The 72,089-nt window shown below is 41.4% G+C and overlaps 1 protein-coding gene and 1 pseudogene across 1 annotated transcript; one reads left to right on the forward strand and one right to left on the reverse strand.

Annotated features, from left to right (window-relative positions):
- Positions 1-15,783: 15,783 nt before the first annotated feature.
- LOC139351160 (uncharacterized) lies at positions 15,784-17,291 on the forward strand (annotated as a pseudogene).
- Positions 17,292-23,312: 6,021 nt separating this feature from the next.
- On the reverse strand, positions 23,313-35,553 carry vgf (VGF nerve growth factor inducible). The gene is made up of 2 exons (XM_070993801.1): positions 35,313-35,553; positions 23,313-28,866 (listed from the first exon to the last, which is right to left on the reverse strand). Exon 2 carries the CDS (start codon positions 28,814-28,816, stop codon positions 26,624-26,626), a length of 2,193 nt encoding a protein of 730 aa, XP_070849902.1. The 5' UTR covers positions 28,817-28,866; positions 35,313-35,553; the 3' UTR covers positions 23,313-26,623.
- Positions 35,554-72,089: the final 36,536 nt, after the last annotated feature.

Consider the following 72,089-nt stretch of genomic DNA (forward strand, 5'->3'; position numbering starts at 1 on the left):
TTTGCATTGTTGGATCTTAAGAAGGTTCTAAGTAGAGCTTCAAAATGCAAAAAGAAGAAATGGGAGTGAGAAAAAAAAATTGAGTAAGCAATTTATTGCAAACAAGTATTAAACTGAAATAGGCTGTTCATCAGCTGATCCAAAATTTAAGACCATATCTCAAAAAAACCCAAAAACCCCCTAGAATAGAAATAAAAATTTCAAAAAAGGACTCAGCAATGAGTAGCTGAGCCATTGTTGTTAATCGCCTCAAAAATTTGTTTCAGCATGTTTGATGCTAGTGTTTCCAGGAGGCTAGTGGGAATGTCGCTCCAAGTGGTGAAGATGGCTTCAAGGAGGGCATCAACTGTCTGGAATGGGTGTCCATTTTTGTAAACTTCCCTTGCCATCCAACCCCAAATGTTCTCAATTTGATTTAGATCAGTGGACCACGCAGGATGGAGTGATGTTATTTCTCTGGAGGAAGTCCTTTGTCAGTGTGTGTGTTTGTGGGCATTGTGAACTGCAGCATTGTCCTGTTGAAAAACCCAGTCATTATCACACAGATGATTGCCTTCAGTCATGAGGGATACCCCCTGCAACATCTCCACATAGCCAGCTGTCATTGGACACCTCTGCACAACCTGAAGCTCCATTGTTCCATTGAAGGAAAAAGCCCCCCAGTTCATGATGGCGCCCCCTCCACCATGCCATGTAGAAAACATCTCAGGTGGGATCTCTTTAACAGTAACATTGGAAGCCATCAGGACCGTCAAGGTTAAATTCTTTCTCATCAGAGAATAAAACTTTCTTCCACCTTTCAATGTCCCATGTTGGGCAATTTTGTGCTGTTGAAGGAGACGAGGCCTTTGAAGACATTTTTTGTTCTTAAAACCCTTCTCTTGCAGATGCCGCCTGATGATTATGGGACTGCAGTTGGCCCCAGTGACAAGCTTAATTTGGGCCGAGGATTGTCCCATGTCTTGACAGATCCACTGGCTCAGGGCTGGTGAAATTTTTTTGGGTATACCACTTGACTTTTTTGTCCCATAACCCTCAGGATCATTGAAGAAGTTTAAAATGACTGTCTTACTGCGTCTAACCTCAGCAGCAATGGCACGCTGCAAGAGGCCGTGCTTATACAGCTCAACAATCCGACCATGTTCAAAGAGAGAAAGCTTTTTTGCCTTTGCCAACAGGAGGTCATGACAGTGTGGATACCTGACAGAAAATGACACTGAATCCACATTTTTGCAAAGATTTGGGCTTTTAAATGCTGTGGTCTTAAACTTTTAATCAGCTGATGAACAGCCTATTTCAGTTTAATACTTGTTGCTTACTCAATTATTATTATTATTTTTTTTGGTCTCACTCCCATTTCTTCTTTTTGCATTTTGAAGCTCTACTTCTTAAGATCCCACAGTGCAAAATGTAAATTCTTGCAATTTTTCAACTGGTCTTAAAATTTTGATCAGGAGTGTATATACCTAAAGAGGGACTGAATATGTAACTAGTGTTCAGCTGTTCAAACCAAATTTATAGGAATGTACATTTATAGCACTGTACATATTTGAGTTTATCTATTTTTTTATGTCTGTTTTTTTTATCTAAGGTAAAACATGAACATGGATGCATTGTCACAGTATGAGAAATAATGTTTCCTATCTCCCTCTCTGCTATTGTCATAGCAGAACTTACTCTCTGAAGTATTTGCTTGCTGAAACTATTTAAAAAAAAATTGTTTGATGCAGCATGCCAGCAATACCAGGTTACTGGTATTGAATGGTGTAGCAGAAATGGCCTCTAACTGACCATCTCTTACCCTCTCTGCATTCCTTCAGGAGAAATGGAGTTGTAAAGCATCCCAACTTTCAAGAGCTATTGACCATTTGAACTGTTTACAGGGAAGGTGTTAATTTCAGAGACAAGATGTCTGGCCAAGAGACATCTCCTCCACGTTTTCTTTTCGGGGGAGCCAGAGACACAGACACCTCAACACCAGAGGTTACCTTCTCCTGACGTTCTCCTCACTATGTTTCTCATGGCAAGGCTAATTCTTTCCTGATAGCCCATGAGAGATCGGGACAATAAAACTGTCCGAATGAAAGGTTCCAGGCTGCAGAGGAACCTCCAATTCAGATAATGCTGATGGGTTGTAAATTAGACATTCCCGAAGCAAACTGTGCTGTATGTTTGTGTGCTTTTTCCTAATACTCCAGGATAACCAAACTTCTATGTTGAACTTAACTTTTGATTTTTTCACCTTACAGGGCCCACAATATGTATAACATTGATGTTTTTCTAGTTTCTCTAACTTGAAGAATGACAAAGTTGTGATTTTAACTGTTTTATAAAATTTGTCTGAATTTCTACCATGGAACCATACTTCCATCTAGAGGTTCATAACAGCCAGGCTGAATACGCTTGACGTGATACTTTTATTAATAAGTAACCGCAATAGTGATAATCAATTTGGGCAAATATAGTCTGTCTTTCTTTATTTCTTTATTTATTTTGTGTTAGTTATACCTTGAGTCATCATACATATTAGGATGAGAATTATAAATTGTTGCCATAATTATCGTTTGATGTTGTCATCCAATCATAGGAATTGCCTAATGCATGTTGTGAACAATGTTGAATGTGTCCGTGTTGAATGTCATTGAAAATCGTCCATTCAAAATATATGTGATTGACCATAGTGAGAAGCAAATGAGCCCCTCGTATGAATCATTAATTAATTCGAGCTCCATGAGGCGAGATTACATCGCGCGCCACAAACCGTCCTACGTGAGCGACGGCCTGCCCATTAGACACGCCCTGGAGCGAGATTTAAATGTCTGCAGCCGCAGCATGAACTTGGTGTGCGTTACTCAGTTTTGTTTTAAGCTAGTTTAAGTTATGTTACGTTATGTTTTAGTTTTGTTTGTTACTTCTTAGTTGTCTTAGTCTTGTACGATCGTTTTGCTCTTTAAGTTTTTCCCATTTTCGAGCTACTCAAAAGCCATACTGAGTAGCGTGATGAGTAGCGTGATTTATTTTTCAGAAGACGTGTTTCTATAGTTTTGCCGTAAACTATATTTTAGTCAAATAATAATAATTTTGTAGACCCTTTTCGATCAGCCATTGAAGAGACTATCAATTTTGTTGTATCAGTCTAAAATAATCCTTCACGGACTCAACCGAACCAAAACCCTGTAGCCAGCTGTTGATCCTTGGTCTGGGTTAACAACCATCTGGAGCCACCCCTCATCTGTAACCGACACCGTAGAACCCAGTTCGAGAGACATCACCGTCCAACATCAGCTCTTCAGGTAGCACTGTCGCCTCACAGCTAGAAGGTCCCCGGTTCGAATCCCACTGTGGGCGCTGGTGGCGTGTCCTCCACCATGCCTTGGTGCCTGCTGCTCGAGGAAGAAGTGGCCTTTTGCATGTTCTCCCTGGGTTTCCTCCATAATAACCCCCACTAAAAACATGCAAGAAGATCACCACCTGACCGGTGGTGATGGAGAAGTGCTGGTTCCCGGGCGCAGGCGTCAGCGTTGCCTGGCAGCTGGCAGCCCACCGCTCCTGGTCTGCCGCGGAGGATCGACAGATCGAGGATCAAATGCGGAAAAAACTAATTTCACGGAAAGCATGGCGTGTAGTGCAACTAACACCTGTGTGATGTGATTAATGAAGTATGTTTCTTCTTCTTCTTCACCTTGGTGTGCCTGGGCCTTCCACCGGACCACTGAGCAGATCGAGCCACGGACGAACATCTTCGGGCATCTTCGAGTTAGTTCGGAGCAGAACTTACCATCACCAACCAGGTAGGCATGCTAAACTGGTTTGAATAAGAGTTAAGATACTGTCAATTTATCCAAATTCTCTCAACTACTCGTTTAATCCCTTAACTTTACGTTCACGTCCCTATTATCCCCTTGCAACTACTTCTCACTATTGCCAACTTGTTTTGCCATTGTGTTGCCATGAGTTTATTTTGTGTTATGTCATATCACCTTGGGTCGGGCCTTTCTGTGTGAAGTTTGCATGTTCCCGTGCATGCCTGGGTTCTCTCCGGGCACTCCGGCTTCCTCCCACAGACCAAAAACATGCTCATTAGGTTGATTGGTGACTCTAAATTGCCCCTAGGTGTGAGTGTGAGTGTGAATGGTGTGTGTATGTGCCCTGCGATTGGCTGGCGACCGGTCCAGGGTGTACCCTGCCTCTCGCCTGTTGACAGCCAAGATAGGCTCCGGCCCCCCCGTGACCCCAAAAGGGATAAGTGGCATAGAAAATGGATGGATGGAAATGAGAGTTTGATTTAAGTCCTGGTTACGATATACGATCCCTGTATCCAGAGTTAACACTTCAGATTATCAGACTGGTTTACCGTTCATTCGTTAGTATTTTATCAGCGTTATAGCAGTTAATTTCTGCAGTCCTTCTTAGCTGAGGAAGGTGGTACCCCGATAGTTTATCAACGAATGCAACATCAAATTAAGTTAGTTCCCCTACCATCACAACAGAAGTTGTCTCAGGAAACTTTCCATATAGAACTGGTACAGGCCGAGCTCTTTCATCTACATATAAAACAACAATTCACTCATGAGCAAGCACTTGGCAACAGTGGTGAGGAAAAACTTCCCTTTAACAGGCAGAAACCTCAGGCAGAACCAGGCTCTGGGTGGGCGGCCATCTGCCTCGACCGGTTGTGTGAGAGAGAGAGAGCAAGAGAGAAAGCGTGAGGCAGACAGAGAGAGAAAGAAAGAGAGCGAGACAGAGAGAGAGACAGACAGGAATGCAATCACAGTAACAGTGACAGTGAATGTAATAATAATAGTAGCAGTTGCAGTGGATGTCAGACAGGGCCATGGCAGGAGATGTAGTTGTAATCCACAATCCAGATTCAGCCATTATCCATGGGAACCTGCAAGACGACAAAGCACTGAGACTCCGGGGAAGAAGCTAAGTTAGTAACATGCCGTGGTAGGACATGAAAGCGGAGAGAAGGACAGAGGAGCTCAGTGTATCTTTGAAGGTCCCCCGACATTCTCATGCTATAGCAGCATAACTCTGAGACCGTGTCGATTGATGACCGCTGTAGTCGGTCGACGATTCCGGGTGCGCCTGAAACAACAGGTATGCCGAAAACCTCTTTCAGCTCAAAATTTCTGCACATTGGCCACACCAAAAGAAATTGTCTGAACAAGACTGTTGTCGGATCACTAAAACTATAGTAAATTTGGGGAAAAGTGTTTTGTCTGATTTATTTTTTCTTCTGAAAAGTCACATGTAAAGTAAAAACACATAGTCTCATGTGAGGGAAAGCGAATAAGTGTCCTAGTGTTAATTAAATTGGCTAGAATACAAAGACACATTGTATTTAAAATTATTAAGGGACATTTTTGATTCCAGGGAAGGCCTGATGACGGGAGAATAGAGATTGTCCCGAATGCTGCAAAAGGCAATGCCACATTAGGTGATGCCATGGACCCCTGATGCCGCGTAAGGCGATTGCCACGTTAGGTGAAGACTTCCTGATTAGAAGTGTCAATTATCCCTGTGGGATCCGTTTGTTATTTTTTATGCAAATGTGGGGTGGTTTCCTACTTGATTGATATTTTTACCGTGTAAGTGTAGTGTATCGAGCAGGTCTTGCACTGACACAGATCTGAAGTAGTTCTGTAAAAGGGGGGCATTAGAGGAGTTTAGAGGGGATTTTCAGTTAGGATGTTGCGGAGATTGGTGAATTAACATGAGTGAGTAGACTGGGACAGGGTGGACTGGGACAAAAAAATCGGCCCTGGCATTTTGGACCAGACTGGCCAACCACATTCGATAACGCAAACCTTTTTGGTCTCATGAATGTGTATACCAACTGTGTAACTCTTTAGAACCACGTACCTGGAATCAGTGAGAGTGGTACTCACCCCACAAATTCAATTCAATTCAATTCAATATACCTTTATTAGTCCCACAAGGGGAAATTCCAAATTACAGCAGCATCAGTAAGAAAAAATAGACGAGGTAGACAATCAGTAAGTATATACAAGTATAAATAAAAAAAGTGTGATAGAAATAAGTGTCTCTAAATTAGAAATTGTGTTTGCAGACTGTTATGTACAGATACAGATAAATTATCAAGATGTACAGATACAGATAAATTATCAAGATGAAAATTATAAATTGTGTTTGCAGACTGTTATATACAGGATGTATTGTACACAAACAATAATAGTTTAATAATGAAATTAGAATGCTGCCCCCTACGTCTCCTGCCTGGTTCTGCCCGCACCAATAGGCTACACAAACACTGAGTGAACAGCAGCAGCGGGTCGTTGTGAGGAGAGCAAGAGGCTGAGGGCTACATACACAATGTCTTATAAATACCTGCATATACAGGTATTACAAAACTAACTAGAATACACCTAACCTGGCCATAGAACATTAGCCAAAAATATATTATTGATGTTTTATCATTATCAGATTTACCAAGGAGTTGGGTTGCTTTACTCATTAAAAGTGTTCTGAAAGCAGTCCAGCTTACCACAGGTTTTACTACATGTCTCTGTTCAATGTTGCCACCACCACCACTGTCATCGGCCACAGGAGCTGATGAAGGCCCTGCCGTGGCAAACATCAGAATGTTTTGCACATTTGGCAGCATTGCCTTGAAGAGCCAGCTTCGTCTTGTCTCACACTTTCTCTGCACCTCCTTTTCGTTTTCTCTCTATGACGGTTGTTTTAACCAGCAACCGGGTGGTAGCCGCCATCCTTTGTTCAGGGGTTCGCTGTGGTTGTGACGCGCTCCAATTTAAAAAAACAAAAAAAACAATCACTGCCTCTCTTGAGTCACAAAACACCGTTTTATTTGTGTCCTTTCGCAGTGTCAACTTAAGGCTCATGATCAATAATAGAAAAATAAAACAAAGAAAAGAACATTGTGGCTCTCCCCTGTCTCATCTCCCTCACCTGTCCCACTCTCCCATTATATGTCCTCCTTTCCTGGGCGGTAGCTTATCCAAACTATAAGTCTTTAAACAGTCAAATGAAATCATAAGCTTACTCGAAACAGCTATTCATTAGCTTGTTAAGAATAATAATATTAATAATAATCAAACAAAACATGCAAAATGGCTCTAATACTCTCCATTTTCAGATCAGATCAGATTACGTTACTGACACAAAAAGAGGGGAAGTGTTTCATGATATGCCTGGGCAAGATGAGCCCCGTCACGTCAGTGAAGAAAATAACCTATGGGCCGCAGACCAGCATGTGTTGAGGGCCGGTCGGTGGTTATCAACAAACTCTTGCGCTTACTTTTTTTTTTTTTCCTGAATACAATACGCCGGCAGTATCAAAGTGAAAAGGGGTGACGTACTAGGCTCCGTGTCGAAGCTTCTTGATCGGGTCCTCACTTGGTCACTGTGCCATTCACCCTCTCTGACTAACGTGTATAAAGAGTTAAAGATGTCACAGGAAGTTATTTATAAATGGAAGAACTATAAACCTAGCTCCTTGAGGTCAGTATTATTTGAAACAGTGGCCAGATGGCAGAGACAAAAGGTTCTGAAAGAGGAAGAAGAGAAACAATGCATGAAAAACCATATTAACGACGAACCACGATGTTCTTTGATTATCGGCCATTAATGGCCAGTTTACGGGGAAGTTCACCCGCTCGGAATATCGTCGGGATTGGACCATCTGTCAGCAGGGTGCTCTAATTAGCACATGAATATGTGACGAGTTGTTATGTCACAGTATAGAGTAATCGATCACAGAGTAATTCATCTCAAGGTTAAATTTTTGATTTAAACGAGGTTTATTTTATTCGTCTTTATTACAGTTAGTACCCCCTGTTCATTAGTCACCTGTAATATTAGTTATTATAATATTAGATATACAGCTAGCAAAACACATAGATGGACACAAAAGATGCAGAGTGGTTTGATTGCTCTGTGATCTGTAATGCCTCGGGGCTCCGTAGAGGGAATTGCGCTCTGCTTCCTCATTCAATACAGGCGAGTGAGCGCAAGAGCTGCGTTGTGTGGTTTCTCCTCATTCCTCTTATGACTATCCCCCTTATTTAAAGGCACATTTGGAGGCACCGCTGGGATGCTTGGCTAGAGGACCATCCCTGAGCTGTAGTGCAACCCTCTTGTCGATCATCCCTCAAAATTACCCAGGCAGGACCCCAGAAAGGCAGGCAAGGCAGTCTTCAGACCAACACTGGCAGTTTCTATCTTGAGGTGAGCAAAAGTGACGACTAGGGAGAAGAAAAGGGCCAATAAGGTCAAAGAAACCCCTTGTTTTATTGTTTCTGTCCACTTCTGATAAAATGGAGTCTGGATTTGAGAAGCTGCAACTAGAGATTAAAGGAGCTCTGTACCAACTGACTGTAGAACTACTGATTAAAGTATGTAATGCACTTCAGATATCGGGACCAGCAAAAGAAAATATGACTGGTAAAACCCGCAGTCAATTAATTGCACATATAATAAAGCATACTGAATGGGAAGAACTGGCCACCTTAGAGGATGAGGGCATGTCAGATCTCCTTAATGTTCAAGACATGATAGAAAAAATTCAAATGACAACAAACCTGATTGAAAGTGAAACCCAAAGTCAAACTAATGAGCAAGAAAACCTCCAGAAAGAGGTAGAGGCACTGAGGTTGTCATTACAAGAAAAAGAGAATGCCTTGCATGGACTGTTGAATGCAAGCACAAACCCCCTTGCAAAGTCCAGTACCTCAGTAAAAACCATGCCGCCAATCCCCCTTAATGGCAACATGTGGCGCAAAGATTTTAAGATATCAGGCCATGCAGAATAGCCAAGGAAATACATAAACAACTGAAATTGAACAGTTTATCTTTGCCCTCGTGTCCCATATGGAACAACCCGGCATTCAAAGCCGGTGGGAAACTGATCAGTAATGACTCATGGCAAGATAAGAATATTACTGAGTTGGGTCAAATCCTGGGAAGTAATGGAGAGATGTTGTCTTTTAATGAACTGAAGAGGAAATTTGGTCTTAATAATTCAGATATATTTCAGTACCTGCAAATCAAATCCATTATGCAGAGCTTTGTAAACACTACACTAGCAGACAATGAATTTTTTTATATGAAGTTTAAGGATGTAGTCTCTGGTGGTGGTAGTGTATCCAAGATTTACAGGTTGTTATGCTGCACATTAGGTAAAGGTATGGTATCCATAAAGGCACAATGGGAGAAAGATCTGGGTTTACATTTCACAACAAGTCAATGGGAAGCAATCTTGAGCCACTCAAATTATCTTTCAAAATGTGTCAGGTATAAAAATTCAAATCAAGATTTTGTTTAGATCTTACATTACCCCACACAAACTCAAGAAAATGAGCAGTGAAGTATCAGACAAATGTTGGCATGGGTGTGGAATGACTGGCACTCTTATGCATCTGTTGTGGCATTGCCCAAAGATACAAGAATTCTGGTCAAATGTGAGAGATTATTTATGCAAATTGTTTAAAATTAATTTTACAGTAGACCCAGCAGTGTGCTTACTGGGAAAACAGGTAGAGGGAGTAATCCTCCGAAAATTTCTATGTTTGTTGGACCTATCTTTTCTTTCAGCTAAACGCACAATTCTTATCAACTGGAAGTTAAGGAAACCAAACTGTTTCAACATAGACAACTGGCAAAAAGACTTTCTGGATTTAGTATCTATGGAGCAAGCAGCATCTATTCTCCAAGATCTGGGCAATGGCCACACAGATCTCTTGAGTCAAATTATGTCATCATTGAGGGAGAATAAAACAGATAGGGATACAACACAGCATTGTTAATGAGGTGATGTTATGATTAGCCTACCTGTTTTCTAATTTTTGTCGTTCTCATCGTGGTTATGGGTGCTGCTATTGTTGTTGCTATGATGGTGAGGATGATGGTGATGATGACGATGATGACAAGAGTGGGCATTATTATTATTGTTTTATTTATTTTATTTATGTTGACTTGTTGATCTGCTTGTCTGTTCTTCATTCTCATACTGTAGCGGCCTTGTCCGGGCCTTCTTGGCATGCTCTGTGCGGTGGCTGGTTTGAATGGAGGGGGGCTTAGTCTTAGCCCGGCTGTTTTTGGAACCAGACCACTCCCTCTGTGTTGTATGTGTGTATGTATGATGTGTGTGATATGTTCATGGAACTGATATCCATGAGATGTCTTGTGTCCTCTTTTGTTGTTGTTATATTGTATGTGAAAAATAAAGAAAATTATTATTTAAAAAAAAAAAAAAGATATCAGGCCAAATAGGTGAGCCAGGACAAAAAGATAGGCTCACTTTTTCTAGCCTGGCTACACAAATCGAAAGTGGACTCAGCAAGGACTACCCAGAGTCAGAGATTATTGATGCTGTTATCCACGCCATCACACCAGGCATGCAGCTACGAAGTTACCTTGAGGGCAAAAGAAAACTGACACTGCCTGCCCTCCACAGAATCCTGAGATGGCACTACCAGGAGACGGGTGCTACAGAACTGTATAAACAACTCACCTCTGAAGTGCAGAGCAGCAAAGAAGCCCCCCAGAATTTCCTGACTAGGGTGATGGACTTCAGACAGAAAATTCTTTTCGCTTCTCAGGAAGCAGATTCAGGTTTACAGTGTGACCCAGCATTAGTCCAGAGTCTTTTCATGCACACTGTCCTAACTGGCCTGCAGAATGACAATATTAAAAGTGACCTGCAGCCTTACCTCCTGCAGACAAACACCTCAGATGAACTGCTGCTGGAGAAACTGATCATTGACTGCACCAATGAGAAAGAGAGACAGAATAAAAAGAAACATGCTGCTCCACCACGAGTAACTAATGTGAGTACAATCCAGTCAAGTGAAGATCCAGTGGAGAAGAAAAGCACCACCCAGCAAAGAACTGCCACTTTGCCCCCTGATCTGTTGTCTGAGATAAAAGAAATGTGCTCTCACTGCATGAAAAACCACATTTACAAACAGTAAACCCCCGCTAAGTTTGTTGACTATCGGCAATTTACAGCCAGTTTACGGGGAAGTTCGCCTGCTCCGAATATCGTTGGAAACGGACCCTCTGTCGGCGGGGGGCATGGTTATTCGCGCCTTCGTGACGGTGTGAATAACTCTAATTAGCACATGAATACTACCGACGTTGATCTACTCAGACTGGCCTGCTGGCTTCACAAACAACCATTGGATAGCAACTCCAATTACATGGGTGAGTGATCATGCGATTGGATGGCAACTCTGCTGTTATTGGTCATCTGTGCACCACAAAGACAAAAAAATATAATAAAATAAAAAAATATATATAATATAAAAAATAATAAATATATGTAAATAAAATACACACATCAACAAGGATCAACCAAATAAAATCAGTGACTGCTGGGGAAAAAACAGAAAGGAAATGTGCAGAAGGGTTCACTGATAAGAGTCTCTGGGTTGGGCCATGCTGCTCGTCCATGTTGCATGAAAAAAAGAGTCTAAGGCCTCTGGAAATGCTTCTTTGCTGCCTCTGGGTCATACTGAGTTGGCATAAAATATGTGACCGTGTTTGTCAAAAACAATGCAACTAATAAATAAAATTCAGCCCATTTTTACATTGTTGTGATAATAAAGCAGCATTCATGTAACTCTTACCCGCTTCCTTCCTTATCTGCTGTGAGCTGAAATCTTCACAGCTGCTGCCTGAACTAAAAGAGCTGGCTGGGCATACCTGAAGCTCCTCCACACCATCTCATAATATGTCTTACAGGCCGCTGGAAGAAAATATATATTCGTTTGAAATAATTAAGACAGGTTCAGGAAAGTAAAAACAACAACAAGAAACAACAGAAAGGAGTTAAATTAAAAAAAAACTTACATAAATGGACTCCTCTGTCCACACCATCCATGTCTGTTGTGGGATGAGTTCAGTCTGTAAAACACAAAAAGTACAAACAGGTCATGCAACGTTTACATTTACTTACATTCTGCAGGATATATCCTGTATATTTCTGTGTATTTTATTAACCTACCCCTGCTCAGGTTCATATCGCCTGTCGTTTGCATCACTGTTGTGCGGACGCCGCACCCTTTCCTTTAAAATACAAAAATACATTGTAATGTTAAATGTAACATGAACGGTTACCAAACGCTTGGAACATAGTGCAATAAGAATAATAAAGGTTTGGCAGCCAAAAAACTGCACAATGTAGTATTAAATGCTAACGTTACTTACTGCAACTTATGCACCCATCTCTTCCTCTTCTGGTCGTATCCACAACTGCAGTTCGGTCGGGGCTGCTCCTCCAGAGCGAGCAGTCTGGCTTTTATCTCGGACATTTCTGATTTTAAGTTGGCCACCAATTGCGTGATCAGCTGCATTACCTGCCGAGACAATCCAATGCGATTAGCAGTTTCTTCTCTAAATTGTTTGGACTTTCTGGATATGGTCGCTCCGCAGCCAGGCCGTCCACTCGTCGCAGACTAGTGCCTTCTGGGGTGAACTGAAGACGACATCCAGCCATTGTATGAACAGAGTTAAAGTTTAGCAGGACCCAAAAACTAACTTTTCTGATCCAAACTCCATTGCGTCCAATCATATGCGAGGTTGCGCTCTCGGAATTTCTTGCGAGACAATTTTTGTTGCATAGAAAGAAAAACATGCTGTTATTTTGCTTTTCGATTTTTGTACCTGCATATTTTATAAAACATGTAAAGAAGAAAGAAAGAAAAGTTACTTTGGTGTGTTCCCTTTTCATTCCTATTTAAAGAATCAGCAGTGGACTTACCCTGCTGGAATTTTGCAAGGTAATCACACAACCATTGTTCATCTGGTATTGTGATGGCAAAATGTGAAAAACTGTGACGTGTCCAAGAACTGTAGATGCTTTAATTTTCACAATTTGATTTAGCAATTTAAGTGGAAAATGAAAGGCTTTTGAGAGTCAGGACACTTATCCTGTATGTAACCTAGAAATTTATTTAAACACACTTTTAAATCCTCATTAAAAAAAAAAATCTTTGTCTGTATTCTGTAGTCTTTCACCTCTGAAACAGAGGTGAAAGACTGAATGAATGGACATATTAATAAGGTCTAATCGTGATCTGATGGTGGGATAATGCCATTAAGGAGGAAGAAATGGACTATACTGTAATGAATTGCAGTTTAGTTAATGAACTATTCTTTGGAGGAGTATTCTTCGAGAAATTATTTATGTATCTATGGTTACTTGTTCATTAACTTTTTATTTTATTTCTTGGCCAATGAACTCTGGCTTTTGAGTTATTATTTGTTTGTTTGTTTGTTTACTGTTTATATTTTTTGTTTAATGTTATTCATTACTCATGTAAGTACAAAATTTGATTAATTAAAGATATGGCCTCAGTGAAATGTAACCTAGATCTAGTTCTAATAGTTATGTGAGGGAGCTACAAGTATGCTCTCTTCATTAAGTGTAGTGAGTAGGAAGCATGTGGTAATTTGTGGGTGTTTAAGTGTGGGGTTGTGTATGTGATAGTTTGTGTGTTGAATGGGGTGAATGTATGTTTATCTTTGGCTCTCAAATTGAAAGGAAGGGAAAACGAGATAGAATTTAAAACACTGTATTGTTCTTAACACAGCTGCCAAGGAAACGGTTAAAATTGGCACATATAAATATTTGTAGTTTAAGAAATAAAATGACTGAGATAACAGAAATATTAGCATGTGGTATTCACTTATTAGCAATATCTGAAACTCACTTAGATGACACATTTAATGACTCTGCTTTTGATACTCAGGGATATATATAGAAGAGACAGGAATGCATATGGATGTGGTGTGGCAGTATTCATTCAAAATCAAATACCAGCAAAAGTAAGATTAGATTTAATGCCTGCTGATATTGAAGTTAATTGGTTGCAAATTAATTTGCCACATTTGAAACCTCTGCTGGTAAGATGTTGCTACAGACCTCCAAATGCAAAGCTAAAGGATAAATTGTGTGGTATGTTGGATACAGTGTGTGATCTTGATAATTTTGTTGAGTTATTTTGGGGGAGATTTAAATATTGACCGGAATATGTCACACTGTGCACTTAGAGGGAAGTGCAAGTAATAACTAGTACATGTAACTTGGTGCAAATGGTGGATAAACCAACAAGGGTGTGCATGAAAAAAGATGGGTCCAAAAGTGCAACATGCATTGATCATATATTTACAAATGCTCGTCATTTATGCTTAAATGCAATATCTGTCCTAGTGGGGTATAGTGATCACAATTTAGTAGTGCTTTTAAGAAAGACAAAGGTTCAAAAGGCGGGACCTAGAGTAGGGATGGGAATAAAATTAAGAATGTAAAAAAATGATAGGAAAAAGTTGTGGAGTTTAGTAAACAGCATGATAGGACGTAGGCCCAAATCCTGCCCTACATATCTTGAAGTTGAGGGAAACTTCTTGACAAAACCAGCACTAATTGCTAATTATTTCATTGATTATTTTCATGATAAGGTAAACAATTTGAGGAGGAATATGCATCAAATAAGTAATCATACCTCCACAACACTAATTACTGATTTAATAAAGAAGAATAACAAGTGCAAATTGAAAATGGAAAAAGTTACCATTTGTGATGTTGAGTGTCTGCTAAATAAATGTAAGGACAGGCCACCAAGGACAGATAATTTAGACATTTCGTAAAATTGTTGCCAATTTAATTGCTGTTCCTGCCTGTCATATTATTAATTTGAGTATTGAAAAATGTATTTGCCCACAAGCATGGAAAATAGCAAAAATCATTCCACTTTCAATGAATCCGGTGGTACCATTTTCTGGTCCTAGTCTAGTTTAGTCTAGTCTAGTTTGTTACCAGCTTTAGGAAAAATTATGAAAAGAATCATTTTTGAACAAAAACAAACTTACTTTGATGTAAATAATTTAAATATAGATTATCAACATGCTTATAGGCCTGGTGATTCCACTTTCACAGCTCTGACACAAATGGTAAATGATTGGCAAAATGAGGAAGAAAAGAAGAATTTAGTGGGTGTAGTGTTACTTGATTTCATTTCGGCTTTTAATGTGATAGATCATTCTTTGTTGTTAGATAAGTTAAAATATTATTGCTTTGATTTTGCTGCATTAAGATGGTTGGAGAGCTAGCTGACAAATACGAGGCAGACAGTATTCTTTAATTGTAGCTTGTCAAAGGTCAGACAGGTTGACTGTGGGGTACCTCAAGGTAGCTGCTTAGGGCTATTATTGTTTTCTGTTTTTGTAAAGGATCTGCTATTAGCTCTTGAAAAGGCTCAAATAGTGTTGTACGCAGATGACTCGACACTATATGCAGTTGCACCGTCAGTTGAAGAGCTGAATACAATTTTAGATAAGGAGTTGAAGTCAGTGGTAGAATGAGTAATGAGAAACAAATTGGTGCTTAATGTTGGTAAAACAGTCTATAATAATAGGATATAGGTATCAGTCAAAAGTCAAACCACTATTGACATTAAATATAAACAATATACAGGTTGACCAAGTATTAGAGACAAAACTTCTGGATATAATCTTGGATCATAAACTACCATGGTCCCATGATGGTCTCACCCCCTGTAGCCTGTGTGTGTGGTGATTAATAAAGTATATTTTCTTCATCTTCTAAACAAATTGATCACATCGTGAACAAGATGGGTAGGGGTGTGTCAGTTGTAAGGGGAGTATTAAAAGTTATGCCACCAGATGTCATCAAACATGTTCTGAATGCTTAAGTTCTGTCACAGCTTGATTACTGTTTTATGATTTGGTCCAGTGCAAGAATGAAAGAGTTAAAAAAAAAAATCAGCTCAAAATATGGCAGCACGGTGTGCCTTATAGTGTTCTTACAGAATTAATGTATTAGACATGCATGACAGTCTGGCTTGGCTAACATCAGTCAGAGATCCACCTATGTTTTGTTAAATTTTGTCAGAAATGTAGTGTTGACACAATCACCAAAGATATTATATGAAAGGTTATTCATATACCAGCATGGTATTCTGCCAAGGATACTATGGCTGCTACTTGTCTACGAGGTCCCCATGTCCACCGTGGAGAACTTGGAGAAAAAGGTCAGCAGCTGTCTCAGGAGATGGTTGGGCTTGCCTAAATGCCTCAGCAACATCGCCCTTTATGGCAACAACACAAAGCTTCGGTTGCCACTGAAGTCTCTGGAAGAAGAGTTCAAGTTCACACGGACACGAGAGGTGCTGATGTACAGAGACTCAAGAGACCCAAAGGTGGCCCAGGCTGGAGTGGTGGTGAAGACAGGAAGGAAGTGGAGTGCCCAGGCTGCGGTGCCGGATGCTGAGTCCCGGCTGCACCACAAAGATCTGGTGGGCGTGGTGGCCGATGGTAGAGCAGGCTTGGGACTGTTCCCAACATCTCGGCAGAAGGAGAGCACGGGGAAGGAGAAGCGGAGATGGATTCAGGAGGAGGTGAGGGCTGCAGTGGAGGAAGGAAGATCTAGCAGAGTGGCTGGGTTGAGGCAACAAGGGGCCTGGACAAGGTGGGAGCAGGCTGTGGAGCGGAAAGTCACGTGGACGGACCTCTGGCAGGCTGAACCACACCGCATCACCTTCCTGATCCGGGCAGTGTACGATGTCCTGCCTAGCCCGGCAAACCTGTGCACCTGGGGGAGGGTCGAGACCCCGAATTGCCCACTGTGCTCAGCAAGGGGAACGTTGGAACATATACTGGGCTCCTGGCCAAAAGCTCTCAGTGAGGGCTGATACACCTGGCGCCATAATCAGGTGCTGAAACTGATTGCAGAAGCTATCAGCAAGGGGATCAGCAGCTGCAGCCGAGTGCGCAATACAACCAGCGCAATTGCTTTTGTCAAGGCAGGACCGCAGCCGAGGGCAGGTCACAAGAAGGCGACAGCAGGGATCTTGGCAACGGCGCTGGATTGGCAGCTCACAGTGGACTTGGAGAAGCAGCTGAGATTCCCGCAGCACATTGTCAGCACCACCCTGAGGCCAGATATACTTCTTGTCTCAGAGAGCACCAAGAACATCATCATCATGGAGTTGACGGTGCCATGGGAGGACCGCTTGGGGGAGGCTCATGAAAGGAAGAGGACCAAATATGAACAGCTGGTCATCAACTGTCCGCAGCAGGCCTGGAAGGTGAGGTGCATGCCCATTGAGGTAGGTTGCAGGGGATTTGTGGGCCACTCACTCCACAAAGCTCTCAGTGTACTGGGCATCACAGGAACACCAAGGAGCAGAGCCATCAAGAACATCTCCGAAGCAGCTGAGAAAGCCTCGAGATGGATCTGGATCTGGAGAGAAGGTCCATGGGGACAAGTGAATGCCATCTGAACACACACCACGGTCTAATCAACCGTGGTGGGGTCACCTGGAAGAGGGTGTATAATGCTGAAAGACCCAAAACACCCGATGACACCAGTTTACATTACTGATGATGTGTTCAGTTGCATCGGAAGATGTATTCAAGAACTCAGTTTGCTCAACACAGTTATCAAACACGATATGTAACAGAAGGAAGGTTCATTCTACCTAAGGCAAAGACAAGTATGATGCAGAAAACAGTCATGTACAGAGCCATGGTTAGGTGGAATTCATTGCCACTGCATATTGTTCAAGAGGAGACTAAAGACTGGTTCAAAATTTTGTCAAAACAGTATCTGCAACTATTTAAGGAAGCATAGATGAATGAAAACTTGGTGAAAGCTGAGAATGTGAAATTAGTGCCCTTTTCTTGGAATTTAATGTGTGAAGGCAAAGGATGATAAATACATACTTTTAGAAGGTCCCTCTGATTCTGATTTATGTTTATTATAAATGACTATGCATGTATGGACATATGATGAAATGATAAAGGGACTATGATTTCTGGAGGAATTGTGATTGATTTTATAACTCTGTGTTTGATTTAATGTGTGTTGTAATGGATGGCCATTTGTTTCTCTACCTTATTACTTAATTGTAAATTGGAGCTGTTATGTTTGTTGTGTTTATATGGTTGTAGCGTGTATGATTGTATGTGTGTGGACCCCAGGAAGAATAGCCAATGCTTATGCTGGTGGTAATGGGGATCCAAATATAAGACATAAAAGACATAAAGACATACTAGATTAAAAAAAGAAGAAGAAAGAATTAAGATAAGATGGAGCTCTTAGTGCATATTAAAGCCGAATGTGGAAAGTTACTGTGGAAAATTAAATTCTATGTGTTAAGTCCCTCAGATGATAAGTCTCCTCTCCTGCACAGAGGGGAGTCATTGTACAGCATTATTACAGTGGGTAGGAATGGCTTTTTGTAGTGGTCCATACTACAGCAGATTTGAAGAAGCCCCGACTGAAAACACTGTTTACTGATTAGTAGGTAATGCAGGGGATGTGAAATCCTGTCCATCATCAACAACCAACTCCAGGGGCTCCAGAGCAGTCCCCAGCACAGAGCCAGCCTTCTTTTTCAGTTTATTCAGTTTCTTAGGGTCACTGGCTCTGATGCTCAAGGTTGGTGCTTGCGGACAGGCAAGCCAAGCAGTTGCTTCGAGCCTCCAGCCACTAGAGGGGCCCTGGCCACTTATTTACAACAACGATTATTGATAGGCCTGGGCTTTCAAGGACCTCTGTTGGTCCCTCGACCTCAGAGGGACCAACAGAGGTTGGTCCCTCTAATCTATTTTTTCAGTATTCATCTCAAATGTCCAAGAAATTGTGCATTTATGTGTGCAAAAACCAAATTTTTGCGGCATGCGTGGGTGGGGTGGGGGCCTCAGGGATTTCTTGCTTGGAGCCCAATAGTAATTTGCTTCTCTGTGTCTCCAAAACCAAAATCTCCAATATACCTTTATTTGTCCTGCAAGGGAAAATTCCAATTTACAGCAGCACCAGTAAAAGATAGATTAGGTAAAAAACAGCAAGTATATACAAAAGAGTGTAATAAAAATAAGCATTATCTTAAATTATAAATTCTATTTGCAGATTTTTTTTTTTTGCAACATTTTGAGCATTTAACTGTGAAGACTATGTCTCTTACATTTTTAAACATTTTAACCATATTTATACATTGTAAACATTAATTTTGCCTTTTGTCTAAATGAATTTTAGCCAGGGCTACACATTCAATGACCCACGCTTTCTCAAGAAATTGAGCCTACTCTGTCCCTTCCTGCAGACACACTTAGGAGGTGTTTTTCCCACCCCATGCCCCAAAGTGGTCACCTGTTCCTTGCTCTAATTCTCCTTGACACACTCCACTAGTGCAGTCATCAGATGCAGAATTTCTGCAGATGACAGGACTGTGAATCTACCAGAAATCTGAGGTATATAGTGTAAAGAGGAAAGGTGAGAGTACAGTCCCCCTGCAGTGTTTCTGTTGAGGTTGAGGTTCTGAGTGGTGCGCTGCTGGCCCCGGTGTGGGCATGTCTGCCGGTGAACATTGCTGACTGCATCACCTGTGTGATCCGTGTGATCAGGAAAGCCCGCCTTATGCCATGTTGGGGTAGCCAGAAATTGGAGACCGTGGTGATAACCTACTCAGATACACATCCCCTCAATTTCACAAACTGAGATCTGTCCATCAGGTAGTCAATCCAGGAGGCTGTGGAAATGTCTACCCACCTCTCCTGGAGCTTCTCCTGCAGTAGCATGGGCTGGATTGTGTTAAAGGCACTAGAAATCACTGAACATGATCCTTACTCCTTAGCCCCAGTGGCCTAATGGATAAGGCACTGGCCTCCTAAGCCAGGGATTGTGGGTTCCGGCATCGGCTTGCAGCTGGCAGCCAACCGCTCCTGGTCTGCTGCGGAGGATCGACAGACCGAGGATGGGTCAAATGCGGAAAAAATAATTTCACGGAAGCATGATGTGTGCATGTAGTATGTGCAACTATGTGTGATAAATAAAGTACATTTCTTCTTCTTCTTCTTCTTACAGTGCTACCAGCTTTGTCCAGATGAGAGTGGGCTCGCTGAAGCAGGTTGATGATGGCATCCTCAATACCAGCCTCAGGGCAGTAGGTAAACTGCAGACCAGTTTACCTACTGCTAGGGAGTTGGGCACCTGAGGTCTGAAATTGGCCAAAACCAGTCTTTCCATTCCGGGCTGGAGAGGGGAGGAGGTGATAAACTGGGCAGAGTGCAGAGAGAGGCAGGGCAGAGGCACGGCAGACACATGGCAGTTTGAGAAAGTGGCGAGAAGTTCCCTCCATTGAGTTCTTTCTTTTTCCCAGAGTAGGTTTTCCTCCATGCATGTTTAGGCGCTGGAGGTTTTTCGTGTTAGTTTGTTGTTTTAGTCTGGGCTGGAAATTACTGGTAGCTCAGTTATTCATCTTTTGGTTTAGGTTTAATTTTTTTTCCTTCATAGGTAGTTTAGGGGGAGGCGTTGGGAGGGATGACCCATTGTGTGGTTGGTCCCGCGCCTCTCCTTCTTTTGTTCATTTTGCCCGTGGTCTCCAGCCCCCTTTTGTTTCCTCTTTTGTTTTGGTTTTCATTCCCCTTTATTATTATTGTTGTTGTTGGAAATGGGATCAATAAAGCTGGTGGGGTTTTTTTTTCACACCTCTTTCGAGTGTCATCCGTTTTGTCATATGTTGCGGCATCATGCCCTGAGCCTTGGTTTCTGTCCTCCTTCTTGAAGCCGTAACAAATGGCGTATGTGAACTCTCTCCTCAGATACTATCCATACTATCCATATGGACAGTTCAATGTATGGGGTACAGAAACGCTCCTTCATAATAACCAATGTCCTGAATGGCACCATCTGTTGTTCACATGTGCACGAACACTGCAATTCTCCTCAAGTGTAAGTGTAGAATATGTTTGTTCAGACATATCTCAGCCAAACACAGAAGGCTGCATTATCTATATTCCTGGTACATCATTGTCAGCATTACAAGATTGTCCATCTTATTCACCAGGGACCTCACATGCCCCATGACAATCAATCGAAACAATGAGTTGTATTTCCTTCTCCTTGCTTTCCATATGGTCCCAGCCCTGTATCCGTGGTATCTCCTCTTCAACTTGTCAGGGATTTGGGGACTTTCTCCGGGCAGTAGTGTGGGTCTAGATAGTGCTAGTAGCTGGTTGCAAAGGTAAACAATCCTCCTTTGGCATGGTGGCCTGCCGCAACAAAAGTCTAAAGTGCCAGGAAAATTGAAAGTAGTCTGTTCAGCCAGGAGGTGTCCATTTCAGCTAGCAGAGTTCTATCAAGTATAAAGTGTTGCACACAGAAAAAAAGCACTTCACTAGAAATAACAAAAAAACAAGACATTAAGACTGGAGCTACTGCAACAGGCTGCTACTAGTGCAGCTCTACTTGATGTGTGTTGATTCATTCATTCCAGCCAGTTTCGTAGTCTTTGTGCATTTGATGTTCATCAAACATTAGGTGCAATAACATTTGCAGTCAAGGTTCTATAACTTTGCTCAGGTGCGCTGGCACCCATGGCTCCCAGTTCCTCCATTGTTGATTCAGCATTGAATCTGGCAGTGTTCATCCATTGGTGGATCTTCAGGGAAATTAACATAGTGGCTATCTTGTGTGCACATGATGTTTGCTTTGATTGGGCACAATATTTCTCTTCCCAGCAGACTGACAGTGGTTTGAGCTGAATTTAGTAGTGGTGCAACCATAGTTTTTTTTTCCTGCAATTAGTATTGGGACAGGCTGTGTGAATGCAATTATTATTATTACCTTACTTTTTTTTAACCTTAAATTTAGCCCACTGTGTTGAATTTGTGGGAGCAAACATTAGAAAACTGATACTGATTCTGATAGATGTGTGTGTGTGTGTGTGTGTGTGTGTGTGTGTGTGTGTGTGTGTGTGTGAGAGAGAGAGAGAGAGAGAGAGAGAGAGAGAGAGAGAGAGAGAGAGAGAGAGAACGAACCATGACTTTTGTATATAAGCATTTCCATTGTCTACAGAAGCCACTGTGTGCAAGCAGACATGTGTCTAAAGTGTGCACCTTTCTGTGTGTTTGGGTGTTCCGCAGTGGCTGCATGATTATGTTGGTGGATGAGTCACCCACTCTTCACCATGTGACATCATGAATCACTGCACCTCTCCATTGTCAGAGCTGCAATTATCACCCGCTCCACACATCCCCCCTCCCTGTCACTGCGCCGGATTGGGTTGTTTTTTTCTCCCCCTGTCATTTATCATGATCTCTATCGTCTCTGTTCCTCAACTTTCTCTTCTCTTTTATTTTCATTATCAGCTTTTCATTGGATTCTATTTCAAGTAAACCTTGAGTTAATTTTAAACATATGCCTCAACCTTATTTCATTTACTAATGCAAACTCATCTTTTAACATGTGCATTCATCACTCACTGTCTGCATAAATCTCTGCACATTGTAAAAATTTCATTGTATATGTTGATTATTGCTTCATCATTCTTTCTATATATTGTTTATATTTTTGTACTACTTAACCTACTGTTCAGTTTCTTTTTTTTTTGCCCTTGAGCTGTATATCCTTTTTTAATAGATTTAGTAGACTGAGTGCAATTTTTTTAACTGGAATCAAATTCCTTGAATGTGCACACATACTTGATTTATAAAGCTTTCTGATTCTGATTCTGATTCTGATCTCTTTCACACACACCCCACGCTTTCACATGCATTCATGTTGTCTGTTCTGAGGTTCAATTACTGAACATCATTTGACAGCCTGTTGAAATCCCTGTAAGTACACACCAGAAGGCTCAATTGAGCACATCTCTGTAATTTTCAGTGTTTCTTCTTGACACGGACAGCCTGCTGAACACCCCCACTAAAGCAGCACACTGTACTGTATCAAAGCAAGCCAAATCCTGTCTTCTGTTCCCTCCCACCTTTAATTACTTTTGAAGGGACAGGGCATATGGGATTATCATTCTAAACCCCACATTTGTTTTATTTTTCACAATTTAGTTATCAGAAAGATAATTCACTTCAGAATATACAAGACTGTCATTGAGACTGTTGTTGCCCTCAATCTTGGGACAGAGTGTCAAATACAGATGCTTTATCATGCCCCTCATTTTCTCATATAGACACACAAGGTACCCTTTCGGGTTTGTATGAGATGCTGTGGGTTTTCAGCTATCTCCTCTGTAAACCCATATGTGTCAGTTAGATGCTCAGAACAAGGTGAAGTTGTATAAAGAGCAAGATGGATGGGCTGGATGGATGAGTAAGATGAACACGTGACTTCGAGACTAGCATGTGTTTTCAGTAGTTTTCAGTATCCTTCCTGTCACAAATTATATGAACAACAGAGTGACTGAAATTAATATTTTTACTGAGATGGCTAACCAGGTCGTTTGCTGCCTCCTCTTACGCTCGCATAAAAGTTCTCTGTGTCCACAATGAAGCATTTTGTAATAAAAATAGTTGACTTTATTTGTTTCATTAAGTGCAGCAAAAGTAGTCATTGACGTGTGCATATTTACATCCAACAAATGCATGTTTATTATGATGGTTACAACAAGGTACATCTAGAAAGACCATGGACAACACTTGCTGCATACATGACTTTAAACAGTGATTTTAAGGATGGTACAACAACATTGTGTCATTGTGTCTGTCAACTTTAGATTTTTTTATACTTTTTAATTAATGCTTGTACGTCTTCAAAGAAGCATTTTTGATGCAAGTATACATAAACATACACTGTATCCATACCTCTGGCCATACTTTAGCTGCTTTTTGTTCCATTCTCTTTCTTCATCTGTCACTTCTACCATTCTCCTTCTAAATCTCATAAAAAACAACAAATTAATAAAAATTACAAAAGTCTCCTTTCAGTTCACTCTCTTTTTTGACATATGGCCTCCTGTTGACATTTTCTCATTATGAGATTGCCAGTGCCATGGTTTTTCTGGATTGGCCACAAAGATGTTGAGATTTGTTCATCCTATAGCAACAGATGGCCACAAATGTCAGCAATACAGACAAAGCAATGAGCAACATCTTGCTTCCAGTAACATATTTGGAAAAAGAGGAAAAAGGGAGAAAAGGATATGTGTATTGATTTCTGATTATCAGTAGCCTTTCAAGTAAAGAAAGGAAATCTCAGTAGTACAGTCCTTTTTTATGTAGTATAGCACTGTCATCCAACCCAAGCAGTGAAAAAAATCCCTTCATTGTTTTTTTAAAGTTGGGAATTTAACTGTGATTCACCTGAATATGAGCAAACTGTTGCTACCTCCAGTGGAATGAGTTTCATTTTCCATTTGCTTCTATCACAGAAGTGATCACAGTATGCTTTGTGCTTCCTCCTCACCCATGGATAATATTGGTACAAAAAAAACAAAAACAAAACATAAAGTGTAATGGGAGGGATGTCAAAGCGACATGTAAGGCAGCAAATTAATGGTCAGAGTTTGAAAATAACTTGCCACCTGCAAAAGTATAAAATGTACTGTATAATCGATGATTGTGCAACACTTACATAACAAGAAACATTTTCAGTAGACTTGCGCAGTGCCAAACCAACAATGAATGTATCCCACTAACAAGTATTGCGTGTGTATCCAAAACCTGATATAACTTATTCCTCTGTGCAAAACAGCTCCATTGTTATCCAAAAATGATCAAAAACATGTCACATGATCTGGTGACCAGGTGACATGTTCTTTCATGTCTATGAACACACACACCCGACTAAATCCCACATACTCACTAGAACACTGTGTGTGGATTAGACTTCCACGGAAAATAGTCCCCAATAAATGTACCATTACACAGGTTAGGCTTTGTGTAGAGATGTGAAAGTAAGCAGGGTTTAAGATCTCCTTTTTTCATTCGTACATGATTGGGTACCACACCATGAATGTCTTGGAGGAAGACTGTCTGAAAGTGTGTTCCAATTTCACCATCCTCACTGGTGCAATTCATTGCATTGAGATAACAAAGATATGCAACAAGGGGGAAGCTAAGTCAGTAGGCCTTTCAACTGTAGGTCAACTGTGGCCATTCCTCATGTAATATTTGACAAAAACTATAGTGGCCAACTGTTTCAGGAAATCATTTAGCATTTTGTTCATGAAACTATGTATTTGTCCAGTGGGCTCGTAGCTGAGTGCTACAGACAGGATAGGGAAGTCAGAAGGTATTGAGAGATGAACTGATCCATTTGATTTGGTCTTTTCATGGGATTTGTTGACAATAAGGAAAATATAGAGCAACAGCAGCCTTATCCTTTAAAATACCATGTAAAGTTTGGCCAGGGTTTGGCACCATAGCAACAAGGTAACTGAAGTTATGCAAAAGGATGAGTCATCTATTACAGTGGTGTTAGTGTTGCTTCAATAGCTCTATTGTGAAATATGGGTTTTGGTGCATTATATTTAATTACAGAGTTTTAGTGGGTATATGTGAGTATACATAATGAAAAGGTGCTGTTTTGTTGACAAAATTGTGCTGTATTTTTATATAAATAACACAAAAATGATACGTTTGCATAAAAAATGTATTCATTCAAGTATCAAGCAAATGATTTACACAGGAGGCCATTCCGAGATTATGCTTGAGCTTGATTTCATCTACAAGAAATGACAGGTGTGTCAGTTGATACACAATATGGCCAAAAGTATGTGGACACTATGTGGCCTGAGGTTGTTTTTCCTAGTTTGGCCTAGGCCCTTATGTTCCAACAAAGGAATGATGGGAAACCATTAAGCTCCAGTATACAATGATATTTTAGATAATAGTGAGATTCCAACTTTGTGCTGGTTTGTGTTTGTCCTTTTCCTGTTTCAGTATGACAATGGCCCCCTTGCACAAAGTCAGTTCTTTAAAGACATAGTTTTCCCAGTTTTGTGTGAAAGAACATGACTGGCCAGTACACAACTCTGACCTCAACCCCATCCAACACCTTTGGGATGAACTTGAACTCAGACCCACCATCAGTGCTGGACCTCACTAATGCTTTTGTGGCTGAATGGAAGAAAATCCCTGCAGCCAGGCTTCAACATTTGGTGGAAAGTCCGAAATCATAAGAGGGGAGGCCGTTACAATAGAATGTTAATGTTCATGCTTTGGGAATCAGTGTTCAGCTATCACATAGGGCTGTATCGTTGTTGGTCCACTTCTGGCCATATAATGTTCATCATTTCTGAGTGATTCTGCTAATGAAATACTTTCCAGATTTCCCTGCCTGAAATAATTAGAAAAATGTTCATTTTTGTTTAGACAGTGAAATTCCATCAGCCATCAAACATTTTCTAGCATCCATCAGTGCCTACGATTTAACCAACTCTTACTTTCTGAGTCTGAAAAAGGTTGTTCTTTTTTTTTTTTTAATATACAGGTGACAGCATATTTAAGCATCCTCCTTTGTTAGCATCGTAAAATGTCCAAATGGAGAATGTCGTCATGAAGTTTGGTTAAAAAGTTCCAGCATGACCAAAATCTTTCGCCGCATCATGCGTTTCAACACACATACTGTTTCTCATTCATAGAGGAGAGTAGATGTGTAGATGTGTACCCCTGGAAAAAGTCCTCTGTAATGTCTTTATACAGATCACAACCAATCAAAATAGAGAGAACGAAATTTGTTACAAATGTAAAACAAAACCAAATGCCAGGAAAACAGAATCATAAATAAATACTCTTCTTGCTCATCTCTCCTCTTTTCCATCTTCTCTATTCTTGCCCTTCTCTCAGTCACCTCAGTCCAATATTTGTGGTCTCTTCATGAGTATCTGCTGTATATATATTTTTCCAGATTGTCACGGTTATTACTGTATGGCTGCTTTTCACCCACATAATAATCTTCATTTCTTGTCACTGCAGGTTCCGGGGCTGAATAATAAAACTGCTTCTGTTGAAAAGGGATCACAGGTATTTGGGGAGGAGAACGTGGTTTGGGCATGGGTAGTGGATGAACTGTCCGGGGGTACAGAGGGAGGGGATAGCTGGAGTAGTGAGGTTTCTGCTGGAGGTCTGTGGGGGATTTTCTCAGTTGGGGTTGGACCCAGGTCTGGTAACGGTTTTTGGGACCAAAGGTGTAAGCATCATCCATAGAATTTCCCAGGAACTTGGTGAGGCTGTGAGTGGGTTTGGGGACATAGTAATGGGGTCTAGGTCTAGGGGGAGGAGTAAAAAAAATGGGGTGGTAGTCTGGGTAAGCCTTCCTCTGGTAGAAAGATGAGTATGTGTAGGGGTAAAAAGGGTAGTTGGTCCAAACAGACTTGGGTGATTTGAACCAGAGTTCCTGTTTGATTGACATAGGCTTCTGAGGTTTGGGCCAAAGATTTTGATTGGTTAACAAAGGCTTGGAAAGTTTGTTTCTGAGATGCTGTAATTTCGTTGGTGATTTCTCCTGGAACCATGTTTTGAGGAGATTGACACCAGGAGAGGGTTGTTTAGAGATGGGGACACTATTTTGATTGGCTGAAATCAGTGATGCTAAGAAACCATTAGTAGATGACAATGAGGAAGACAGCAGAGTTACAGGTTGTTGCCAACGAGATGTAATCTCAGGTGGCACGTCTTTCTTCTTCTTCTTCTCCACATCACTGATAATATCCACCACATCATCAGCAGGGAGGTGGAGCTTGCTGGAGATCTCAATCAGCTTGTCAATAGTCTGGGGATCAATATCATTATCCTCTGCCACTTCCTGTTGCTCATCAGACCTCTTGTCCTCCACAGCATTGGACAGAGACAAGCTGTACTTGTTGTTTCCGTTATTTTGTTTGACCATGTACCGCAGCAGCATGTCAGAGGCAATGTCTGCCAACTTCTCCTCTTCCATCTTGGCTCTCTGTGCCTCAGCTGCCTGTCTCCTCATCTCCTCCTGCTCCACTTTAGCCTGAGCCTCCTCCTCCTCAGGACTTAACACCTCCTCGTCTTCCTCCTCCCCCTCGCTCTCTGGTTCATCATCTTCATTCACCTCCTGCTCTGCTGGAAGATGTGACTGTGCTGCATTACTGCTAGCATAATTATTGTCCTCAAAATCATCCATAAAATTCCCTCTGGATGTTGGGAAGTTCAGGGCTTTCTGTGTCTCCTCTTGCCATTTTAGTTTCTTCTTAGACATGGCAAAGTCACTGCCTTTGTTGAGTGGTAAGATGTTGTAGCTGCTGTAACCTCTGCTCTTTCTCTGGTTTTGCTTTGAATCTCCCTCCCTCTTGGTGGCTGTGTCCAAACGAGGAAACTCCTTCATCATAGTCTCAAGGCTCTTTAGCTCCTCAGGGGTGAGTTGCTCCTCCTCCTCACTGCTACCTTGTGTAGGGCTATTTGGTTGCTGCTGGGGTGCAGCATCTTGCCTGTTTTCCCCTCCTCCATCTGGATTAGCATGCTGCTGCTGTGTTTTGACCTGGATTGTCAGGCTTGTGGTACGACTGGTCACCTTCTCTGTCATCCTCTCCTCTTCTTCCTGAGCTTTCTTCCTCTCTGCTTCCTCCTCTCTCTCCTGGTCCTTCCTCTGTGTGGCCATCAGCAACTCTAACTCTTGTCGTCCATCTCTGTCTTGGTCTGCTCCCTCCATTGTCCTAACTTCTCTGTATGACTCTTCTTTTTTAACCTTGCCAATGCCAGCCCTCATATCTTCTTCAGTCCCATTGTGCTCCTGCACCTCCCATCTTCTGTCTACTTGGGAATGATTCAGCGCCTCCAGCAAAACTGCTGCTAGTGTTTTGGGATCCACATCTTTAAAGAGTTCCTCTTCGTCCTCTGCCTCTTCTTTCTGTAATGATTGTCTCTCCTCATCCTTGTTTTGCCCATCGCCTGACACTGACAGTCCAGGAGGAATATCTTTGTGTGGGTTATTGACATCTCCAGGGGTGTTGATTGGATTGGGGGTGGATAGATGGAAGAAAAAAGCCCCTGTTAAGAGGACCATGAGGGTAAGGGCACTTGAAGCATCATGGTACCCAATCATGTCCACTCAGAACAGGTCAGGCTGTCAGCAGAGAGGGGGATCAGAAATACCTAGAAGAAACAAAAAACACAGTCACACGTCTTCAGTTTACATAACTCTCTGACTTCTTGCCTAGTAGCACAAAATCACAGAACAGTATCATAAAAATTCCATCCCTGTAAGACAATTCTGCACACCTGAAATGCTACTGCTCAGTGCCAGTGCAGGAAGCGGAAGGTCAGGTTTGTGATGTACACATGTTTGAACCTATTAAATTCCAATGGAAAAATAAGATATATATGATGCATTATCAAAGTGAAAATGGTTGGGTCTGCTGTGTGATAATGAATCACATGGAAGCCTTGTTATTGTTATTTATTGGACCCAAAGCAGAATGAAAGATAGTAGATCAGTGCACAAACAGTTTATTGGAAAATTCAGCAAGTTCAAATGTGCAGTCCAGTGGAACTGAGACAGGCAGGCAGTTGAGAGAGGTAGATGGTTGCAGACCAGTGTGGTGAGGCAGAGAGAGCTGGCTGACTTACAACAAGAGATCTAAGATTTTTTTAGGATGAGGAGATTGAGCAGAGGTATGAGATCAGGAGAAAAAAAAATCATCGAGCAATATTCACTGAACAGGTAACAAGAACAAAGTGAGCTGAGATAAAGTGCCCCAGAGGACAACAGACAAAGACTGCAAAGACTGGAGTGAAGAGCCAGGGTTTATATACTATGGAGGTTGATTATCTGACAAGCCTCAGGTGTGCAGAGGGGCTGGCAGCAGGACAAGGCAGGTGACCATTCCCAGCTCAGCTCAGACACAGACAAAGACACAAAGAGAGGGAGACAGAGAAACATACATGAACCACAGAGGGGACACAACAGAAACACAGGGAACTAGACAGTGTGGCGCTGCCAAATCCTGACAAGCCTGTTGCTGTTGTGAAGAGAATCACAGTAGTTATAGAGCTACAGTCCTGTTGTCCATCTATTTGTGATCTATACCTGCTTATCTTGCACATGGTCACTTGGGGCAGGAACCAATCTCAGTTCATACTGAGAGGTAGGATACAGCTGAACATGTCATCAGTCTACGACAGCAGCGGTCCTTGACCTTTTTTGTGCCACAGACCGGTTTCACGTAAAGCAATATTTTGACAGACCGGCATAGAAACAAATATTAAAACAAATTATTAAAAATATAACTCACCATTATGCTGCCCTTGTTTCTCTTCAACAACAATATTACAACACATATTACGCAGAGTGGGCTTGGTGTGTGAGAATCACCTGAAGCGATAAACTTGACTGCTGGTATTGTGTCTACTATGCAGCTTTCTTTTTCTTGGAAGTTGTAGGCTCTTCTTGTGTCTCATCATTTGGCCTTTTCCCCTTTCTGAAGAAACTCTCGAAAGACGTTTTTTTTTTTTTTTAAACTTGTTTTTGCTAGCTTGTGGGCTTACTTTTTTACTAACTAAAGCCATTCACACCAACAAGAAATTTGGAATCTCCACTCATCCTAATCTACGAAAATGTAAACTACATGTAGCGCCCTTAGTCTTACTCAATGTTACACCAATGCTAAGGACAGCAACATTCATTCTAGGCTCGGAAAGCTGGATACCTTTAATTATTGGAAGTTCTCACTTAAGAGACGGTGGATGTAAAGTTGAACAGTGACAATTTTATTGCCTCACACCAATTATTTAACAATGTTAAAACAATGTATAAAATTGAAATACAAAAACAAAACCCTTTCACAATAATAAACAAATTAAAATTTCAAATGAAAGTGTCCCTTCTTTGGGTAAAAGCAGAGTTCAGTTCCTCGTGAAATTCTCTTTTGAGTAAAGGAGATCAGAGTTCCCTTTAACTTGTGTGTGCACACTGCTCCTATGACTATGACTGTATCCAAGTCAATAGAGTAAATTTAAGGTCTGAAGTTTGCTGAGGTGGAACCCACGGCTGGCCACACCGTGTGTCCGGTCCGTCCACAGTCAGCTCTCTGGTTCTGGCTTGCCACTGAACCCTCCAGGGCTCAGGATCAGACTAATCAATTCCTAGTCCACAAAAAAAAAACAATCTACACACACAGTGTAGAATATATACATTACTATCTCTTATTACTATTCTGTTTATCAAAAGGCCTCAAATTACTTTCATTACTCATCATATCTCTCCATATAAAATAAACGACACAGCTTCAATCATTGTGAAATGAACTGAAATACATCACAATAAAAGTATTTTAGTGCAAACAATAATTCATCATGAATTCACAACAAAATCATGTACCTTTAAAAGACACTATATTTTTTTAACTAGCAAAAACAACTAACATCTATGAAGCTGGAATTATCTTTGAGCACCCAAATGTAATAGGTAATGCTAGTGTTAGCATAATGGCTACCACCATGCGCGATTAGCATTAGCTTGCGGCTAATGTCATTAGCGATCTTTTTCCTCATCGTTTTGAACCGTTAACAGTGATACAGTCTGTACCAGAGTGGTATCAAAAGCTCTATGACTTTGATTGGTTTAGAGAAATTATCAGTAAGCAACAATATGGTGTAATAAGCAACCAGCTAATATTAACAATCAACATGGAGATCTGGCCTCTTAGCAACAATGGCTACGTGTACCGAAGTTCTCAATGAGAGAGATCACTCGATGAAAGCGGCTCCTCCCTTCAGTTAGACACACAGGACTTTGTCCTAACAAACAAGCAACTTATTAGCACACGATATTTGAGGCTTAGTCATGGATTTATGATTTTTATCTTGTTTTCCATACCGGGGGATCTTTGCTCAATGTGCGCTCTCGGGGACGTCTCAGGTGAAAAGAGAGAGCAAACCAAGAGAGAGGCACTAAGTTGTCTTCGCAGTGAAGTACAGAGCGAATGTGCCACCCTCTGGCAGGCATGGAACTACACCTCTAAAATACATAGATGGGTTTAGTAATCATATTTTTTATGTGGGTTACATACTGTACACAGAGAGAGGCCCCAGCCAGCTGAAGAGTTCAAACCCAGGACCTTCTCACTATGAGGTGAAGGTGCTAACCACTGAACCACCATACCATACTGTATCAGGTTATAGCACTGTAATATCATCTTAAATCTGTTTCTCTGACCTCTTTTAGGTGATACTAGGAATAGCAAAGAGTCGCAATACACAATATGCTCATACCTTGTCCTGGGGTGACGTGAATTTCTCACCTAGCGCACCATTTCACTTTTGAAAAATGCACATATTGACCTATTTCATTTTCAGAAATTTCATATGTAATAGATTGCAAGCTTGCAAGCTGCAAACTTTAGCGTCTGTATGAGGCACACCGTCTTCATTGTAGATCCGTGGCAATATTATGAGAAGTTTAGAGCAAGGTGGCGTAATGCACAGAGCAAGAAACAAAGCAATTGGAGGAAAGTGAAAGTGTTTGGATGGCTCAAACAAATACCCAGGACTCCGGGACTCTGTCCCATGAGAAATCAAGAATGATCGATCCATTTTTATACTTAACCAGGTAGTTCTGGTGCCTAAACCTAACTAAGTAGTTTTAGTGCATACACTTAACCAAACTGCGACCGTTTTACAACATTAAACACGTGTTAGAAAGGCTTTCTGACAGGAAGTCTTCGTGTGAGGCTGGGATGAGAACGTGTTGGACAGCAGGAACAGTTGCTCTGGGCTCTAATATTGACGTGGATGGGTTTACATCGGAGTTAGGTAAAAGGCCGGCGCGTCTCGGTTGGTCTCGAGGGGCGTGACAAAGCGCCTTGACGCTCTGGGAATGAGGACGGGTCAGACTGGCCTGGCAGGGGAGGGAACCGCTGCTGTCCTCGGTACTGAAATCTTCAAATACAGCCTTCTAATGTGTAACAAGTGCAGTGACTGGTATGTCTGAACAATCACAGCTGTCACATATACAATTACATATCTGTCTGTTCTACAGGATCCGTGTAAAGTGCCTACATGGGTTTAAAAGATCATCGTTTCGCTTCTGCTCTATACGCCACATTCAGTCACGTTTCAACTTCATTACGGCGTAAAAAAAACGCTGTTTTTTTCAGATTTTACGCCACTTTTTACGCCGTAATGAAGTCCTCCAAGAACGCGCGTAAAAAACGCCGTTTTTCTATTATGACAATAATCTCCACCCTTCTTTTCTCTCAGCCACTGAATTTGAAGTGTGCCCAGTCGCTGATCAAGACAAGCAGACCAAATCAGTTCAGCAGAGATCTCCTTGGTGGCAAAGTTTGTCCTAACTTACCTTGTAGTTCCTCATAGGTTAATATTTTGGGTGATAGGCAGGAAAATATCCCATAAATTATCTTCACTGTTATTTTAAATTCCTCTTCCATGCATCATTTATTTATTTTTCTACACACACAGGTTTCTGCCATCTTGCTCACTAATGCAGGGCTGCAAAGTCAGTGGGCTTATATCCAAGCAAATAAATCACAATATAGCAACGTGGTGAGTGACAGAGTTGTAGAAAAAAAAAAAAAAAAAAAAAAAAAAAAAAAAGAAATCTGCAAGAGGTCCAAATATACAATGCCACTCGCTGGATTCGAACCTGCATGCCAGAAGGATGGTGATTACAGAGTAAGAACTCTAACCACTGTACCACTTCTTCACTTTATGCCCTAAAGGCTAAACCAGTCAGAATCAACAATGACATAGAAGCATTAACCACAAAGAAAAATAAATAAACGATGCATGGAAGAGGAATTTAAAATAACAATGAAGTTAATTTATGGGATATTTTCCTGCCTATCACCCAAAATATTAACCTACGACTGATTTGGTCTGCTTGTCTTGATCAGCGATTGGGCGCAGACACTTCAAATTCAGTGACTGAAAGAAAAGAATGATGGAGATTATTATCATACTAGAAAAACGGCGTTTTTGTACAGGCCTTGTGATGTGCACAAACGCGTATATTTTACGCGCGTTTTGATGCACAAAACGGCGTTTTTTACGCGCGTTCTTGGAGGACTTCATTACGGCGTAAAAACCGGCGCTCTTTTTGCGCATTACGGCGTATAAAACGCCGTAAAATCTGGGGAAAAAAATGCGTTTTTACGCCGTAATGAAGTTGAAACGTGACTGAATGTGGCGTATTTTTGACAGAGATGGCTTGCCATACTTCTCTTTATGAATCATCACCGCGCTGCATGGCACCACGCTGTACTGTTCACTGAAAACAAATATCTGCAGTCATTTTTTGGTTATCATGTCATAATCATCTTTTATTATCCGTAGAAAGACAAAACTGCTGTGCCGCGCTTGATTAAAAAAAAGTGATTGTTTTCATTCTCGTGCAGATGTTTCAATGCACACTTTTTTCATAAACATCTCTCTTTCTTTGTGGTGGAAAGTTATTGAAATATCAAGACCTAGTAAGAGACCAAATGTCTCGTTTAGCCGGGCATATTCTGCAGTGGAGTTGTCTGGATTGCAGGGGGTGTTTGATGCGTCATGGGCACGGATGCAGCGATTGATTAACATAAGTAGGATGTAATATGACTGATCTCATCCTCCATCTGACCGAACTAATCGGTTTTAAATTCAGTTATTTTATTCTCTCCAGCAGAAGGTAGGTTTCTGGCCTGAGCAAAACGGGTTAATAATCGGCTTCTGAGAGTCACGAATCAAGAAAAACCTACAGCACAAAGCCATCACCTAGATTTCTGTCAACATGAGTGACCTCGCCGCATCCTACATACTAACTGTAAACCTCGAAACCCCACACAAACATGGACGCCAGTGTTATGCAGATATTTTATACAGGGTAACAGGCTACCTTTGTACTGTGAACATCATCACACCTAAATACACGTAGATGGTGTACCTTGAAGCATATTCTTCTTAATTTTCCAGTCTGGCCATTTTTGGTCAACCGAGCGATGGTATTGATGTCTGGAAATCACTATGATTGTGGTGATGATGATGATGATGATGATGATGATGATGATGATGATGATGATGATGATGATTATGACGATGAGGAGGAAGAAGAGGAGGAGGACAACAGCCAACGGCAACCACTGTTTTAACCATAGAAATGTGGTAATGGAAGTAAATTAATCTCCCACAGGATCTTCAGATCACCACAACATACTGCAAAGTCTCACTTTAAACACGCTCATATGTTCAGAAACTACTGACAGTAAAACATGTTGAATTTGTATGATAATTAAAATATATGTCATTAGTCATATATGTAAAGGAATGTAAGGGGAGTTTTAGCAAACCTGCTCCAACCCTCAAAATACACTCCACTTTAGTATATTTTTGGTGGGGTTTTTTTTGTTTTGTTTTGTTTTGTTTTGTTTTGTTTTGTTTTTTTACCGCTGTGAACCGCTCTCTGTACACTGCGGCTGTTTTATTTGTTTAAACATTTCTAGTAATCAGCCAGTTACAACAGATTTTATTTATTTATTTGTATTTTTTTTTTATTTTTATTTATTCACAAAAGCAGGTAAACTAATGTCAAATAAGTTGACACTTACTTGCAGTTCAGTGAGAGCAGTGGGGGATTCCAGTTTCCCCTCCTCGTCACGTCACACTGAGAGCTGCTGTAAGTCCTGCTGACATGCACAGACCTACTACGTGCACTGTGTGGTCGTTGGTGGTGTTGTTGCGCCAAAGTTGTTGTTATTGTCTAATGTTAAATGTCGGCACGGTTGTCGTTTGCTGCTGAGATTCGGTCTCTTTCTTCCTCCTCTCCCGGGATTCCGCTCCTTGGCTCGTGTATTTTCAGGCGGCTGCGGCTCTTATACCCCCGCCCTCCCATCCCACATGATTCATGCGTCAAGCAGTCCCAATTGACGTCACTGACTAGGTTTCATTCATGAGATTTCTGCCCCCACCCCTCATGAGCAAAAATACAGTCATGATTTCCAGCAACGTGTCAATAATAACAACAACAATAATAATAATAGAATTGGAATTTTTTAATGCGTTGTTGAAGAACAAGCAAAGTGACTTTGAGACATGTTTCATTTATCACAAACCATTTCATTAATTCCTAAGTAAATTTATATTTATATAAGAATTTATGTGTGTGTGTGTGTGTGTGTGTGTGTGTGTGTGTGTGTGTGTGTGTGTGTGTGTGTGTGTGTGTGTGTGTGCATTTGAACAGCTTTATTTGATTTCAGTACCTTTCTGTTGTGCTAATGTATTTGGGCCTGTTTATGAACACACAGCCTGAATAACTTCAAAATGACTGAGAAATGTATATTTTTAAATTTTCATATTTTTAATTTTCTTGTAGTCTTCATGGTGCTGTCAAAACAGAGATAGGGATAAAATTAATCTTCAAAAGTATGATGTGTGGCTATTATTTCATTATTGCAACACAAAGATAGACCTGTTAAATATAATCATAGGAAAATTTATTCCTTCATACATGATGGGCGAGTGGTCACTCGGGCTGATTACAAATCCATTCAATCACAGTCACATTTGTTATAAGAGATGTTTCTGATGTTTTTTTGTTAAACAAAATTCTTATCAGAAGTGCAGTACCTGGTGTTACAAATTGTTGAGTCGTATTTAAGGATGATATACAGTCTGTATGGTGAAGAGGCAGTGGAGATGGCTAGATAGCAGGGGATGTGTGATGTGCAAACAAGCAGCAAATGATTAAAATAAGCAGGATCTAATATGACTGCCATTCTCTATATATAAACGGAACAAATCAGTTTGGTTGTATCTGTCCTAATTTTTCCAGCAGATAGGATTCTGGTCTGAGCAGGTTACTCTACAGTTTATACCAGCAAAGCTGATAAATATCTGATTCTGAGAGACAAGAGTCAAGAAAAATCTGTCATCAAAAAGCCACCTCCAGACCTCTGGCAATGTGAGTATCCTCCCCACAGTGTACTTACTGTTTTTAATAGTAATATTCAGTATGAAGTTTGGAAAGCAACAGTAAACAATAAGGACGGCTGTGGCCCAGGAGGTAGAGCAGTCGTCCACCAATAAGGAGGTTGGTGGTTCGATCCCTCGGCAGTCCACATACCTAAGTATCCTTGGGCAAGATAGTGAACCACATAAACTGCCCCCAATGCTGTGCCATCGGTGTGTGAATTCATGTGTACGTCGCTTTGGATAAAGGCATCTGCCAAATGACTAATTGGAATTGGAATTGCAATAGCAGGGTTAATGGCAAACCACCACTACTGTGTAGAATCCCTTGATGTTCTGAAAAAGATGTTATAAATGTGGATTTTCCCGATTTTCTGAAGAATGAACATTTACCTGAGGGATGGGTAATGCCTATATGATGATTGGAAGGCACAAGATTCTCTTCATTTTGTAAATTAACTACAAATGTAACACGAGTTGGAGCTCGTCCTCGTGGTTTTTTTTTTGGTTTTTTTTTTGCTGCTTTGGAAGCATTATGCTGCTTCAATCAACCTGTGTGCCTTTTCATAAAACTTGTTTATTGATGATGTTTTTGTTGGTGACAATGCCCATGATAGTTTGGTGATATTGTGAACATTTCTTAAATTAGATTAGATTAGAAGAGTATAAAACTATTGGCATATGAAAAATGACTGAATTTTACAGTAGATTTTGAATTGCACGTGAGTAAGATATGAGTAATAAAATACAGTGTCTTTTTTTTACTATTGCACAGTTGAAAATATATAACACAGTTAAAGTATATAGCATAGTGAAAATACGTTGTAATATTGCAGAAGATAAGCTGCATAAGATGCAGTGGTTATTAGAGTATGTTAACATAAATAACGTAGTACGCAAAAAGTAGGTTTGTGATGTTGTGATGTGAAACAACATCAACACGGTGCTACATCAAATTAGGCTGGACTTGATCAGAATGACAAAAATTCCTGCTGTTGGCCTGACTGCTTGTTGTTGTGTTGTTCAATGACCTGCAAACAATAGTACGCCAGTCAAAAAAGGACCTGAAAATCCGGCCCTCTGGATGATTAGCTATATGTCCTCAGAGGTATCTATTTGACAGCATTGTCAGTGGTAAATTGACCATAGCTCCAAGATGGTGACACCACTGTTGGAGCTATTTATTGTCCTTGTAGTATTGAATGATTAAATATTTATTTGTTTTCTGATTTGTATTGAATATTATTATTATTATTATTATTATTATGTTTGATTAAAATTTTAGTATCCATCCATTTTCTATGCTGCTTATCCCTTTCGGGGTCACGGGGGGGCTGGAGCCTATCCCAGCTGTCAACGGGCAAGAGGTGGGGTACACCCTGGACCGGTCGCCAGTTGATCGCAGGGCAACATATATACACAGACAGCCATTCACACTCACACTCACACCTAGGGGCAATTTAGAGTCACCAATCAACCTAATGAGCATGTTTTTGGTCTGTGGGAGGAAGCCAGACTGCCCAGAGAGAACCCACACATGCACTGGAAGAACATGCAAACTTCACACAGAAAGGCCTGACCCGGGAACCGAACTGGCGACCTTCTTGCTATCAGGCATGCGCACTACTTGCTGCGCCACCGTACAGCCCTAAAATTATAGTATGATTATTTCAATTAATTTGAGCACTTGTTAATGCTCATGTTTGAAGCCGCGGAGCACCGGAGATCCATATGGTGGTGATGTGGTGCGCCAACAAGAACCTGACCAGCATATATAATGTGTGTGTTTACAGTGTTTGCAAAATACCTGTCTACAGCCTAGACTACATCAGAATATTCTATTACTGTTAATCCCATATGAATATTAAAATATGCCGAACCATTTTTCCTGTATCATAGCTACATGTATGACATTTGCAGCAAAAAAAACCCTGTGAAAATCAGTTTAGTATTCAGAGAGTTAGGATGGATTAAATGTGCTGACACTTCTTTGCGCCTGCCAAACAGCACTGACTGGAGTGGGTGACCGGTCCAAGATGGCGGCCCCATGGCTCGTCAGCACCAATAGGCAGTAGTGGTCGATGTGGCATCTTCTCTTTATATGTCTGTGGTCTGGTCCTACAGGACCAGTCCATCCCTCAGGTCAAGTCCCCCTAGTGGCCTGACGCACTTCCATTTTGTGGAGTGAATTTGCAATTGGAATTTCCCCTCGTGGGACGAATAAAGGAATACTGAAGTGCAGTTGTTTTGGGGTTGTGTGTGTTTTGATATTTGCAGCATTTTTCTTTCGCATTTGTTTTGTGTGTTTGTAAGTTTTTGCTTCTGCTTCGTTTCTGTGATTGCAGCATTTTTCTCTTGCAGCGTTTTTCTGTTGCATTTGTTTTATGTGTTTGTGTGTTTTTGGCTTTGCATCATTCCTGTGTTTGCAGTGTTTTGCTGTTTGTGGCACGTTTTCCCTTGTCGGCCACAGTAGTGAAATGACCAGAGCTTACCCCATGAGAGTGTCATAGCACCCAGCATATATTTATAACAAAATTCATAATATTATCAATACAAAGCATTGATGGGACACCATGTATCTTGGACAATGATTTCACTGACTCCTTCTGGAAGTTTGGAAGTTTGGAGGAACATGCCAGTGCCATACCATGCCATGCCATTGGCTGAGGTGATCTGTTGGTATGAAAATGTATCATTTATTGGCCCTACATGGCAATTGTATATAGTAGTTTAGTGGTGGTTGATTTTTGATGGTATGTGCCCTTTATCCTGATGTTGTTTTTTGTGATCCTCGGAGTTTACTGTCCCCCAGCAAGACAGTGATGGGATGTCCTCCCTAACAGATACACTGTCCATCTCAACCTCAAGCAGTATAAGCAACAACACAAGTGATGCTGGATGTCAACTAATTTAACCTGTCATGGTAAGCACCTACGCAAGAAATGTAATTTTATTACTTGAATACTTTCACACTTTGTTTAGTTGGCCTGACTTCACAACCTAGCTTAAGGATAGGGTCCATTAAAGGCAGGCTGAGGAGGCAATCAGTTTACCATCTGGTAGTCTCAGCTCCCCAGTCATCGGACCTACTGCCTGTGTCAGCTAGCCACTGCCCTGCTAGCCTCCTACCAGCTCCAGCTCCTGAGTCGGCAGGCCCCAGTCCCACTAGCTCACTAGGTGGGCTAGCCACCAGCCTGCCAGCTCCTTGCTAGTTCCAGTGCATGAGTTGGCTAGCCACAGGCCTGTTAGTGGCTTGCTAACTCCAGCCAGTGAGTTAGCTAGCCCACAGCTTTCTCACCTCCAGCCATGTTCTGTTCCCGAGGTGGTGAGGGACCTGCCCGAGTCCCAGAGGTCTCCATTCGGGGGGACACAGCTGGCTATCAAGACGGCCCCCCACAGGAAGGAAGTGGGGCTGCAGACAACATCATGCCATGCAACTGCCTTGCTCCTTATCCTCACCCCTGTCCAGTACCGTGGTGGTCTGACCCTCTGGAGGAGCTCCTGGTCCCTAGTCGACGACCAATGACAATCGCCAGTTGGCAGCCCAGGCCACACCTACTTCTGTTGCCCGGTCAGCGGCCCACTTTTCCCTTCGCCGATTTAAGGAAGGAAGGAAGGAGTTAAGGAATTGAAAAAGCATTGTAATTGATTATCTGTCTGATTATTCTGAATAGATTGCGGTAGTTGTTTCTGTTAAAAATGAATTAGTTTTGTTAATTGTTTTTGTATTTTGTATCAATTTTGTTTAGAAATTCTTTCTTATAGCCAGCAGGAATGACTGTGATCAAAGAGTATGAAGAGACTGATTGCTTGAAAGATTCCACCTGGTGATTAACGGTGAACATCGTTGTAGCTCACATGCATGTGTTAGGATCCTTGTGTTAGCCATCCTTAATGTATCAAAGTTGATTTCACTTCCTGCGTTTTCCCACCCTTGTGATTGCTTGATTGTGTTTCCCTGTGTCTGATTAGTTCTCCTCTCAGTCTATTTAAGTCAGTGTGTTTCCCTATTGTCGCTGTGGCATCATCCCTTATATGTGGCTTTTCTTGTTTCTTGTGATTCTTGTAATTCCTAGTCTAATAATTTGGACTGATTCCTCTCAGCTTTTTGTAAAGTCTGCATTATTGGGTTCAGTCCTTGCCTTTTGCTCGGCCACAACACCGCAACAGCATGAAGAGGAAGGGTAAGGGGGTTCATGTCAATGACATGAAATTCTTAATTATAGATGAATCTTATCACAAACAGTACTTTTGCTTTTGCAGGAGAGCTGTGAGTAAAGCAACAAATGAACCATCCCCGACGACACCTCCCAACAGCTCCAGCTCCAGTCACCTCCACCAATGCCCACCTTAAATGGACAGGTCTGTAGACGATGCAGTCAACCTGGCCCTCCACTTCATCCTACAGCACCTGGACTCTGTAGGAACCTATGCCAGGATACTGTTTGTGGATTTCAGCTCTGCCTTTAACACCATCATCCCAACTCTGCTTCAGGAGAAGCTCTCCCAGCTGAGCATGCCTGACTTCACCTGCAGGTGGATTACAGACTTCCTGTCTGACAGGAAACAGTGCGTGAAGCTGGGGAAACACGTCTTTGTCGCTAAGACCATCAGCACCGGATCCCCTCAGGGCTGTGTTCTTTCTCCTCTGCTCTTCTCCCTGTACACCAACAGCTGCACCTCAAGTCACAAGTCTGTCAAGCTCCTGAAGTTTGCAGACGACACCACTCTTATCAGACTCATCTCTAATGGCGACGAGTCCGCCTACAGGTGGGAAGTTGACCATCTGGTGACCTGGTGCAACCAGAACAACCTAGAGCTCAACGCTCTAAAGACAGTGGAGATGGTTGTGGACTTTAGGAAAAACTCAGCATCACCTGCCCCCATCACCCTCTGTGACTCCACTATTGACACTGTGGAGTCTTTCCGCTTCCTGGGAACTATCATCTCCCGGGACCTCAAGTGGGAGCCGAACATCAGCTCCCTCATCAAGAAAGCACAGCAGAGGATGTACTTCCTACAGCAGCTGAAGAAATTCAGTCTGCCAAAGACAATGATGGTGCACTTCTACACAGCCATCATTGAGTCCATCCTCAGCTCCTCCATCACCATCTGGTACGCTGCTGCCACTGCCAAGGACAAGGGCAGACTGCAGCGTGTCATTTGGTCTGCAGAGAAGGTGATTGGCTGCGATCTCCTGTCTCTCCAGGACCTGTACACCTCCAGAACGCTGAGGCGTGCAGGAAAGATTGTGACTGATCCCTCCCAGCCTGGACATAAACTCTTTCAGACCCTCCCCTCTGGCAGGAGGCTGCGGTCCATCAGGACCAAACCTCACACCACAAGAACAGTTTTTTCCCATCTGCTGTCAACCTTATTAACAAGGCCTGGAACCCCCCCGGCACTCTTCACACTCCACTTCTGACTGTACTTGTCATTAACATTGCCATAACTTTATGCGTTACATTAACGCTCTGCTTGGACTTCCTTTCGAAAAAAACAGACTGTGCCTCTGTAAAAAAAAAAAAGACTTGTGTACATATATTTATATTGTTAGATTTTTTACTTACTGTTACAGTTTCTAATATTGTTATATCTTTTACTTATTTTTATATTATTTACTTACTGTTATATTTTTTACCTTTTGACCAGTGACGCGATGTTCACAGACCAGGTGAGGTCGTCTGTGATGTGCACCCCCAGGAACTTGGTGCTGCTGACCACCTCCACAGCTTTGTTGTTGGGGAGAAGTGGAGTGTGACCGGGCTGGTTCTTCCTGAAGTCGACAATGATCTCTTTGGTTTTGTCCACGTTCAGGTTCAGGTTGTTGACTTTGCATGAGCTCACCAGCTGCTCCACCTCCTCTCTGTAGGCCAGGTCATTATCGTCTCTGATGAGACCCACCACTGTTGTGTCATCTGCAAACTTAACAAAGTGGTTGGTGGCAGCCTTGGGGCGCAGTCATGTGAAATCAGGGTGAACAGCAGTGGGCTCAGGACACAGTCCTGAGGGGAGCCTAGGTTGAGGGTGATGACATGTGGTCTATCAGTGAGAAAGCCAAGCAGCCAGTTACACAGGGGGGTGCTGAAGCCCAGGGGTCCCAGTTTGTCTACCAGATGCTGTGGAATGATGGTATTGAATGCTGAACTGAAGTCCAGACAACAGCATCCGCACATAAGTGTTTTTTTGCTCCAGGTGTTCATGGCTCAGGTGGAGAGCAAAGGAGATGGTGTCCTCGGTGAAGAGGTTAGGCCGGTAGGCAAACTGGAAGGGGTCAAATGTGGGAGGGAGTCTGGAGATGATATACTCCTTTACCAGCCTCTTCAAGCACTTCATCATGATGGGAGTGAGTGCAACAGGCCGGAAGTCGTTGAGTGATGTAGTCTGAGGTTTTTTAGGCATTGGGATGATGGTGGCAGACTTGAAGCATAATGGGACTTTGGCCTCATGCAAAGAGGTATTAAAAATATCAGTTAGAATGTAAGCCAGCTGATCTGCACATTCCCTGAGCACCCGCCCAGGTATATTGTCAGGGCCTGGAGCCTTCCATGAATTGACTCTCCCCAGAGACCTTGGCATATCAGCTATGTCGAGACAGAGTGCCTCTTCATCCTTTCACTGTAGGAGTGCTGAGTGAGAGGAGATTAGTGCATCAAACCTCCCAAAGAAGATATTGATATCGTTGAGGAAGTCAGCATCATCATTGCATGCAGGAGGGGCTATCTTGTAGTTTGTGATAGCCCGTATGCCTTGCCACATATTCCTGGTGTTGGAGGCATCGTGGAAAAAGTCCTGGATTTTTTGGCTGTGGGCACGCTTTGCTAGTCTGATGGCACGATTCAAGTTGGCTTTCACTGTTCTCAATGCCTCCGCGTCTCCCGACTTGAAGGCTGAGTTCCGTGCCTTTAGCATTTTATGTACATCCACAGTCATCCAGGGATTTTGATTGGCCCGAGTGATGATGTTCTTCATGGTGCTGACATCATCCATGCATTTATTTATTTATTTATCATTGTAGGTGGCAGCTTGCTTAAACATTTCCCAGTCATTGCGCTCAAAACAGTCCTGAAGTGCCTCAATAGCCTCATCAGACCACACCCTCACCTGCCTCACTGAAGGTTTTTCTCTTAGCAGGGGCAGCAGAGTACAGTCAAAAGCTCAATGTCCGGTGAGCAATAGCTTGAGACATGCTTAGCATTACTTAGCACCCAGGATTTACTGCTAAGTGCGCAGCTCCTATTGGCATGGAATGTAACTAGCCCCCTGATGCTAATAGCATTGTCTGGAATTGATGAATGTAGCCATATCTCTGTCAGAACTATTGTGCTGCAGTTCCTCATCTCCCGTTTCGATGTTAGTTCCAACTGCAGATGATCTATTTTGTTCTCCATGGAGCAGACGTTGGAGGACGAGATAGATGGAAGCGGCGTTTTATAGGGATTGGCTTTTAGCTTCGCTGTTAGCCCACCTTGGCAGCAGCGCTTCTGTTTCTGGTCGCCTCCACTTGGACCTCTGTCGGCCTGTGCTGCTGGGCAAGTCTTGGGTCTTGCCGGCGAAGCGCTCCGAGGCTGCATTAACACTCCAGAGTGGTTGTGTCTACAAAGCCGAAGTCAGTGGAAGTTCATAATTCCAACAAGAGCTGGCGATCATATGCTGTCTTACTTCGTTTACTGACTGAATTTGCCATCCTAGGTGGCATGTTTTGTTTCTGTCGCGAGCCCATGCAGCCACAGCCAAATAGGGTGCCACCATCTAATCTTCTCATCATATAAAACATACAAATTTAAAAAAAAAAACAAAAAACAACCTAATCTTACAATACGATTTCATGGAGTTTTGACACATAATAACATTGGAATGTTAAAATTTTGCAAAGGTTAGCATTTTCTCAAAACCAGGTAGCTCATTCTTCTCTCTCAACTAATGAATTTTCCTAAAATTATTACATGGCTTTAAGCTTTTAGGACCAACTGTGGCCTATAAAATTGGCAAAATGATTTTGTATTTACACAGCAAATATTCAAAATCCCCATGGAAAATATTCAATATGAAGCAAAGATTAGAATAACATGCAGTGCAAAATGTCTCACATAAGAATACATGTGCATTTTGTCTTTACTCTGATATGTGCCATTTCATTTTAGTTACATTGGTAATAGTTTAGACAGAAATGTTTCCTTTTCAGCTCAGAAACTCAAAATGAATAACTGACAATCTTCACATTTAGTTAACACTGATTCACTTAGAGTAATGTGTGTTCAGTAGCTGACATCCAGTCGAGCTGGACTGTGGACACTGAATATACATACATGGTCTAACTACCTGAGTCGCATTTATGGCTTTGTGAAAGCCTGTGTGAAAGTGGACAGTTGACATGTAGCTCAGTTGCTTTCTGATATGAGAACCTCTGGCTAACTTCTGCACTGTGCAATTACCATAGTTTTCTATGGCATATAAACACTGTTCACCCATGTCAATAAAGTGTGAGACTCTAAAAATTCTCCCATCCTTTAAAAGCACAACAGAGTTGTTTCTTTGGGTAACACTTTATAATAAGTACACACTATTAAGCATTAGCATTAATAAATACTGAATTCTTCATTTATAACATATGGATACTCATTAGTACGTAGTTTATAAACACAGTTATAAATGTTTTACTCTTCATTAATAAGCTCATCTATATAAATGATAGATTCATTCAACATTCAACATTTCTAAATTAAGTATTACATCACTTACCCACCAGTCATTTGGATTTGTCAGTGGTTTGTAAGATAATTTAGAGAGTATATGTAAATGATGAGCAATCTATTTAGATTTACAAGTGTGCATGCGCTTACACGTCCACTATTCAGACATGTACTAATGATTAGTGAGTATGTTAGCAGATGTTTTATAAAAACTCACAAATTCCATTTCCAATGGATGTCTTATAAACAATTATTAATGCAGCAATTCATGAATTCAGGCTGTCACAAAGCACTTACTACTCGTTAATTAAGCATTATGTGTGAGGTCATCTAAAGTCATCTTATAAAGCATTTACAAATGAGATTTAAAGGATGGCAATGCCTCAAGACTCACAAAAGTTTCGGTTATCTTAACAGACCAAGGAGAGACAACACAAGGGGATATGGAACATATTGCATTGATATTTATTGCAACTTCCGAACATATTGTAACTTTGCAACTGTTCTGTTGATGTAAGATGAACAAGGGTAAGCATGGCTGAATAAAAACTTGCCAACACCAACAGCGGATCGAAGAGGTTTAAGTACAGCAAATAAAATGTTTCTTTGAAAAAAATTAAATAATATCCGTAAACAAAAATAAAGTCAGAAAATATTTCAGTGTCACAATCTAACATAATTCTAAATCCTATCTTCAAGAAAAGTCTATTTGAAAATTAATTGAGACAGATAAAATAAATATAGTCAACACATGATAAAATAACACAGCAAATTTTAAGACATTACAAAAACAAAGTGCGCTGATTCCTTGGAATTAGTCTCAGCCATCTCCCACAGAAAGAGAAATTATTGCTGACAGTGGTTACAGTGGCTGTGTATGACTACTTTTTTGTAAATGTCATGAATCAGTCTGCCAAATGCACCCTCACAGTGTTTCTGTGTGAGCCATTCATTCCACTCAATCACTGAAAGGTGGTCGGAAAGCAAACTGTCAGTGCGATTTCCCCTAAGCCTCCAGACCTGCTCCACTGTTCGTCCTCTTTTTCAGTTTCATGTCTTGATGACATGTTCTGCATGTTTCCTCCTGTTTCCTCTTCTGAAGCCACTTTATCAGCTTCAGGGCATTTCTTTTCGAGGTTTCGTTATTAATAAGCTTCTTCAGTCGGGTGAATCCGCTCATTATTTTCTGCATTCTGCAAAAAATCTTATCTGTATGGGCTTGGGACCACTTCAACTACGCTGAACTTGCAATCTCAGCACGTCATCAATGTGATGACGGTGAGGCGGCAACACTTCACGTCCGAGGAGCAGACATTTCTGATCGGTGCAGCAGCTGGAGAAATGGAGACGGAGTGCACTGACCTGATTGGACGAGTCCGGCGCACACGGGTTCAAAAGAAAAAGCCAGTGTGGAGATGGATATATCGGAGTCGGCGGCCGTCAGCGGCACTAGTGGTGAGTTTGTGTTTGTTTGCTGGCACACATGGATAATAGCTAACGTTAGCTTGTCAGCAGCTGATGGCGTTAGCTCTCACCTTTCAAGCTCTCTTGAAAGGTGATGTGTGGAGAGACGTCTCCTCCAAAATGTAGAATGTGTATTATAGAAAGGAAACACACATGTCAGGACCGCTGACTTGTATCATGAGAGCAGCCTCTGTAATATTCACACAGAATATGAGCTATGAGTTAGCAACAAGCATTCCTATTGGTTGCTGCGTGAGACTGATTGTGATTGGTTCACATTGTATGCAGACAGAGTCAGTTCCTGCAGTCAAGTGTGTGAAGTTCGCCTTCCTAATGTTCTAGCCATCCACGTGCATGTCCAAAGCTGAAATAAATGTTATGAGTTACAGCACGTCGTCGTTTGGATATTATTGTACGCACAGTACGAAAACAAGACATGGTGTCAGAGTGAAAACAACTTTTATGGACGAAGATGGACATCGCTGGAGTACCATCACCCCGTATGGACTGGGATGCTAGCAACCTACCCGAAGTATGGCGCAAATTCAAGCTTCACGTGGATTTAATGTTTTCTGGTCCCTTCAAGATGAAAGGAGAGGATGAAAAGTGCAGCTACCTACTCCTTTGGGTCGGAGACAAAGGCAGAGACATTTACAACACGTGGACACTCGCAGAGGAGGAAAAAAGGTACTGAAATCGTACTATGATCGCTTTGAAGCATACGTCATGCCAAAGGCTAATGTTATTTTTGCTCGTTACAAGTTTCATGAGAAAGTGCAGGCTGCTGGCGAGCCATTTTGAACAATTTGTGACGGACCTAAGACTGCTTGTGAAAGACTGCAATTATGCTAACAGTGAGGAAATGATAAGAGACCGTGTGGCTTTTGGGATTCATTCACCGCGAGTGAGAGAGAAGCTACTCAGCGTCGGGTCTGAGCTAACTTTGGATAAAGCAATAGACATTGCCAGGCCTCACGAAATTGCACAAGCACAGCTAAAAACGATCGCTGGTGGCAACACTGGCACACACGAGCAGACGGTGCATGCAGTTAGTCGGCACACTTCAAAGGATGCAGCGTGGAAAAGGCGCTACGATAAGACAAAGAGAAACCCAGGAATTGCTCACAATGTGGAGGGAGACACAGATCGCCCTAAAACATGTGGCTACTGTGGAAATAAAGCTCATGGAGTGAAAGACAGCTGCCCGGCGAAAGGCAAGCAGTGCAAAATATGCAACAAGTGGAATCACTTTGCAAAAGCATGTCGCTCCAAGCACAAGGAAGAAGTACAAAGAAATTGACGAGAATACAGACAATGCGGATTTGTTCATTGATGCAGTAACACAAGGAAATTACATTAAAGGCACTGAGCAAGCTTATGCAGATATTCAAGTTGGCCCTAACAAAACTGCAGTCAGCTTTAAGTTAGACACCGGAGCCTCAGCTAACGTCATTCCCACACGTGTGTTTGAAGCACTAGGATTTAAGTACATGTTGCAGCCCTCCAATCGCCCACTTTATGGCTATGGTGGCGAACGACTAATCCTCAGAGGCAAATGTAATATTAAATGTCAGTACAAAGACATCCAGTTGATGCTGAAGTTCCACATCGTAGACACACTCACTGCATGAAAAACCACATTTTCGATCCGTAAATCCCCGCGAAGTTCGTTGATTTTCGTCGATTTACGGCAAGTTTACGGGGAACTTCGCTGGCTCTGAAAATCGTCGGAAACGAACCATCTGTCGGCGGGGGCGTGGTTAATCGCGCCTTCGCGAAGGTGCGAATAGCTCTAATTAGCACATGAATGCTACCGACATTGATCTACTCAGGCTGGCCTGCTGACTTCACAAACAATCATTGGATGATTCCACAGGCATTTTAAAAGGAAACCATCATGTGATTGGATAGCAACTCCAATCACATGAGTGAGTGATCATGTGATTGGATGACAACTCTGCTGCTATTGGTCATCTTACATATTAATTTAAATACTATATAATAAATTAATATATTAAAAATAATTATTGTATTGTTATATTTATGTATATATAAAATATAAATGATATATATATTTTATTTGATTGATGATTCATTGATTTATTTGGCGATCCACCTTCTACACTACCACACAGTAGAATACAAAGAACACAGTTGACAGAAACATTTTGAAAAAAAGTCTTTAATGAAATCGTGACACACACATTAACAAGGATCAACCAAGTAAAATCAGTGACTACTGGGGAAAAAAGCGAGGAAATGTGCAGAGGGGTTCACTGATAAGAGTCTCTGGGTTGGGTCATGCCGCTCGTCCATGGTGCATGAAAAAGAGTCTAAGGCCTCCGGAAATGCTTCTTTGCTGCCTCTGGGTCATACTGTGTCTGGCAGAGTTTGGAGAGCTAGGACATTCCTCCTTGCTTCCAGCAGCTGTAAATACAGGTGTTAATATAATATTAATACTGCTAAGAAACAATAATTCAATTCAATTCAATTCAATTTTATTTGTATAGCGCCAAATCACAACAGAAGTTGTCTCAGGACACTTTCCATATAGAGCTGGCACAGACCAAGCTCTTTTATCTACAAAGAAACCAACAATTCCCCCATGAGCAAGCACTTGGCGACAGTGGCGAGGAAAAACTTCCTTTTAACAGGCAGAAACCTCGAGCAGAACCAGACTCTGGGTGGGCGGCCATCTGCCTCGACCGGTTGGGTGAGAGAGGAAGAGCAAGAGAGGGAGAGTGAGACAGACAGACAGACAGACAGACAGACAGACAGACAGACAGACAAGCAGTCAGAGAGAGAGAGAGAGACAGAGACAGAGACAGAGAGACAGACATGCAGTCACAGTAACAGTGACAGTGGATGTAATAACAGCAGTAGCAGTTGCAGTGGATGTCAGGCAGGGCCAAGGCAGGAGATGCAGCTGAAATCCACAATCCAGATTCAGCCACTGTCCATGGGAACCTGCAAGACGACAAAGCACAGAGACTCCGGGGAAGGAGCTAAGTTAGTAACACGCCGTGGTAGGACATGAGAGCGTGCGGATGAAGAGGGACAGAAGGACAGAGGAGCTCGGTGTATCTTTGGATGTCCCCCGACAGTCTAATCCTATAGCAGCATAACTAGGGGCTGGTCCAGGACAAGCCTGAGCCAGCCCTAACTATAAGCTTTATCAAAAAGGAAAGTTTTAAGCCTACTCTTAAATGTAGAGACAGTGTCTGCCTCCCGGACAAAGACTGGAAGATGGTTCCACAGGAGAGGAGCTTGATAGCTAAATGCTCTGACTCCTGTTCTGCTTTTTGAGACTTTAGGAACCATAAGTAGACCTGCATTCTGGGAACGCAGTGTTCGAGTAGGGCAATAAGGTACTATGAGCTCTTTAAGATAAGAAGGTGCCTGGCCATTTATGGCTTTGTAAGTAAGGAGGAGAATTTTAAACTCTATGCTAAACTTTACAGGGAGCCAGTGCAAAGTGGCGAGTATTGGAGAAATATGATCTCGCTTCCTGGTTTTTGTCAGAACACGTGCTGCAGCATTCTGGAGCAACTGGAGAATATTCAGCAACGAATTTGGGCAGCCTGATAGTAAAGAATTGCAATAATCCAGCCTGGAAGTTACGAATGCATGGACTAGTTTTTCTGCATCATTTTGAGACAAAATATGCCTGATTTTTGCGATATTACGTAGGTGAAAAAAGGCAGTCCTTGAAATTTGTTTTACATGGGAGTGAAAGGACATGTCTTGGTCAAAGATAACTCCCAGATTCTTTACAGTGGTGCTGGAGGCCAGCGCAATGCCATCCATAACTGCTATGTCATCAGAAAGTGACTTTCTAAGATGTTTAGGGCCTACTACTATAACTTCAGTTTTGTCCGAGTTTAGCATCAGAAAATTGCAGGTCATCCAGGTCTTTATGTCATGAAGACATGCTTGTAGTCTAGTTAACTGACTGGTTTCTTCCGGTTTCATTGATAAATATAGCTGGGTATCATCTGCATAGCAATGAAAATTTATTGAGTGCTTCCTGATAATCTTACCTAAAGGAAGCATATATAAGGTGAATAGAATTGGTCCAAGCACAGAACCCTGCGGAACTCCATAGCTGACTTTAGTGAGCAATAACACATGATAACATATGTGACCATGTTTGTCAAAAACAATGCAGGTAATAAATAAAATTCAGCCCATTTTTACATTGTTGTGAAAATAAAGCGGCATTCATGGGACTCTTACCCGCTTCCTTCTCTGTCTGCTGCGAGCTGAAATCTTCACAGTTGCTGCCTGAACTGAAAGAGCTGGCTGGGCATACCTGAAGCTCCTCCACACCATCTCATAATATGTCTTACAGGCCGCTGGAAGAAAATATATATTGGTTTGAAATAATTAAGACAGGCTTCAGTAAAAACAACAACAAGAAACAACAGAAAGGGTTTAAAATAACAACAACAAAAAACAACTTACATAAAAGGACTGCTGTCCACACCCTCCATGTCTGGACTCCCAGTTAAAGTCGCCATCAAATATTCGTTGTGGGGCGAGTTTAGTCTGTACACAGTCTGCACAAAAAGTACAAACACATCACGCAACGTTCATATTTACTTACATTCTGCAGAATATTTCCTGTGTATTTTATTAACTTATACCTGCTCAGGTTCATATGGCCTGTCATGTCCGTCACTATTGTGTAGACGTCGCACCTTTTCCTTTAAAATACAAAATACATTGTAATGTTAAATGTAACGTGAACGATTACCAAACGTTCGGAACGTAGTGCAATAAGAATACGTAACTTACGCACCCGTCTCTTCGTCTCCGCAGCTGCAGTTCGGTCGGGGCTGCTCCTCCAGAGCGAGCAGTCTGGTTTTTGTCACGGTCATTCTCCTCGCCAACTGCGCGAGGAGGCTGAGCAGTTTCTTCTCTAAATTGTTTGGACTTTCTGGATATGGTCGCTCCGCAGCCAGGCCGTCCACTCGTCGCAGAGGAGTGCCTTCTGGGATGAACTGAAGACGACGTCCGGCCATTGCATGAACAGAGTTAAAGTTTAGCAGGACCCGAAACGTAACCGTTCTAATCCAAGCGCGATTCGCGTTCACAGACGCGCCGAGGTCGTTTTCTGCCGACGTCATTGCAACAGAGGAGGCGTCCAATCATATGTGAGGTCGCGCTCTTGGAATTTCTCGCGAGACCATAGAATGAAAAACATGCTGTGATTTTGTTAGGTACTTTGATTTTCTATTTTTGTACCTGAATATTTTATAAAACATGTAAACATCATCGAAAATAAAAAAAAGAAAAGTTACTTTGGTGTGTTCCCCTTTTATTCCTACTTAAAGAATCATCAGTGGACTTACTCTGCTGGAATTTGCAAGCTAATCACACAAGCATTGTTCATCTGGTGTTGTGGTGGCAAAATGCGAAAAATTGTGACCACTGTCCAAGAACTGTAGATGCTTTAATTTTCACAACTTTGATTTAGCAATTTAAGTGGAAAATTAAAGGCCTTTGAGAGTCAGGACACTTATCCTGTATGTAACCTATAAAATTATTTAAACACACTTTTAAATTCTCATGAAAAAAAAAATCTTTGTATTCTGTAGGCACAGAACACACACACACACACACACACACACACACACACACACACACACACACACACACACAAAATCCCAATTTGCATTTGTATAGCTTTGCAGCATACATTTGCATTTTAACACCTCATGGTCACAGTGGCTGAGAGAGAACTTCCACAGCAATTTACAGTAACGGAAGTTGACGGAAATGTGGCTTTTCATGCAGTGACTGTCACCCCCAGTGCTAGGACTAAAGGCATGTCTGGACTTTGGTCTCATTAAACTCATATTGTCTGTCAGTGGCACTCCAGAGGCACATATAATAGATGAGTTTGCAAACGTCTTCACAGGTATAGGACTTTTCCCAGGCGAATGCACAATCCACATCGACCCCAATGCGATACCTGTGGTGCACCCACTAAGACGTGTTCCTCTTGCCCTGCGTGATCGCCTTAAGGCAGAACTGCAAAACATGGAGAAGCAGCAGATCATTGTAAAAGTCACAGAACCAACAGAATGGGTCAATTCAATGGTTGCAGCAGAAAAACCACGCACAGGCAAGCTGAGAGTATGTCTGGACCCTAAAGACTTGAACAAGGTTATCAAACGACCACATTATCCCTTACCTACTCTTGATGACATCACATCTAAACTGGCAGGAGCCTGCTACTTTAGTGTCATGGATGCCAGGTCAGGCTACTGGGCTATCAGAGGAATCATCCAAATTGACCACCTTCAACACTGTTTTTGGTCGCTACAGATTTCTCTGCCTTCCCTTTGGACTGAAATCAGCCCAAGACGAGTTTCAGCGGAAAGTTGATGAGACCTATGAAGGTCTACAGGGAGTCACGGCAATTGTTCATGACGTTCTCATATATGGCAAAAGCAAGGAGGAGCATGACAAAAATCTCCAAGCTATGCTACAACGCTCCAGAGAGCGAGGAGTCAAGCTCAATCCAGAAAAGAGCACAATCTGTGCCACAGAGGTCAGCTACTTTGGACATTGCATCACCAAAGACGGAATCAAACCAGATCCAGCAAAGATTGCTGCAGTACAAGACATGGAGCCATCCAAAGACAAAGGTGCGCTAGAGACTATTCTTGGCATGGTTAACTACTTATCAAAGTTTGCCCCTATGCTCTCAGACATCAACGTCCCCATGTGTAACCTGTTAAAGGAGTCAAGTGAGTTCATCTGGGATGCACAACATAACGAGGCATTCAGGAAAATGAAGGAGCTGGTCACACGAGAGCCAGGTCCAGTACTAACCTATTTTGACCCCAGCAAAGAGCTCAGGCTACAAGTTGATGCATCGAAACATGGACTAGGTGCGGTACGGCTACAAGAAGGCAAGCCCATTGCCTACGCATCTAAGTCACTCACAGACAGCGAAGTCAACTATGCCCAGATCGAAGAAGAGCTGTATGCCATCTTGTTTAGTTGCAAACGTTTCCACCGGTATGTCTATGGCCGTCATATCATTGTGGAAAGTGATCACAAGCCCCTTGAATCTATCATGCGAAAACCACTGGCAGCAGTGCCTCCAAGGCTACAGAGGATGATACTGCAACTTCAGAGATACGACTTCACCATCATCCACAGACCAGGCAAGGACATTCCTGTCACAGACACACTCTCCAGGAAGTCACTGTCTGACCACGACGACACCCTCAGAGAAGGTATGGACATGCAGGTGCACACAGTGTACAGCAGCTTACCTGTCAGTGACAATAAACTAAATGAAATCAGAGCAGAGACTGGAAAAGACACACAGCTCATGCTGCTGAAAAAGACAATAAAAGACGGATGGCCGGATGAGAGGAGAAAATGCCCTCAAAGCATCGCAGAATACTGGAATCATCGAGATGAGTTGTCCCTGATGAATGACATCATCTTTAAAGGTGAGAAAATCATCATTCCTGCCTCATTACGCACAGAGATGTTGTCACAAATACATGAAGCACACATGGGTATGGAAAAGTGTAAGCAGAGAGCCCATGACATCCTGTTTTGGCCCGGGATGAACAAACAGATTGAGGAAATGGTTGGAGAATGCCCCACCTGTCTTGAACACAGACCCTCAAACACTAAAGAGCCCCTGATAAATCACAAGATCCCTGATAGACCGTGGCAAACAGTTGCTACCGACCTGTTTACCTGGAATAATGAAAACTACATAGTCACTGTAGACTATTACAGCAGATATTTTGAGCTCGACAAGCTACACAGCACAACAGCTTCTGCTGTGATTCACAAGCTGAAAGCAGCCTTCGCTAGGCATGGCATACCAGAGACTGTTGTGTCAGATAACGGTCCCCAGTACAAGTGTAGAGAGTTTGAGACTTTTGCAAAAACATGGGAGTTCACCCATGTCACCACAAGTCCACACTACCTCCAAAGTAATGGTCTTGCAGAAAAATCTGTGCAGATTGCCAAGTCAATACTGAATAAAGCCAAAGCTGATCATAAGGATGCCTATCTGAGCCTCCTAGAGTACCGCAACACACCAGTTGACAACTTCAGATCACCAGCTCAGCTGCTCATGAGTCATCGCTTACGCTCTATTCTACCCAACACCCCCAAGCAGCTTCAGCCCAAAGTTGTCAGCCACAGAGATGCCCACAGCAAGAGAGTTCACCAGCAACAACACCAGAAAAGATACTACAACAGGTCATCTAAGCCTATGACACAGCTGTACGCAGGACAAAGCATTCGTTTCCAGGAGCAAGGACAATGGAAACCAGCTGTTGTTGTCCAGCCTGCCGACACTGACGGATCTTACCACATACGCACACCTCAAGGACAGGAGTACAGGAGAAATAGACGTCACCTTCTTGACACAAAAGACACACACAACACACCATCTGACATGAAACCTGATCACAGTAAGCAGCACTCGCCACACACCACACAAACCACAAGTGAGACTGTTCCTGACACTGCCCCTCAAGCTGTTCCTCCCACTGCCCCTTACCAGACCCGGTACAGTCGAGAGGTTAAGGACTGTTTTGGACTTATGAAAACAACAAAATGGAAAATATGTAAAAGGGTGTAGGCGGATCGCTGCCCTTAAAAAAAAACAAAAAAACAAAACAAAACTGTGCATCGTTATTGTTATGTGTTCTACTGAAGTCATGTCTTACTGCACTGTGATTTAAACCTAACTAAATATGCAATGGTTATATACAGTATTGCATTGTTCCTGAGTTAGTTAGCTTTGCTACGCATGATGATTTTGAGTAACATGGTTATTGACAGCACATTGTGATATTCATGGACTGTAGTCAGTTTTATGTGTCATGTTTACTCTTTCTAAAAGAAGGGGGATGTAATATTCACACAGAATATGAGCTATGAGTTAGCAACAAGCATTCCTATTGGTTGCTGCGTGAGACTGATTGTGATTGGTTCACAGTGTATGCAGACGGAGTCAGTTCCTGCAGTCAAGTGTGTGAAGTTCGCCTTCCTAATGTTCTAGCCATCCACGAGCATGTCCAAAGCTGAAATAAATGTTATGAGTTACAGCACGTCGTCGTTTGGATATTATTGTATGCACAGTACGAAAACAAGACAGCCTCCTTTCATATTTAATAGACGGCGGGCAATACCTGATAGTAATATTCTCAGCTGTCAGAATGTGCCTGCCGTAAAGGATAATATAATCATAGAAGGCTGAAAATCACAGGACATGTCTGTTCTGATGGTACAAGTCAGCATTGTAAAGCTCAGGCATGTGGGAGACTTCCCATATGTAATGGAGGCGGGACTATATACAGATACTGAATAGAAATGAATACTTAAACGTTTACAATGAACAATTTCTTTCTTTTAGGTGTGTCCCTGGCCCCTACTGCACAGCTGGTGGACCAAAGGAAATCCCACGAGTTGGAGATTTGTAAGCTGAAGGCAGAGTTGCAAAAGGAGAAGACTGATGAGCTACTTTGCACAGCTGGCATCAGGTAAGTCTCCATACACAACTGTGTAGAAAAAAATGTGTGCATTTGGGTCTTATTATGTTAGTTTACCGTATCTCTGGACTCTAGATTATACATGTGTCTCTTTGTGCCATATTAGCCTTATGTTTGTGTTTGAATCTACAGCTCTTAAAAAAGAGGATACAGGTTCTGCCCAGGCAGTCTTCTTGTCTTCATCTTCCTCTTGTGACAGCTCAGTGGAGGAGTCCTCTGATGCTATGTCTGACTTCTCCTCTACTGCATCCTCTTCAGAGGAAGACAGGAAAAAGAAGAGGAGGAAGAAGAAGGGGAAAGAGAGAAAGTCCAAGAAGTCAAAGAAAATGAAACCACAGACACGTGAAAGAGGTAAAATGTGCTACATGTACTTTACCCCCTTTTTACTCACTGGGTTTTTGGTTTGGTCCCGTTTAGCTCTAGTACAATTGTTCCTCTCCTAGCTGGTTCTTCTCACATGATGTGACATTTTGTATGTGATTGGTGTATAAATCTGTGGTAACAAATCACTTTCTGGATAGAGAGGAATAACCTAGTGAACCATCAATTGTTCTGATCTCATACTGTAGAAACTGAATGTGAGTGTGAGACTCCCTGTGAGACTCCCAAGCATACATTGTGTGTGTGTGTGTGTGTGTGTGTGTGTGTGTGTGTGTGTGTGTGTGTGTGTGTGTGTGTGTGTGTGTGTGTGTGTTTTAAAGCATATGTGTGTAAATACCTTTTTTGGGGGGTTTTGGGTTTTTTTTTTGCTGTCGATAACACCAATTCTTTGTTGTCTAAATTGCAGTCCAAAATCTGGATCAGGCCGTGTCCTGGTACAAAAAAATTCTCCGGCTGTTTAATCGAGGAAGGACAATGTCTGCTGCCTTCAAGCATGTTGGTGACACATTTGTTGTCACTGCTCCAATCAAAGAGCTGTCCATTGCTGACCCCAGCAAATATAAGGAACTCCTTAAAAGCTACAACAGTCAGGTGAAACTCAGTGGGTTTGCCACACAGTGTGCCACTTCAATTGAAGAGGATCCAGGAATAGTGAACACAGTTAAAGCCTTTAAGATTAAGCTGCTTCCCCTGAAAATAAAGTCAGCTATAATCCTAGATTAACACTGATACTACCAAGTGTTTGAAAGATGGAAGACAAAAAGTTCATTGTTGAATTGTGACACTAAAATATTTTCTGACTTTGATACAGTAAAAAAAAAAAAAAAAGAATTCATACGATTTTATTTTTTGATACAGAAAGATTTAATTTTATTTTTTGATACAGAAAGATTTTATTTATTTTTTTCAAAGAAACATTTTATTTGCTGTACTCTGTGATCCACTGTTGGTGTTGGCAAGTTTTTATTCTATTGTTCATCTTACATCAACAGTTGTACAGTTACAATATGTTAACAAGTTGCAGTAAATATCAATGCAGTATGTTCTATATCCCTTTGTGTTGTGTCTCTCCTTGGTCCAGGCGCGTAATTTGCACGGGGCATACGGGGGTCATGACTAGTGTTGTTTTTGGTGGCTTGTTTTCATTTTAGTCTTAGTCTAGTCTTTGTGTCAAGCTGTGATTTTAGTTTTTATTTGTTTTAGTCAGGTTCATACTCTTTTTAGTCTAGTCAAGTTTCAGTCGACTAAATGTCTGAGCATTTTAGTCTTATTTTAGTCAAAATTTTCAGTGACTATTTTCGTCTAGTTTTAGTTGACGAAAACTGATGACATTTTAGTCTAGTTTTAGTCAATGAAAATTGTAGTCTCATTTTAGTAATGCAATTCTATTTAACCCAGTCAATATAGTATCGGCTGGCGACCGGTTCAGGGTGTACCCCGCCTCTCGCCCATTGTAGCTGGGATAGGCTCCAGCCCCCCGCAACCCCGAAAGGGATAGGCGGTATAGATAATGGATGAATATAGTATCCAGTAGTATAGACGAAACCAAAATTTTCTAACACATTTCACAATTCAAACAAGGTTGTCTTTTTATTATATTGTTACCTTATTGACTCAAGAATACATCCATTCCAGACACGAAGACGCTCTGATTTGAGTTTACAACATATTTATTTTACCAACCAAAGCCAGCTGGCTTTGGTTCGTTGATGAAAGCAACTATAGTCCTGACCCCTGCAAAAATCAGTTCCAGCCAATATAACCCCCCCAATAGAATCACATCATTCTGATTTAATAAAAATATGCATTATATTGCATGAATATCTTGTTGATTTTCTTTATTAATATCATTTGCCAGCAAAACAGTAGCATGTTTAATCATCCGGTAATGTAACCCCCCCTTCCCCCCGCTGAATACTTGGTGTTACCCAACCCGTTTTCTCTACCTGATGTTCACTATTTGCTGGATGTTAGACATGGATGGAGACAGCAGAACCGCGGAAACATGAAAAGAGCACAAAAAGGCAGACAGACAACAATTTTTCATTGTTGGTCGACACCAATCCCTAATAAAAAAAGAAAAAATCCTGACCAAAAAGAGGTAAATGTCAGTTTTGCTGACTTTGCTCCAATACACAGTGTTGAGCTGAGCTGCAGGCCACGCCCCTCTGCCTGAGTGCATCAGGCCTGGGTGTGTCTCAGCAGAGAGCAGTAGATTGAGTGCACCTGGAGGTGTTCCCGTAATCAGGAGAGCTTGGGAAGACACGCTCACAGAACAGCGAGGAGGACAGTGTGGAAATGTTTGGAGGATCTGGACGTTGGAAATAGCTTGTTTCGAAGAAAGAAGAAGGAGCCGGTGAGCTTTATGTGCCAGATCTTTGTGTTGTAAACTGTGGACTAGCCATGTGACTGCCATGTGATGTGTGAGTGAAATGTAATGTGTTCTTCTGTTGGGGTGTTAAAAATCATGTGGTTAAAATGCAAATCAGAGTGCCATATACTTAACGTCATGTGGAAAAAGGCCAGGTAAAGATGTGTATTGTAAAACAGTTCGAGCGAAAAGTAATTTGTTAAAGGGGATTTTGTGTGTACGGAAGTTTAAAGCCGCCAAATTCTATAAGGTTGAAATCATTATTTAAAATGTATTTACTTAATTTGAGTGTTGTAAATATGGGTTTTCTATTTTCCAAGGTTAAATTCTAAGTTGTAAAAACTACTTAAAATTAATTAAATTTAAATTAAGTATTTAATTTTGGGTTAATTGATTATGGTTTCTTGGGCTACATTTTTTTTCTAAAACTTGTATTGTGTTTGTATTCAAAGGTTTTTCACCTGTTCGGCCTTGACAATTTTCAAAATAAAAGAAAGAAAAGGAAAAAAAAAGGATCTTGGTCATTGAGTGAAATCCAGTCAGTCTTCTGAAGCAAGCCGACCTTTCAAGTGGGAGGAAACTTGACACACAGTGTTGGGTAGCGGTGTTAACTACATTTCTCAGTTGAGTGATCATAATGTCGCTGTTTTCCACGTCAAATATCTTGTAAGTAGTGAAGCTATTTTACTGATCAAATAACGCGATAGCCTACACAGAAGCTACATTTCCCAGGTATTTCTAAATTTTAAATGCAGCAGAGTTTCTGCTGCGGTCTTAAGCGGTAACCATTGTGATGAAAGATGCTCCTTCAAGTGACATTACGTACCAGTCCTGCTGCAGCAGGGCGGCTGGGGAGCACCCAACGGGTGACAGTGACGGAGAAGGGGAGAAGAGTGCAGAGCAACTTCATCTCGTGAATCTTGACAAGCTTTGGGAAATACCTGAATGTATTTCCTTAAATTCTACTTTGACGTCACTTGTCATTTTTAACCGGGCTGTTACCATTTGAACATTAACTAAGCTTTTTTTTAATATCAGGTTCAAGAATGTGATTGCTGAACAGGTGACCAAAGAGAAGGAAAGGACCAAGGAGGCACAGGTCATGAGACAGAGACAGGTGACCAGAGAGGTAGACGAGGAAGCACAGATGAGGAGAGAGAGAGTGAAGGTGGTGACAGGGGAGGTGCAGCAATTGAAGGAGAGCGAGAAGATGACTGAGGAGGTGCAGCAATTGAAGGAGAGGGAGAAGGTGACAGAGGAGGTGCAGCAATTGAAGAAGGAGAGAGAAGGAGGTGACAGAGGAGGTGCAGCAGTTGAGCAAGAGAGAGGAGGCGATGGAGGATCAGGTGACCACAGAGAGGGAGAGAGAGCACAGAGAAAGGCAGTGCAGGAGGCACAGATGACCAGGTAACAGACCTTAAAAAAGGAAATTGTGCATGCAAACACACACTGTCAGAACACTGAACTGATATTTGGTTCATGTGGTTTCCTCACAGCGGGACACATGGTGAGGGCAGCAGTCAGGCAAATGAGCAGGTGAGAATGCAAGGAAACTTAATTTAACTGTGAATAGTGTTATTGATATTTACAATACATTCATTTAATAGATTGTTATTTCAGAGACTGACAAGTCTTCTTGTCATGTTCACCACAGGGACTTGAGTCCCATGTTAGGGACCAGTCGAACACTGACAACAGGGACAGAGAAGGATTTGATGTTACAGACATCATGACCTGCACAAAGCCTGCGCAACCTGATCCTAAGTTTATAGTAGTGCAGAAGCAAGCTAAATGTGTGTTGACTTTTCAACAAAAATGGTTCACAACTTTTCCTTGGTTGCATTACAGTGCCACTTTACAAGGGGCCATATGTTTTCACTGTGCCAAAGTTTATTTGAATCAGTCAACATTTGCAAGCAAGTGTGACCCTGCCTTTGTGAGTGTAGGCTTTAGAAATTGGAAAAAGGCTATCCAGAGGTTCTCAGAACATGCTAAATGTCAGTTCCATATCCATGCCATGAACATCTATGCTCAAAAAGGGAACACTGTAGCTTCACAGCTTTCTTCAGCTGTTGCCAGACAACAGGAGGAAGCAAGGAAAAGATTGTCAAAGATTGTAGGCTCCACCAAATACTTAGCTCGGCAAGGTTTAGCTCTACAAGGTCATGTGGAAGAGAAAGGTAATCTATCCCAACATCTTAAAGAAAAGGCAGAAGACAACCCTGCTTTTCAGAAGTGGTTAGTGACACAAGCAGGATAACACAAGTCCTCTCATTCAGAATGAAATACTAGGCATACTGAGCAATGACATTATAAGAGGAATAGCTGACACTATTTGATGCTTCCCAGTCACGCAGTTTGCCTTGATTGTTGATGGGACACAAGACATATCAGGTCAAGAGCAAGAATCTGTATGTCTTTGTGATGTGGATCATAATAATTATAATTATAATAATAAAGTTTATTTATATAGCACCTTACAACATCAGACAGATGATCAAAGTGCTTTACAGAGAAATTATAAAAGATACAAAGCAAGAAACACAACAGAAAATGCATATCAAAGGGTAAAAGTTACTCAATATTAAAAGCCAGTCTAAATAATCTATATAAATGAGTTTTAAGATGTGATTTAAAAAGTGCCAAGTCATTAATAAAATGTAATTCAGGGGGTAGGGAGTTCCACAATTTCGGGGCCGCTATCGAGAAGGCACGATCCCCCCACTGTTTAAAATTAGAAAAAGGAACCTCCAACAGGGGCTGTTCTGAGGACCAGAGGGCTCTACAGTGTCGTCTAAGCTTTATACAATCAGACAGATACACTGGAGCAAGACCGTGGATAGCTTTAAAAACAAACATTATCAATTTAAAAATGATCCTAAATTTAACTGGGAGCCAATGTAGTGCAAGAAGAACGGGAGTGATGTGACTGTAACGAGGGGTGTTGGTTAGAAGGCGTGCTGCAGCATTTTGTACCAGTTGAAGGCGAGAGAGAGAAGATTACTTGATGCCGAAGTACAAGGAATTACAGTAATCTAACCTAGAACTGATAAAAGCATGGATAGCCATTTCAAGATCGTTCCTGCTGAGGAAGGGCTTAACTTTAGTTAAAAGACATAGTTGGAAGAGTCAATCTGCTGGTCAAAACATAGACCAGGGTCCAAAATAACTCCCAAATTCCTTACAGCAGGTTTAAGAAGAGTGGCAAAGGAAGAAGAATCGCAGTTACTAATCACATTTTCACATACATCAGAGGTACCAAAAACAATACATTCCATTTTAGACTGTTTCAAGTGCAGAAAATTTTGTGTCAACCATCAGTCGATGTCTTCTAGGCACTTGAAGAGGGAATTCAGTGCAGCTGGAGCATTGGGGATAATCGGGAGGTAAACCTGAATGTCATCAGCATAACAGTGAAAGTGAAGATTATGAGTGGAAATGATCTTTCCAAGAGGCAGTAGATAAAGGGTAAAAAGAGGAGGGCCGAGAATGGAACCCTGAGGGACGCCACAAGAGAGGGGGGCACGGGAGGATGAGAGGTCTCCAATCATAACAGAGAAAGACCTGTTTCTGAGGTATGACGAGAGCCATTCCAATACTGGACCCTGAATGCCCACGTGGTTGGACAGACGGGAGATGAGAATGGAGTGATCAACTGTATGAAATGCTGCTGTAAGGTCTAGGAGGACTAGTATCATGGGGTTTTTATTGTCAGCTGAGAGGAGGATGTCGTTATGGATTTTAAGAAGAGCTGACTCAGTACTATGGCGGGATCTAAAACCAGATTTTTCGAAGATGGCATTGTTTTCCAGAAAAGATTATAACTCTATAAAAACGACCTTCTCTAAGACCTTGGATAAAAAAGACAGGTGAGAAACGGGCCTAAAATTAGATAAAACTGAGGGATCCAGGTGAGGTTTCTTAAGAAGTGGTCTGACCACGGCATGTTTAAAAACATTTGGGACAGTACCTGAGCTAAGGCACATATTGATAAAAACAAGGAGGTAAGGTCCGACAGTATGAAATACCTCTTTCAGCACCTTAGCGGGGACAATGTCTGAGGGACAGTTGGTCGCCTTTAGCTTTTGCACGATCTCAGAGAGGAGGGGGAGGGAAACAGGGTCAAAATGATTAAAAACAGCAGTCGGGTGCACAGAGGCAAAATTCAGCCCATTATCTGCAACGTTGGTGTTAGCAGTAATTTTTTCCCGAACAGAAACAATTTTGCCAACGAAGAATTTTAAAAACTCTTCACATGTTGCTGTTGAAGCATCTGTGGGGCTACTAGTGGATGGATTAATGACAGAGTTTATAGTACTGAATAATACCCTTGGATGATTGCTGCTCGTAGAGATCATGACTTAAATCCTCATGAGGAATTCGTTGGGATGTATTCAGTGACCGAAACAACAGGAGAGTATCTTGCAAAAGTGGCATTAGATGTACTTCGCAGACTAAATTTGCCATTGTCAGCACTTTGTGGGCAGACATACAATGGCGCAGCGAATATGTCTGGCAAATATTCTGGTACACAGGCTCTTATTAGGGAGAAACAGCCACTAGCTTTATACATGCACCGTGGGACACACTGTGTGAATTTGGTAGTACAAAAGGCATGCGCTACAGTTGTGTGAGATGCGCTTGACTGGGTTCATCAATTAGGAGTTTTGTGTGGACAGTCCGGCAAATTCAAACAGATGTTTCATCAAATAGCGATATCTGACCATGGAACCCCAAGTGCCCTGAAACCACTGTGTGAAACAAGGTGGAACGTTAGACACGGTGCCATCCGTTCCGTTTTAACACAGTATGACTCTATCCTCACTGCCTTAGAGGAGATGGCAGGGACTGACTCTCCCACTGCAGCCACTGCAAATGATCTGTTTCAGCAGTTAATGAGAGGCAGTACTGTACTTAGTCTTGTGATGGCACAAGCAGTTATTGGAGAGCTAGAGTGTTTCAACAGTTCTCTTCAGAGAAGGACACAGACTGTTTCTGGTATGCAGGCTGCTGTTTGTAAGGTTCAGTCTACTCTCAATGGCAAGAGAAGTGCTGAGGCCTTCCAAAGCCTTTTTGTGAAGGCATCTACAGTTGTGAACTCTTTAGACTTAGAACGTATAACAATGCCAAGAGTTCGACAACCACCCAAGCGCTATAGTGGAGAATCAAGTGGTTTCAGTCCTAAAACTCCTATGGAATACTACAGAGTTGAGTTTTGTAAGATGCTTGACACCATTCACATACAGTTCACAGAACATTTCCAGCAGGCTGGGCTTCTTACAAAAGCTGGAGAACACCTTGCTTTCTGGAAATGCCCAGCTACCTATGTTCAAACATAATTACATTCACAGTTCCTGTGGAGAGGCTACAAACATTCTCAAAAGTTTGCCATTTGAGGTGCGAGGCTTATTCACTGAAATTGAAACTTTGTTGAGGTTACTCCTTGTGGTACCAGTCTTGTCCTCTGAGGCAGAGAGGAGCTTTAGTGCTCTTAGACGATTAAAGACTTGGTTACGCACAACTATGACACAACAGAAGCTGAACCATGTTGCAGTGTGTCACATCCATCAGGACTAAGAAGTCAGTGTGTACCCAGTTCATTTCTTTTACACCGAGACGCAAACAGGTATTTGGTGCTTTTATCTGAATTGCCCAACATTATCTGTAGTCTGCTAGTTGCTGGCAGAATAGACACCAGTGTAGCAACCTGTTTATTTGTCAAATACTTGGCATGGTATGGTATGTGTGTTAAGTTGTAGTCTAATATGTTGTAACCAGTGGCGAACCGTGGCCCCAGCCACTGGGCCTTCAGTAGGACCATGGGACCACATGTGGCAATAAACAATCAAACAAAGAAATAAAAACAATAACCAGAATCATGTGACATGGAAGTTCAGTATATTGATAGTTTTGCAGGATTACAAATTTATCATGTGCCTGAACACTGCAATACCTAACATAACTTCAAACAATGAAAAAAAATTAAGATATAAAATTGAAAAAAATCAACTTAAAATCAATCACTATGCTCACAATGAGACCAACAAAGTCAACACCAGCAACTTGTGCCCATGAAGCAGTTAACAAAGACAATTCTGTTTCCTCATCATGGCAGGTGAAGCAAAGATGTAGAGCAGGAGTGGCCAACCAGTCAGAGACAAAGAGCCACAGTTTTTACTGTGTTACTGCAAAGAGCCACATCATACACATAGGCACACATGAACTGGCCCATCTCTTCCTCTCACTCTCTCTCTCTCACACACACAGACCTCTACTCAGCCAGATACTGTAAATGTCACAAATCAACATGATAATGACAAAAACTGACTTGACTCCTACAGTACACAGGCCATTCATTTTAAACAGTGAACATTGTGTGTACTGTCTCATGAACACAAACTCTCAGTTCAACCAAGCCTACAAACAAAAAAATAAATATTTGTGTCTTTATCCTGAGGGAGTAACGTCAGATTTTGAGCACAGAAAAATATATTTTGCAAGAACATAAATGATATTTTGAAAAGAAATTCAACTCAAGCCAAAAATAAATTAATTTTAGCCAACATAAATTTATTTTGTGCTCAATAAATGTGTTTGCATGTTTGCTATTATACATATTCTATTCATATTCTAAAAATTAAATCTAATAACTTAATAATATCATGTAACAATGGTACAAATCTGCATAGAGTTGAGCAATTCAAATACCTAGGATTATGGCTTGACCCAGAACTCACTTTCAAACCCCATATTGATTATATCCATCGTAAAATCAGCTTTGGTATCAGTGTTTTGTTCAGATCCAAGAACTGTTTCACACCCAATGTTAGGAAAAAACTTGCCTTATAACTTATTTTACCATTTTTTGATTATGCTGATGTAGTATATTTTAACACAAAACACACCTTCTGCCCCTTAACGCTGTCTATAACCGTCTCTCTAGATTTGTTCTAGGTTGTTCATTTTACACCCATCACTGTATCATGTACAGTACTGTATGTACTCACTTAATTGGCCCACACTCAATATAAGAAGACATATTCACTGGTTACAGTTCATTTTTAAATGCATACATTGCAGTTATCCTGCTTATTTACAACAGTTTCTGATTCCATATTCCTCAATATATCAATTAAGGCACTCATCTCAATACTTCTTCTCCATTCCTACAGTGAACAAATCAATTGGTATAAGAGCATTCATGTTTAAAGCGCCATCAGACTGGAATAATCTCCCCTTGAACATTCGATCATTGACTTCTTTTCATAGGTTTAAATGTTCCCTGTCTTCTTATTTTGAGTTTAAAGTGCACCTGTTTTCAATGATACTTTATCAATAATATTTATAGCACACTATAATTTCAATTGTTATTATTATCATATATATCTCACAGCTTTGCTAGGCTTCCATGGCCATTTGTGGTCATAGTGATGTGCTCTTCTTGTACTCATTTTATTTTATTTATTTAATTATTCATTTTTTCTCTTGGGTTGTGCTAATGTCTTTGTTTATGTTTGTTGTTGTTGTTGTTGTTGTTGTTGTTGTAGTAGATTGTTGACTGTGTTTTGTCTCAGTTTATCTAGGACCCCCTTGAAAACGAGAGGCTGCCTCTCAAGGGGTTTATCCTACTCAATAAAATGTTTGATGATATTAACGTGCAACTGCTTTCATCTCACAAACTGATGCTCGGTGCGCCGGCAGACTGCTGCGCTCTCTCCCTCTCTCTCTCCTCCCCCTCTCTCTCAGCCTCTGCACTCTAGGCACTCAGGTTTGTTCTCCACGCTCGTGCGGCTGTAGCTGCTGGTTTGAAAATGCCTCTGGTAGCTCTTGCTAGCTTGCACTAATCCTGGCAAACTGGGTGATGGTCGACCTTTTTGGATAATTTCAAGTTTTTCTTGAAAAGACAGCCTTGAAAACGGAGTTTCAATTAATCCAGCAACCACACAGTCTTCTCCATTAATTTCCGCCATTTCTCTTCACATTCAACCAACTTGATCTTCTCTTTTCTCCTCACTCACTCACAACTACAACTAGGCGCTTATCCATTAGTATTAGTGAAGTATTCACAAATCCCCGGAAGATGATAGGAAATTATCCTGCCCACAACTTAACAAAATATGATTGGCTAAGACAGCTGTCATTGTCAAATTGTGTCCACATTCGCTTGAGTTACACAGGCATTCGTTGCAGTTACTGAAGGCCCTGCCTGCCAGAAGGTGTCACTGATTTACCCAGATACCATTGAAAGGAAAATTGTGATTGGTCTATTTTCCATTTTGTTATATTAACCCACTGTTTGCCAGGACAAGTTTATAAAAATAATATAGAACTCATTGCTATGATTTCAGTGAGTAAAATAAATAAAAACAAAACAAAATAAAATAAAATAATTTTTTTTTATTTTTTTTTTTTATAAGTACAAAAATTCTTTCAATATTTTTTATTAGGCCTTCACTGAATACCTTGAAGGGCCAGAGGGTTCCCCTCTGGTTATAACATACCTTAATATGTGGTTTACATATAGGCCTACTGCTGTATTTTTCATGCTTTTGTTTGGATTTTGTTAATTTCAACTGGTGATGCCCCCTAATATGTGAAATCAGTTTGCCATGTTCAGAATAGAGGTGCAAGCTGAACTCCAGTGTGCCACCCTGTATTGTGTGATGTATCGAGTGTTGTCATGAATTGTGCATAAGACATTTGCTGTGTGTAGTTTATTTGTGTCAATACAGTGATGCAATTGATTAATCTAAAGTTCTTTTTTTTTTTAATAGATAGTTGACACAAACACAAAATCAATTGAGTGGAAGCTGCCACGGTCTTGCTAGCTAGTGCTTAAACACAATAGGAATTAACTACTGTGTCATTGTGGCATAAATAGTTAAGTACACAGCTACAACAATGTCAAGTAAATCACAGTAAAAGTGTCACAGTGTATTTCTAATACAGGCACGCCAAATTACCCTGACTCCTTTTAAAAAAGTAAATGATTCAATAAATAAATAAACAGGCATTACATTATAAATGAAGAATTCAGTATTTATTAATGCTTGACTAATGCTTAATAGTGTTACCTTTCTTGGTTTCATTTTGCTGTAGATATGACCATGAACGACTTCTCAATTTACAACAATTCTCTTGTAGTAACTCACCACAGCATTTGTGGGAACCTCTCTCACTGAGTGAGTTTTGATGCATTGTTATTTATTTATTTATTTATTTATTGCAGTGTCAGATTTTAAGAAAAACTAATGCATTTTATCCTAAGGACAAAAAATGTCACCTTCCCAAAAACTGCAGCAAAAATACTATATATTCAAATTTTAAACTTTAAACGATTCAGTCTTTTAAAACTACTTCAGCCTGAAATATACATATCAAATATTAATTATGTTTTGGGGATTTTAACCCTTTAAATGCCAGTATGTTTACATATTTCCACTGTTTTTTTAATTGAGAAAAACAAACAAACCAAAAAAAACTTAAAGAATTTCCATAAAATACATTTAAAGGAGTATTTTATTATTATTATTATTATATATTATTATTATTAGGCCCTGGGATGGGTCAATGATTGGCAGCAACATTGATTTTGATGCATTGTTATTTTTTTTGCGGTGTCAGATTTTAAGAAAAACTAATGCATTTTATCCTAAAGACAAAAAATGTCACCTTCCCAAAAACTGCAGTAAAAATACTATATATATTCATATTTTTTCCACTTTAAACGATTCAGTCTTTTAAAACTACTTCAGCCTGAAATATACATATTAAATATTAATTATATTTTGGGGATCTTAACCCTTTAAATGCCAGTATGTTTACATATTTCCACTGTTTTTTTTATCGAGAAAACAAAAAAGCAAAAATAATTTCCATAAAATACATTTAAAAGAGTATTTGATTATTATTATGATTAGGCCCTGAGATGGGTCAATGATTGGCAGCAACGTTGATTTTGATGCATCATTATGTTTTCTGCAGGGGCAGATTAAAGTTAACTAGACAACTTCCCCTAGGGAAATTTTGAAAGGGCCCAAGGGCTACTGCCGGAGTGTGTACATTATGATGAGATTCTTCAGAGATTTCAAACAGGTAATACTAGTGACATTATGATATTATTTATTATATAAAATTTATTATCATATTATATATTATATTATTATTATTATTATTATATATTAGCTCTTCACAGAAGATGTGCAGAATAATGTTCAGCAACGAAGTGTCGGTTAAAGAGCCCCCCAAAACAACAACGACATACTTTTCACAGAGTTTCCCTTAGACGTTGTGACTCAGCTAGTCAAGCCACACACATCTACATACCACTTCCTTTTCCTGCCATTACCATCAAAATAAAATAAACGTTTACGGTGTGTTTCTTTCACGCATTTCCATTACTTTTCACACATCTCACACACACACACACACACACACACACACACACACACACACACACACACTATTATTCAACATCAAAGCGACACACATTTATCATTTAAGTGGCAAAGCACCCTCGCAGAAAATGGTAAAAAGTGTGAAATTTTGCTGCATGCTTTGAAGGGGTTAAAAGTAGCGCCATCTGGTGGACATATATAAAAATTTTAAATTTAAAGTTAGTAGTCCAAAATCAAACCTTAACATATAGGAATGCATTAGTTTATGTTAAGATAAATGTGGGATCTAAAAAGGCATTTTCAATGGTTTTCAATGGGACATTTTTTGTCCCTAGTATAAAATGTGTCGCTTACCACATTCCTTTAAAGTAGCTGTGATAAAACCGCTACTTAAAAAGCCTACTCTTGATCCAGGGGTTTTAGCCAACTATAGACCGATATCCAACCTTCCCTTTCTCTCAAAAACTCTTGAGAAAGCAGTTGCCAATCAGCTGTGTGACTTTCTAAACAATAATAGTTTATTTGAGGATTTCCAGTCAGGATTTAGGGTGCATCATAGCACAGAGACAGCACTGGTTAAAGTTACAAATGACCTTCTAATTCCATCTGATAAAGGATTTGTCTCTGTACTAGTCTTATTGGATCTTAGTGCTGCATTTGACACCAGTGACCATGGCATCCTATTGCAGACACTGGAACACTTCATTGGCATTAAGGGAACTGCGCTAAGCTGGTTTAAATCCTACTTGTCAGATTGCTCTCAGTTTGTACGCATTAATGGTGACTCCTCTGTGCTCACTAAAGTCAGCTACATAGTTCCGCAGGGTTCTGTGCTTGAACCAATTCTATTCACCTTATATATGCTTCCTTTAGGTAAGATTATCAGGAAGCACTCAATAAATTTTCATTGCTATGCAGATGATACCCAGCTATATTTATCAATGAAGCCGGAAGAAACCAGTCAGTTAACTAGACTACAAGCATGTCTTCATGACATAAAGACCTGGATGACCTCCAATTTTCTGATGCTAAACTCAGACAAAACTGAAGTTATAGTAATAGGCCCTAAACATCTGGTAAATAATATAGTCACTTTCTGATGACATAGCAGTTATGGATGGCATTGCGCTGGCCTCCAGCACCACTGTAAAGAATCTGGGAGTTATCTTTGACGAAGACATGTCTTTTCACTCCCATGTAAAACAAATTTCAAAGACTGCCTTTTTTCACCTACGTAATATCGCAAAAATCAGGCATATTTTGTCTAAAAATGCATGCATTCGTAACTTCCAGGCTGGATTATTGCAATTCCTTACTATCAGGCTGCCCAAATTCGTTGCTGAATGTTCTCCAGTTGCTCCAGAATGCTGCAGCACGTGTTCTGACAAAAACCAGGAAGAGAGATCATATTTCTCCAATACTAACCACTTTGCACTGGTTTAGAATAGAGTTTAAAATTCTCCTCCTTACTTACAAAGCCATAAATGGCCAGGCACCTTCTTATCTTAAAGAGCTCATAGTACCTTACTGCCCCACTCGAACACTGCGTTCCCAGAATGCAGGTCTACTCATGGTTCCTAAAGTATCAAAAAGCAGAACAGGAGTCAGAGGAGGCATTTAGCTATCAAGCTCCTCTCCTGTGGAACCATCTTCCAGTCTTTGTCGGGGAGGCAGGCACTGTCTCTACATTTAAGAGTAGGCTTAAAACTTTCCTTTTTGATAAAGCTTATAGTTAGGGCTGACTCAGGCTTGTCCTGGAACAGCCCCTAGTTATGCTGCTATAGGATTAGACTGTTGGGGGACCTCTAAAGATACACCGAGCTCCTCTGTCCTTCTGTCCCTCTCCATCTGCACGCTTTCATGTCCTACCACGGCGTGTTACTAACTTAGCTCCTTCCCCGGAGTCTCTGTGCTTGGTCGTCTTGCAGGTTCCACAGTGGCTGAATCTGGATTGTGGATTGAAGCTGCGTCTCCTGCCTTGGCCCTGCCTGACATCCACTGCAACTGCTACTACTGTTATTACATCCACTGTCACTGTTACTGTGACTGCATGTCTGTCTGTCTCTCTGCCTCTCTGTTTCTCTCTCTCTCTCTCTCTCTCTTTCTCTCTCTCTGACTGCATTTCTGTCTGTCTGTCTGTCTGTCTCTGTCTGTCTGTCTGTCTGTCTGTCTGTCTGTCTGTCTGTCTGTCTGTCTCACTCTCCCTCTCTTGCTCTCCCTCTCTCACCCAACCGGTCGAGGCAGATGGCCGCCCACCCAGAGTCCGGTTCTGCCCGAGGTTCCTGCCTGTTAAAAGGAAGTTTTTTCTCGCCACTGTTGCCAAGTGCTTGCTCATGGGGGAATTGTTGGTTCTCTGTAGATAAAAGAGCTTGGTCTGTACCAGCTCTATATGGAAAGTGTCCTGAGACAACTTCTGTTGTGATTTTATTAATACCTGCAATTTTAAGACCGTCATTTTAAAGCTGTGCCCTCTCCAATCATGTTGCCTGAGAGAGTTCTGCTTTGTTTTCTCACTTTGGAATTGTTACTCTCACTGGGACACAGCACCGATGTGCAGTGCATTCCTTAC

Source organism: Chaetodon trifascialis, chromosome 23, assembly GCF_039877785.1.
Source record: "Chaetodon trifascialis isolate fChaTrf1 chromosome 23, fChaTrf1.hap1, whole genome shotgun sequence".
Taxonomy (NCBI): Eukaryota; Metazoa; Chordata; class Actinopteri; order Chaetodontiformes; family Chaetodontidae; genus Chaetodon; species Chaetodon trifascialis.

What these genes read in the sequence shown, in the direction of transcription:
- vgf (XM_070993801.1), bottom strand. Translation starts at nt 28,816, where the DNA reads ATGATTGGGTACCATGATGCTTCAAGTGCCCTTACCCTCATGGTCCTC.